This window comes from Pseudoliparis swirei, chromosome 4 (genome assembly GCF_029220125.1).
Source record: "Pseudoliparis swirei isolate HS2019 ecotype Mariana Trench chromosome 4, NWPU_hadal_v1, whole genome shotgun sequence".
NCBI classification, from domain to species: domain Eukaryota; kingdom Metazoa; phylum Chordata; class Actinopteri; order Perciformes; family Liparidae; genus Pseudoliparis; species Pseudoliparis swirei.
Window position 1 is genome coordinate 27,718,243 of NC_079391.1, and position 66,692 is coordinate 27,784,934.

The 66,692-nt window shown below is 41.4% G+C and overlaps 1 protein-coding gene across 1 annotated transcript; it reads left to right on the forward strand.

The window, feature by feature from the left end:
- Window positions 1-26,661: 26,661 nt before the first annotated feature.
- Window positions 26,662-27,747, forward strand: LOC130192681 (uncharacterized; the record flags this gene model as incomplete). The annotated part of the gene is made up of 1 exon (XM_056412787.1): window positions 26,662-27,747. A coding segment is annotated over exon 1 (906 nt), but the record flags the coding sequence as incomplete, so codon positions are not given.
- Window positions 27,748-66,692: the final 38,945 nt, after the last annotated feature.

A 66,692-nucleotide genomic window follows, 5' to 3' on the forward strand; every position in this document is an offset into this window, starting at 1 on the left:
CAGACTTTCCTCTTTGACAGACTTTCCTCTTTGACAGAGCTTATAGTTAGGGCTGAATCAGGTTCACCTGGTCCAGCCCCTTGATATGCTGCTATAGGCTTATAGCTGCCGAGGGACGTTTTAGGATGCACTGAGTACCTATCTCCTCTTTTTTCTCTCCTTAGGGATGAATTTTCATCTCTCAATCACACGTTACTATCTCTGCTTTCTCCCCGGAGTCCTTTTGACTTCACGTCTCATGGGGTCATCGGACCCTATGAGACGGCATAGATCCTATCTGCCTGATGGATCATCGAGGTCTGGGTCGTGGAATTCCTGCTCCTGACTACGCCACTGTCCTGTTGAGACTCCGCCCACTGTTGAGACTCCGCCCACTCCTCCTCCCCACCACCATCTGCCTGATGGATCGTGGAGGTCTCCATCGTGGAATATGCCTACTATGAACTATTCATACACTCTGTCATATTCATTGAATGTATTTTAACTCTAAATCTGTCCTTCTGTACACATTACATCTATTGCATCTGTCCATCCTGGAGAGGGATCCTCCTCTGTTGCTCTCCTGAAGGTTTCTTCCCTTTTTTTCCCCCTGAAGGGTTATTTGGGAGTTTTTCCTGGTCCGATGTGAGGTTTTGGGGCAGGGATGTCTATGTGTACAGATTGTAAAGCACTCCGAGACAAATTTGTAATTTGTGAAATTGGGCTATACAAATAAACTGAATTGAATTGAATCATTAAAGCTCCCATCTCCACTAACAGTGCACGGAATTTATGAAGCAAGCATACATCAGTCCACGTAGCTGCATCGTCCTTGTTTAAGCTGAACTTTTGAAAATGTTGCCAATATACCTAATTTACAATGGGGGTTGAATACTTGAGTGCAACTGTATACAGTATATCTAAATTAGCTCAAGAAAAAAATTCAGAAATGAGAAAACTGTACGAAAAACAGAGACAAACTTGTTTAGCCAATGATACTTTCCTTGTGAAAAAGAGACAACCTGACCCAGAAAAAGCGTATACATTTGTGGTGAGAAAATCTGACACTCAATGCATCACATCTGGTTTAAAATGGCAGGCAGTGATTGTGAGAGTAGGCAGTATATGTATTTTGATCATGAGTATCACATCTTATATATTTACAGCCCAATGTATTCTCCTTTTATTTTTATATCTGTAATATCTCTCCTCTCTTCCTCCTTCTGTTTCATGGATTGTGGAAATCTGGATTGTGGTCCATGCCTACTAATTTTAAATACATTGTTGTCATATTCATTGAATGTGTTGTAAATCTGTAACACTGTTCATTCTGTACTCTTTAATCGCACTTATAGTTAGGGCTGGCTCAGGGTTACCCTGGTCCATCCTTTAGATTTACTGCTACAGGCTTATAGGCTGCTCAGGGAGGTTTTAAGATACACTGAGCTCCTCTCTCCTCTTCTCTCTCTCCTAATTGACACATTTACATCTTTTCATGACAGATTCCTAACTCTACTTCTTCCCGGGAGTCTTTGTGCCTTCTCGCCTCAGAGTCCATTGGACCTGGCTGTGTCTGAAGTTCTGGGTCCTGCCTCCTTGCCCCTACATCCCTGGCCTGGACCCAGCCTCCTTCCCAATGGCCCCACCTCCTTCTCTGTGCCTCTTGCCTCAAGGGCCTGGCCTCTTTCGCAATGCCTCCTGCCTGGTCGGCCGGCCTCCTGCCTCCGTGGCCCTGCCTCCCTGCTTATGCCCCCTCCCCCAACCCCCTCTCTTCCTCCTTATGTTTCATGGTTTATCGAGGTCTGGATCGTGGTCTATGCCTACAATTAATTATTCATACATTTCTGTCTTGTTCATTGAATGTGTTGTTACTCTGTAATGATTAATTCTGTACGCGTGACATCTATTGCTTCTGTCTATCTGGGGCGAGGGATCCTCCTCTGTTGCTCTCCTGAAGGTTTCTTCCCTTTTTTCTATGTTTTGTTGTGTTTTTCGTGATTCGATGTGAGATCAAAGGTCAGGGATGTCGTATGTGTCCAGATTGTAAAGCCCTCTGAGGCCAATTTGTAATCTGTGACTATGGGCTTTACAAAATAAACTGAATTTAATTGAAATTGTCTATTGTAGGCTACATCTAATTAAAATATTGAATGGTAAACCGTGTACTTGGTTTTTCTGAAATTACTTCACAGCACCATGTCATCCATCTAAAAATACAAACAGTTTGGCTTGGCCATTGTTGATATTAGTAATGGCTATTATTAAATTCCTAAGATAATTCTCCCTTCAATCATGGGCTGCTGTGTTTTATCATACACAGCAACTGATACAACAAAATGTTTAGGATCCATGTATCTGTCATCTTTCTTTTATACTCCTGGTGGACAAGGTGTTACACAGCATTCTAATGGCTGGCTTTAACCATCACACTGACCAGTGTTCTTAATGAAATAAGACTGCTGTCAATGGTTTGAATGGCATCAGCAGTCATCCTTAGGAGATGATCAGTCACTTTGGACAATGTTGAAAAAATGTATTTTGTCTGAATAATACATTCCTTGTGGCTCTGTTTCAGGCCATTAGAGTAATTACAAAGTCAGCTTGCATTAAATTGATATGGATTGCCTGGGGATGGAGGAGGGAAGTGCATGCCTGTGTCATAGAGTGAACAGGAGTAAGGATGACATTTAGGGTAAAATTCAGCAACCAGATGAGACATTAATCATGTCAAAACAACAGCACTGCCTTGTGCATGCAGCTGGCAGACGGTTTTGAATGGGATCTTAAAGGGATGGTGGGGAGGAGCAAGAAATAAGCTCCATATGAAAATTATAACAATTCTTATATAAATAGCAACACTTCCGGAAAGTACTAATGGTAAATACAAAAATATTTTAAATAACATGAATTTGGTTAAACATTAACTTAATTAACCATTATTTATTAAAATATACATACCCATCAGCTTATGCTAAGTGTAAATGTCTTTCTTTCTTTTCTTTCTTATCTCCATCATCCATTTCTGATCAAATATGTCAGGTAACTCTTGGCCGAACACGAAAGGAGTCGAATTTTTAATATCTTCGACATCGCTGGGACGGATCTTTATGACGCCTTTACTTCAAGTGCCTCAGCATGGACCAATCATGAAATAGCATTTTACAGCAGCAGCCAGCCTTGGCTGATACTTGTAGGTCTGAGTTTCAATTCTGGCTCCTCTAGTCCATTTTGGTGTGTCTTTGGGAAAGACACTTAACCCCAATGTGTGTGTCTGTGAATGGGAATGAATGGTTAAATAGTCCTGATGGGCAGTTAGCACCTCATGCTTTGTTTTGTTCCTTCAATGCGATGAGCTCATCAAACGGTCTGCCACTGCATCCGGTCATCCCGTGTCAGCTTTGTTCACGCGGGCTGAACCAGTTCACTACATACTTCCAATGGGAGATATTATGGGAAAAACACTCAGAAGGGACAGAAAACTAAATTTCTCCATTGCTCCATCTTTACAATTTGTCCTCACTTCTCAGCCACCTGCCTGCCAATTCTCTGCCAGTTCCCAGCCAACTTCTAGTCACTTATAATCTCCCCCTCTGCTCTTGTCTATATTCCACTGTAAAACGGCCCATTCATTCAACTGCAGGGTGTAATCATGACACAGCGTTCTTTTCTAAAAAATAGAGAAAGAAACTGAGACCCAGTGAAGAATCATGTTCATTTGTTTAGGGCATGTTTTGTACTGTATGTTTTCCAAACTAGAGTTGTTTCTGCAACCTCAATATGTTTGTATCAGTTGTCAATAGTTATATTATTCTGACATTTTTAAAATCATAATTCTGTTTATCTTTTGTCGAATGGAGTACAATACTAATTGTATGAATATAAAATACACTAATATGAATATGATATATTTCCTGGCTTTAGTTGCTAAGTGTATTTTTATTTTGAATCATTATATTATAATGTATTATAATTAAAGCCACCCAACAGTATTACTTTCAAATGTTTAAAGTAGTTTCAATGATCGCCACTTTTACCCGGTGTAACAATAAAAAGACACATAAATGCTTTGATATTCATAATTCAATAATAAATAATATATGTATATATATACATAGATACATATTATATATTATTGAATATATATATTTTTTTATTTAATTAATGAATTATGAATATTCAAGCATGTATGTATAAATAGGCCATTCTACTATTACTATTGCTACATTAAATATATTTTTCTGGTAATAAATTTGTACTTTAACTTTTGCAAGACTTTGAATGCAGTATGAGTATTTTTACACATTAGTATTACTACGCCTCCTTTTACTCAAATGTTCTGAATGCTTCTTCCACCACTGTTGAATTTCCATTTCATCATAATGGGTTACACTGTCTCGCCTCGTCTTGACCACGGCGTGTGCCCAAACTCACGATGAAGAAGCAGCTGCTCCACCGACACGTCCCATTGTTCCTCATCGCATCTCCGGCATCCCCCTCATAAGACACAGACAATACTCACCATCTTTGTCTCATGTCTATACTGTTGCCTCTGGCTGGTCACTGTCACATCAATAAAGCATAGCAATGTGACTTTCTGAGGTCCGTTCTGCACTGTTCCACCCGACCGCTCCACATACCTGGAACACATTTCAAGCATTCCAAATGTACTTTTTATGAGTGACCTTGCCTTTATATAGAAATGTCTTCTTTTCTTTTGTTGACATAATATGTGGAGCTATATCAGTGGCCTTGGTAGACAATGTACTCACTGGCATGTCAGACTACACTTGAGCACTCAGCATAAGATCATAGAATATCCGGGTGTGTTTAACCCTCCTGTTACCTTAGGGTCAATTTGACCCCATTCAATGTTTAACCCTCCTGTTACCTTAGGGTCAATTTGACCCCATTCAATGTTTAATGTCGGTGTTCTTTGGGGTCAATTTGACCCCAGGCTGTTTTTCACTGTCAAACATATAAGAAATATCAACTTTTTTATATATTTAAAGGGCTATTTAGGTAGTCAACAAACAAACATAAAGTACCTCACACTTAAACTTGGAAAACAATATTAATTCTAATAATTTTCTGGAGGTTTTAATTGCTGGGGTCAAATTGACCCCAAGGGTAAAATATGTCAGTAAATATAAAGGTAACAGAAGGGTTACACATTGAATGGGGTCAAATTGACCCTAAGGTAACAGGAGGGTTAAGAGACCGGGTGGAAAGAAAGTCGAGAGTGGCTTTGACTAGAACAGTTCAAGGAGCTGATGGTTGCCTTCCAATCTGCCTAACTCTAATCTAAGTTTGAAACAATGGGATACAGAGCGCAACAACGTTGTACTTCTCAAGACGGCCTTTCTCTAGAAGACATTCAACTAGCAATACTCAAAACCCCGAATAACCAGTGAAATGAGTTATAATGCATCACACATGTAATAACAGATATAAATATCCACATTTGATTCATCATATTTCTAATGTCATAATAGAAATGACTGGGAGGGCACGATCTGTGTGGAACTGGTCCACTCTCGGCACAGATATGTTAGTATGTTGCTGAATTGGCAACAACACACCCTCCATCACTCTCTGGGTGATCACCAAGATACATCACAGGAAGATAGCAGCTCAGCGGTGCCACACTGCACTCTGCAGAGTGTGCACTGGGAGCATGTTGGAGTGTCTGACGACAGTATGGGATGTCCACGGGCTGTCTGCTGCCCCAGGCTGTTGCTCCAGATGATAAATCAAGTGTCACCTCTGATAAGTGTTTGAGTTTTGAACAACGAGAAGCTCTGAAGCCCCCTGCCTTCTGCGAAATTGGCACTGAATCAGGTTTTGTGTTCTGTACTGAAAGGTGCAATTCACAAGGGAACTAGTCCAATTACCTTTAGAGGAAAATCAAAGAAAACAACCAACATTCCTTTGAGTTTCATAAATGAATGCACACATTTTTTAATCTCTAAATGATCAACACACACTGTTGAGTGTTTGGCAGGAAAGTGGCGTGGCCATCTAATAATGAAGAAAAATAACAACATGAGTAAAAAAAAAATATTGACGGTTGAGGTCTTATAAGGCAGAATCCCCCTGGAGTCCAGACACTGGGGGTGAAGAAGAAGAGAGTTGCTGTAACCCGATGATGAAGATGAGCAGGACTGACTGCTGACTGGAGGAGCCTGGGGGAGGAGGAGGGGGGACTATAATCCCATACAAGGGCTAAATGCATTGAAGAAATCAACAACTGGATGTGCCAGAATTGTCTTCAATGAAACAAAGATAAAAACAGAAGCAATTGTTTTTGGTCTCAAGGACGAGCGCTCGACTTCAATCGCTGATGTTAAAAAGAGGACTTATGGCTCAACAGGATTTGGAGAATCTTGTTCATGCATTGATCTTCAGTCGACTTGGCTACTGTAACGGTGTGTTCACAGGTCTCTGTAAAAAGTCAATCACAACGCTGCAGCTGATTCAGAACACAGCAGCTCGAGTCCTCACGAAGACCAGGAAAGTGGATCACATCATTCCAGTTCTAACGGTCTTTGCACTGGCTTACTGCCCAACAAGGAATTTACTTTAAAATGCTCCTACTGGTTTATAAAGCACTTCATGGTTTAAGGCCTGAATACATTTGTGATCTGCTGCTACCTTATGAACTATCCCAACCCCGCAGGTCCCCTGGGACTGGTCTACTTCCTGTTCCAAGAGTCCGAACTGAACATGGAGAAGCATTCAGGTCTTCCGCTCCACATATCTGGAACACGGTCCCTGAAAGTTGCAGGTCTGCTGAGACCATCAGAGACCCTCAGCTGGGTTAGGGTGAGCATGCGCGTGTACATCTTCACCCAGAGTTCAGAGGGTCTAGATGGGTAGTTCTCTTGATAGACTGCAGACAAGGATACAGGGGTCTCTATCAACTGCAGAACATAAGTGCTGATCTAGATATACAGCACTAAGTATAGTGTGGGTCAGAACTACCACTCCAAATATTGGGGGGTTTTAAGATCCTGTAACTGATATCGGGGGGTCTCGTTGCACCCAAGGAGAGTATAGTTTGGGTCAAGTTAGACCGCAGACCAGTATAGGTATAGGGGTCCTGTGTAGACCGCAGAACAGAATACTCAAGGTCACTTTCAGACTGCAGGGACAGGCAGAGTCGGGGTCACATAGACCACAGCATAAATCGAGACCGGGTAAAGTTCTTCCTGGAAACAAGAAATGATGTCATCTTTGACGGGTCACCTTCAAGACTTGGAAAGAAGACTATGGTTTCACTGCCCGTCTTTTATATGTCTAGGAAACTGGAAGAGCACATTAAACCAGGGAATGTAAATCGAGGAAACTGAGAAAGACGACGTTAAACGAGGCAATGCAAACCCAGAAACTATTTTATTAAGCCAGCCAACGTAAAACCAGAGAATGCTTGAAGAACACGTTTAAGCCAGGCAACGTATAAAAAGAAGAAGCTGGAACTGAGAAAAGATCTCATTAAAGCAGATGACATTTGCACCAAGAATTGATCCACAATGGCCTTGAGAACCGGAACATCACGTTTTTAGATCGTAATTATGAAAGTCTAATTTAAAGAGCATTAGCGCAACACGTTCTCTGACCCGGTATTTATTGTACACAGCTGATCCTGATGCTTGCAGGTGAATATTTTTTAATACCTCCAGCAAATCATAAATTAACATTCTATTTACATCCTATTTAATTGCTTCAGTTTGTATTGTTCCTTTTACATTTTACTCACATGCCTCACTCACTGTCCGTATTCATTATTTGTAAGTGTGATCATAATCCAATACCATTTTTGGATTACGCAGTACTCTCAACCACTCCGGTCAATTGTCGTCTGTGGTATTGGTAACGGACCATAAACACAACATGTCATCATACCCCCATTTATATACCCGATATGCCCATCAGGACTAACTGACCATTCACACACCGTAGGAAAAGCTACGGGAGCAATTTATGGTTCAGTGTTTTGTCCAAGGACACATTGGCATGGGCTCGCAGAGCTGGGGATCGAACCACCGGTCCACTGATTTAAGGATGACCCTGCTTCAGCTGAGCCACAGTCGCCCTGGGTATCATGAATCCGGAAAATAAAACCCTATTTCCTGATTGTTTCACGGCACAAGTAAACACATCCCCACAAACCTGCAGGGAGGTGCCAGACTATGAATGAAGCCACGCTGCATCCTGCTGTGGCCTTCCTGCGCTCTCCGTGTCCGTCTCAGGCCTCTGAGTTCTTTGAGCCTCGGTTCGCTTTGTTCCACCTGGGGAAAACAACAGGCTGCACCACCTGCTCTTTGGCTGGGCTACCAAATGCTCTTTGCTGAAGCCCAGAAGAGTTTCAAACACAGATGCAGACAGGCATGTGCACAGAGAGAGCCCTAGTGGTGCTCAAGCACCTGCCCTTTTGCCCTGGATGACAAAAAATGCCCCTTTTGCTGGAGCCACATTTTTTTCTTCATTAATAATTATTTATTTATTATCAGTCTGCCCCAGGGCAGCTGTGGCTACTGATGTAGCTTACCACCACTGGTATGACTGTGTGTGTATGACTACTGGACTCTGTAAGCGACTTCGGGTATTTAGAGAAGCGCTATATAAAATTGAAGGTTATTATTATTATAAGAATAAAAATTACTCTCTGTTATCATGTGTTTGGATATCTGACGGGGCATTTATTTGAGTTCTTGTGAGAATTTCGCCCCGACATGCTCCGCGGCGCTCACAAGCCCCCGCCGCCCACCCCCCTCCTCCAGGCGCGTTTATTAAATGGAATTTTTAGAAAAATGATTTTGGCGATGGGTGCCCTTTTTTGGGGGGTTTGAGCACCTGCCCCCCCAACAAGTCTGTGCACGTGCCTGGATACAGACACCAATACACACTTCTAGTAGATCAAAATGAGGATCGATTAAAACAAATTTAAATGTCAAATACATTGTTGTTTTTTCTGAAATTATTGCATATTATACATTTAAAGCATTAATCTATTTGGAGATAGACGAACACATGTTTATGGAGAAATATGACAAAACTAACTATTGCCAGTATCTCTCCTTTTGTTCAGAGAGCAAATTACTACATTTGGAAGACAGTTACAGTGACATGTAGGACTCTGTTGATCAGGGTCACATGTTTGCATGTGGATGTTTGTGCTGTCTGTTGGCTGGTATAAGCATTTCCAGCAGGTCAGACTGACAGTAAGATAAACCTCGCTGACAGGGAAGTAGAGCAATGATGAACCCGATGCCAACCTGTTATGCAACACAGGGCAGCTCAGCACCAGCAGCTTCTTCAAAGTGACATGATTATACAACATCTGGCACATTGCACTTCTATCTTGCTCTCTTAAGTGTGCGTGAGAGAGAGAGAGTGAGATTTAGAAGAAGAAAAAAAAATCTAATTACAATCTGTTTTGACACTATCATCTGACGTACTTCACCAAACATGTTTGTATTTCATTCAGGAACTGTGTCTCGGGGGTGAACCAAAGTACTAACGACATTAGCTGATTCTAATCTAAGCTTCAAACGTTGTGCTGCGCTTTCAACGTGGACTATCAGAGGCACAACTTCAAACTTTCCTTATCAAAATGTTCTCGACTAAAACTAAGTGCAAAAACACGAGTCAAGTCCTTCACTAGCTCTGCTGCAGACATGATGTCACGACACAGGGACTTTAGATGGATTTGTGGTTCCTTTGTGTTATCATGCGGTTCATTTTGAGGTTTTCCTCTGCCTGTGGCGGGGGCCGAAGATATGTCCGTCTGTTGTCCTGATTTTAATGAAAGGTGGTGTGGATGTTTCTAATCCCCACAGGAGGAATCTAAATGGTTTTTTATTGACCTTCGCCTTTGATTCATGTCATCATCTTACCACAGCATGCATTAATTTCGGAAGTCACAATCTATTGGGCAGATTGTCCCGATAACTATTGGAAATTCAATAGAGCGCTTTAAAGATGGCTGTTATTTTATCTTCACACACATTCCTAGATAATGACAATCATTCGTCCACTTGGAGGCAGCAGGGACAAACTACAAAGGAAGGAGTCATATCTGTCTCTATGACGACTGCAGTGAGAGTAAACCAAATCAAGTTAAACTACAAGTTTTTATTAATAGTTCTTGAGCTCATTCACATGAACGGAGACAGGGAAATAAGTTTGGATTTGGCTATTATTAACTCACAACTTTTAATGACCAAATTAATTAAATGGCGACTTCATGTGTTCATACTGGGAAGTTCATTATTATTAAAGAAATATCCACTGAGTTATAGATGTCTTTCGGGGAAGTAAGTAGCCTAAGGAGAAAGTAAAAATTGGATTGTGGAGGTCTGGATCGTGGTCCATGCCTACTACAAATTATTCATAAATTCTGTAATATTAATTTAATGTGTTGTAACTCTGTAATGATTCATTCTGTACACATGACATCTATTGTTTCTGTCCATCCGGGGAGAGGGATCCTCCTCTGTTGCTCTCCTGAAGGTTTTTCCCCTTTTCCCCTGTGCATTTTTTTCTTCTAAATTCATCAATTTATAAAACATTTTCCCACACTTCATAAATGATGGATTCACCACTATTATCAAGTGTAACCATATGGGTAAAACTTTCATGCACGCTATGAAGCATTATAGATTACTTCATTTACATATGGTGAATCCATCATTTATACAGTGTGGAACAATGCTTAATCCAACGACAGTAATTGTCTACCATATAAGTTACTCTGTTCTTTTCTTGTCATGCTCTTATTCTTCCTCTCTGGTGTCTATCCACAGATGCATTTCTCTTTTCTCGTCTGTTTTGAAAGACGTAATCTTCTCAGCAGATCTAAGAAACAGCAAAGCAGAACTGATTAGGAGCTGTTGTGGTTGTCTTGCAGTTCTGTGAGTAGAGGATATGGAAGCGGTGCTGGCAGGAAGTTGGGCTGACTGATAGGGGTCATAACTAAAGGCCACAGGTAGCCACCCATGGTGAGTCAGCTGAATGATTTCAAATGTCCTTCTGCACCTTGGCGGGGAAGAGAGAGGACTCGGGACAAAGCGCTCTGTCTACATGCCTGTGGCTCCACGCTGAATGCACATGAAACCCATCATCAGTGCCGTTTCATTTGAGCCAATTTGCTCAATCAAATGTGATTATCACAGGCATGTGGAGAGTAATGTGTGAACCGAGCCATTCTTCTTCCTCTTTGTTTCTGTCCTCAGCTCTGCAATGCTCCAGTTGAATGAGTATCCTACGAAATAGCACACGAATTGAAGCTAAGGTTGATGAAAAATAGCATGTAAACAGTTCTAAGTCATGTACTCTGAAGCATTAGTTCATTTATTTGTAGGTGTCACGTTTGTGGGAGTAGTTCAAAAAGCTTTCATGATCACCTTTTTTCTTTTACTGATAGATTGCGTGAATGCGCTTGGAGGTTTTTGCAAGCTCGATTGAAACCTACATGACAGGATGATCCAACGGCATTCATACAACTCAGGTGAGAATGATTTCAATTTCTGACAAACCACTCATCACAGGATACATTATGTATTTGAATCAGCAAAGTCGTATAGCCTTAATGTACCTTTTGCTAACTTAAGCACAGACTAGTAAATCAAAGCGTATACCCACCAGCTCCAACCAGGGTCAAACATACATGCGGCTCGGCTTCATAGACTCTCGTAATTTATTCAGATTTACCCATTCTCAGGCTGTTTCCGTCATGCTTACCTGCCTGGGGCGTGATACACATTATTCATGGAGGTTAAAAGAAGATATGCATTTCTAAAACGTGATATTTCTATGTAAAAACATGCAAAGTATGTTAGCTCATCATCAACTATCATTAGCACTTCTGTGCCACGCTGGCTGAGGGTAGACTGTATGTATACACCTGCTGCATTTGCTTTTTCATGATTGTAACAGTGAATTAAGACCTACCGTGTGTTACAAGGACAGTGTTGTTCGTAGTTGTATTGTCTTCTGTCTCAATCACCAGGTGGTGTGGCATTTCACTTTTACACCGTGATCTTGAGGCTTTAGTTTCTATTTTACATTTTTAAACCGTTTTTGCTGCTGGATCAGTTCGACATCCAGTTTATCAATTATTACATCATATTTGTACAGGGAGTGGAGTTAGTGTGTTGGGATCTGGCAAGATCGTGTTTGGTTATCAGAAAGTATGAATTACTAAATTATTGATATAAATACAATTATTTATATGAATAAGAGTATTAACACATGCTAATATTAACGGGGCACCACCCTGAGATAAGGGACCAATAACCAAACTCTAAATGAAGTCTCAAGATTGGTGCTCATTCAAAATGTCAATAGTCAAACTGCTATTAGACATTCAGAGGGAACAGTGACGGTTTGAATTTGAGCACAGGCCACCATATCAGTATATTTTATTTGCCATTGTTCACATTGTATAATGAACAATGTCAGTTTCAGGGTATTACCTCATCTCTTTAGTCTACTTCTGTGTGTGAGTTCGTAGTTTGATAGTCGGTGCTGCCTAAATCTGGTTAACGCTCTCTCCGGGTTATTGTCGCATTGAATGTGAAATGGGAAGCAGTTTAAATTAGTGCAACCTCTATAATTATCTGTATGGAACGATCGTTATCTTATCAAATTATTTATTTCATTTGATAATATTACTAATGATCGTCCCAGCCTTTTTAAGCTATTTGGGTTACGTTTTTTAAGCTATAGTGTTGAGACATGTGATGAGTCTGACAAAGAAATAATTGGTTCCTTGAAAGCCGATAAGCTATCATTTGCAGAGTGAGGATTATTTCAATGATGCCAGATGAAATTAGCTAACATAAGATAATTGTGGCCAATCTTTCACTTTCTGTGGACTTAATCGGAGAAGTTGTCAGACAGATGGTAACAGACCGGCAGTGCTTCCACTACTCCTTTGTCGTATGGAGTGAATCCATAACCATGCTTACTGACAGCTGTATCACATGTGGTACAGATCAGCAACAACAGTCATGCTCTGCTGGATAATCAATGAAGGCAGATGCATTTTATTAAATTGCGCCAGTATATGTACTCAGAAAGTATTCCTTTAAAGTCATCTACCCAGCGGGTACACATTTAATATGACAGAATTAATTTGAACTAACCAGCTGGACAATTATGAGCGCACAGCATTTTGTCTTTGTACCAATATCTCTGAAGTCTTCGCAGGATTTTTGCATGGATCATTCAAATGAAGGGTCCAGTGTACATGATCCCATCGTCTTATTCAGAGTATTTATAGTTCCACAGAGAAAGATACAGAAGTAGCTCTGTGCCACTTTTTACATAGACCTTCTTGGATTGTGACAATTCATAAAACATCCTAAAATCTGTTGATATCATATTATGAATTGTAATTAAACATTCATAGGACATTGATAATTATCTCATTTAGTTTACTATGTTATAATTATGTATTCATATTATTAATGCTGTGCCGTTTCTATTAAAAGTATAGAACAATGGCTATATGAATAATTTGCACATGAAACATATGCACAAAAAAACATATGCACACGATAACATAACTAGATACAAGTGAAAACAACCAAAAAAACATTCTAAAGTCTGCTGAAAGAAAAAAAGAAAGAATGGGCTATTGGTTGATGTGAGCGGGGATCAATAACTCAATGTTGCTATGATTTCAGCTCATCCAGCAAATCCAATTCAATTATCAGCAGCTCAAGAGAACACATCAATCCAGGGCTTGAGGACTGTGAGAGGGTGCTTTGCTTTAAAAAAACAGTTGAGAATAAGAATTCTCTCACTGAGCCTCCAGAATTGATTTCAAGATGTATCGGCAGCTCCAAGAGTGAAGTTTCAATTAGTGCGGTTGTGTACTGAGGGGATTGTAGTGATCGCCGTCAACTCTTTGTCTGATTGTTTCAGGAATAGAACCTCTCAAATGGGATATTGAACAGTATTTGGCTGTCACAGGCTGGCAAGAGTTATTCCTCCCAAAACATGCATTATATTTACATTAGCAACTAATACAGAGAATATACAGAGAAGCCCATATTACAAACATAAAAGTTATGTTACTCGAACTGTGTTGTGTATAGTCTTCCCGTTCAAATTATCTTGCAAGCGGATATTCCAGTGTTGCCTACTTAAAACTCTTTAAACTTTCCTTTATGGAAATAATTAGAACATTTTTTCATCTATAAAATTGTAGAAAATGTAGAAAATGTCTACTGACAACCTTTTTCATGAAGAACCTTTTTCCTAAAACCTAACATGTTACTTGTTGCCACCCTACATGGATTTCTGTTAACTTGTGTACATAGTTGAATCATAATTCCACCAATATTTTTGGTCTTGTGTGAAATTGGATTGTGTTGAATTACTTTATTTTCCACAAACTGTTTCACTTAAAACCATCAGTGGATCTCATTTCCTTTCTTTTCTGTCAATGGTTCTTTAGACAGATGCACAGTAGTAATATAGCAGCAAACAACAATTAGCAGGAAGGAAAGAAAAGATGTACTGGATTAATCATAATCAGTGGAACACCTTGCTGTAAGATGTGTGGAGCTGCAGCTCGGACACACCTAGTCTATATAAACCTAGTCTCTTAGTGTCTGGTCAGTTAATGAGGCCATTAGCGTGTAGCCACATGGAGTAGTTGGTGGAAATTGCCAAATTAAGTAAGCCTGCTTGATAAAATAGCACCACCTTCTTATTTGTGTGTGATGGTCCTCGAGTGGCCCCTTGTTAACCAATCGAAGATAACAAGGTTAAGAAAGGCAAGGCAAGGAAAGTTTATTTGTACTGCACATTTCAACAACAAGGCAATTGAAAGTGCTTCACATAAAACCATTAAGCATCGAAACACAATGCAAAAATAAAAGATTTAAAAAAAATGAACAACATTTATTTAAACATTCAAAACAGTCAGTAAAATAATAACAAGCTAAACAATTGAATGCAAGTTGCAGTGCAGTTTAAGAAATGAAATACAATCAGTCAGATTAAATAGTCAGATGCAGAAATTGATCATTTTAATCTGGTGTCATTAAAGGCAACAGCACATGGAAAAGTCTTCAACCTGGATTTAAAGGTGCTGATGGTCTCTGATAGTCCCTAAACATCTCTGAGAGTCTCTGATAGTCCCTGCGGGCCTCTGAAGGTCTCAGTAGACCAGTCCCAGACGACCTGAGGGGTCGACATGGTTCATAAGGTAGCAGCAAATCACAAATGTATTTGGGCCCTAAACCATGCGGCTTTAGCTCAGTGGGGTAAGAGGGCCGTCCTGCAACCGCAGGGTTGTGGGTTCGATCCCCGCTCTCCCCATTAGTTGCAAGTCGAAGTGTCCTTGAGCAAGGCACTGAACCCCCAGTTGCTTCCCGGGCGCTTCACCGCAGCCCACTGCTCCTTAATAACTAAGGATGGGTTAAATGCAGAGAACTAATTTCCCCTTGGGGATTAATAAAAGTGTATATTAAACCAGCAGGGGGATTTAAAGTACATTCTTTGTTGGACAGGAAGCAGTGCAAAGAACTCAGAACTGGAGTGATATGATCCACTTTCCTGGTCTTAGTGAGCTGCAGCTTTCTAATTGACTTTTTACAGAGACAAATCGTTACAGTAGTCAAGTCTACTGAAGATAAACGCATGAAAAAGTTTAAACAAATCCTGTTGAGACATAAGTCCTCTCATCCATGATATATTCCTCAGGTGATAGTAGGCTGATTTTGTAATTGTCTTGGTATGGCTGGTTGAGGTCTGCATCCATAACTACAACTAGACTTCTGGCTTGATTTGTGTTTAACATCAGGGATTGAAGTCGAGCGCTGACTTTTAATCGTTCTTCCTCGGGACCAAAAATAAGTACTTCTGCTTTATCTTGATTTTATTAAAAGGTAGTAATCCTGCAGGGACCTAACTGTGTGTAAGGCCCTGTTCTGTGTATCCTCTGTGTCTTCAGTCTCCTTGATTGTTTCATTGCCTGCACCTGCCCTCAGCCACTCTCGTCTCGTTACTGTCTCATGTCGTACACCTGTTTTCACCACTATATATTGTGCCAGTCTTACCTTGGTCTCTTGCTGGATTGTTGTGTCAAGAGGTGGCGAGGGGCAAGAGCTCATTCGCAGGGGAACAGGACAGGAGTGAGTGTTAAACAAAAATTGCTCGTGACTGAGGCAAAAGGTTTCCAAAAAAGCAACAAAGTACAAAAAAGGGTCGGAGGTCAGGCCTCGCTGCCCGGCTGTACCACGTGACTGCTTCGGTATGTGGTTCAGATTTTGCCGGGAGGTTTCACAGCAATATAAACCCCTCAGGCTCCATTCAAAATGTGGGTTGAGAGTTTGGAGAGTGAGAAGAGAAGGAGAGGTGATAAGATGGAACTGTTATTTCTGAAATAAAATGTCCCCTGTCCTGTACATCACTGTCCAAGTTAGACACGCATATTCAGTCCCCTCTTCCTAGTTACACAAGCTCTTTCACTGTCCTCTGCCTGCTTAAGCCCATGCCATTTTCCGAAAGTGACATAATAACATTATTAAACAACCTGTCATATCATATGATGCTACCATTTTGGGAACATTTACACACAGAATACATTCAAAAAATATTTTATAATGCACATGGGTTAATTTTTGTACAGAAATGATTTGGTCATACATTTGTGTAATTCATAGTCATTCCCAACAGCCATAATAGACACAAAAATGCAATGCATCACACTATGTGGTTCAGATACAGCTGCCTGTGCTTATACACTTGGCCAGTAGGTGGTTTCGTGAGCACATGAAGCTTTGAGAAATGAACCCTTTCTCGAACCAATTGGCTGAAGTGGTTCGATGCCTCGTGAGGCTTCATCTCACCATCACTACAGAACAGGCAGAATACACAATAGCAACACAAGACAGGACTACGGACAAAAGACAACAATCCAGCAAGAGACCAGTGAAAGACTGGCACAATATATAGGCGGGAAACAGGTGTACGACATGAGCCAGTAACGAGACAAGAGTGGCTCAGAGCAGGTGCAGGGAATGAAACAATCAAGGAGAGAGAGAGGACACAGAACAGGGCCTTACAGTGGGTTAGTTCTATGGTAGGTTAGACATCCTGTCCGAAGAGGAGCACGTGATATGTGTCCAGAGTTTTAGTTTTTTGGGATGTAAATGGTCCTGGATTTGTAGATTTATTTTCTAGTCTTCCGACCACTCAAAGCTAACAATACTTCATACGTCATCATTCACACCCATTCATACACTGATGGGAGTGGAAGGAGGCTGGGCTAATGACAGTTGAGCCTGTTTACTGGTTGGAAAAGTTGACTCAGTTTCTGCACAAACTGTGGGAAGGTTATCAGCGTAACTAGGCCTAACTCTTTTCCTCTTCCATGTATTGAGGACTTCGTTAGGATGGTGGGAAAAGATTGTTATGCGTGGTGTAGGGTTCTAGATGGCCTTCCAAGCTCTAAAAGCTCCCATGTGCAACACTCCACTTCTTGCTGACCCCACTTTTTCTGTTCAGTTCAAGCTTCTAACTGCTGTGAAGTAAATAGCTGTAGTTAGTGCTGTAGTTCTGCTGGGTTAGCTAGAACTTCTTTGAAGAGTAGAAATACTTTTTTTGTTTTTATTGACTTGGTCAATGCCCGCTGAGTCTTCCTGGATCAGAACAGCTCCAGCACTGTTACCACTAACATTAACCTCAAGCTTGAACTGAACAGAAAAAGTGTGGTCAGCAAGAAGGAGAGTTGCGCATGGGAGCTTTTAGAGCTTGGAAGGCCATCTAGAACCCTGCATCACGCAAAAAAGTTTCTACTCTTCAAAGAAGTTCTAGCTCACCCAGCAGAACTACAGCACTAACTACAGCTGTTGGCTTCACAGCAGTTGGAAGTTAATGCTGGTTCTTCCTTGCAGCCTGTTACAGACACCATACGTTAGTGTGTGTTGGGCGAACATAGTTCAATTATAATAATAAAATAGGCCAGAAGAATGTTTTTAACCAATGTCGTGTGTATAAATAATGTCCCAGTTAAGTTACATCTTTGTTTTTTTTATTACTTTGGTGTTTCCTGTAGAGCATGTGATTGGCAGCCACCTGTGCTGACAATGGCTGGGTCTATAAAGGCAGGTCCTGTTGATCAGCTCTCTCAGCACGCTGCAGCAGCACCTCTGTAATGCTTGGCATTTTATCGTATTTAATTATACATTTATTTATGGATTTCATAAGGGGTTTGAAATACGTTTTTTTCTATTTAAAAATGCTGATAAAACATTCACATTCAAACCATTTCACTGTAATTTGCAATTCTGGTTTCCAACTGATACATTTTGGATAGGTTTTCTTAATTCGGCTCAAATGCCGACATGCTATGAACGCAATGTATTCTAGTCAACATCTTCAAATAGTTTGTAAAAATGTGTTTTCACTAGTTTTGAAAGAATGTCCACTGGTGACCAATCGATTTTGTGTACATGTTTTCAACAAATTATCACGAGGTGTTTACAACAACTGTGACAGGGTAAGTGCTTGTGACGATTGTCTGGCCGTCACCCGTGGGTTTCCCCCAAAAGCACCAAGGATTACCAGACACCAAGGTTCTATTTGGTAACATGTCTTTATTTACCACAGCAGACTGCAATACTGCGCCTCTGCTCACTCTCCTTTTAAACTCCAGCTCTGCTGCCCTTTTTATATGAGCAGCATCGGCTGCTGACTGATTGCCAACCAGCCAGCAGCTGAGGCCAAATTGGAGACAGCTGCCATAGTGGTTTAATTTAATGACTGACTAACTACCCTCTCGGACCTGGGTTGGGTTCGCACAGACTTTGGGGGGCTCGAGCATCACCATAATCCAAGAGTCCACTCTTACATTCGGATAATTTCCATCTTAAAAAATGCATAGAATGGTCCAACTGTCACTCATATCACATCAAGCTATTCCTAAATCCATTATGGCCAATACTATTGAATGCAATGTTTGAATCCTTTCCCTTCAAATTCATTTGAGGTAGCTTATTCGTCCAGAGAAAACAAAAAAGGCAGCCTCCTGCACTCAGCCTCACTGTGTTACTTGCACCTGATATTTAACTACGTCCTGATTAGTGACACTTTATTAATCTCGACCGACTCACACACCGCTAATATTACTCCTAAAATACAGAGTAACTGCTTCTTTTTTAAGTGAACCAAATCATTTACTCTGATTGTATTGTGTCCACTCAGAAGTTGCTCCTGTAATGAATGCTTTTGTCAGAGTAAAATAATAACACACAAGATGGAAATCTGCGAGCAGCAATAAAACAATGAGCCAGCTGGGGAAAATAAATAAGTATTTTTGGCAGCGATATATTAGTATGAGATTACAAGAAAAAAATGGAGCTGTACTTGAATAGTGCTCTTCCGACCACTCAAAGCGCTTTAACACTATGACATCATTCACTCATTCATACACTTATGGGAGGGGCTAAAGTTCCACCTGCCCATCAGGAGTGACTAACATTCATACACATTCATACACCGTGGGCACAGCTACGTGAGCAATATTGGTGTATCGACATGGACTAGTGGAGCAGGGGATTGAACCGCCGATCCTCTGAAGGACGGCCCTGCTTACCACTGAGCATGGGAGCGAAGACTAAAGAGGAACAGCTGGAGGTTATTCACATGTTATCTGTCAAATCCATATCTATGACAATATGATCATTTATATAATACTGAACTGCTGAGTGTTAAGCAACAGAGACAACATCATTGTGTAATCAATGAAAAGAGACTTAAAGTCATATTTCTAATAGCGATAATGACTTTCTGTTGTACATTTTTAAATACAATACAGTCAACCATGTTTGCACTCAATACAGTAAACAATGAAGGCTATATACACAATCCTCTGAAAAGGCAAGAACTTGAGTGGGAAGAAAATGACGTGAAAACTAAATAAAAAAATATTGTTCAGAATGGTGAATATGCCTATGGGCTATATACACAGTTTAATCCAACAACGGGAGAAAGATGCCAGAAGAACTCCCATTTTCAAGAAAAGGTCTGATGGCATTTTTAAAATATTTTATACTTTGTAATTGTATGCCTTCTCTCGCAAAGGGCAGCTAGAGCTTGACATATAATGTACACATGATGCTATGTGTGTGTCTTGCATAATCAAATGAAATGAAGGGGACAAAGACAATAATTGTAAAGCATTAAACAAATACATGTACCAGTACATTTTTACGGTGGTTTTCCAAAACAATTTCAGTCTGGGGGGCAGATACATTCATCCATCCATGGATGGATGTATGAATGGGGCAGATACAGTCACCACATTAAAGAGTAGGCTATATAAAATAAACAGAATTTAATTGAATCTACTTTGAGCAATTCTACTGTTAACTAACTAGAATAGAGACTAGATTATGATATCACTAAACTACTTTAAATTATTTACATGATTATTCATTTCAAGATAAAAGTGCTACATCAGACAAACAAAATGATGTTCAATAATCTGCCACAAATAAACAAGAATTGAAACAAGTAATAAACGGGAAAAAATGAAGCAATGGAAAGAAAGCAAACTATTCCAAAAAAGCAGAGGTGGTAAGCAGTCTACAAAAGGACAATACGTGGTTTAACGGGGAAGATACTGTTATCCTATGAAACTGACACCCTAATATATCTATTGGTATAAACCAATGGAAGTGGTATGCTAACGTGTAGGGAATGGGGCTGAATAACACTCCAGAACTAGGCTACATGTTGGAGGGGGGAAACTGAGGTCTCTTGACCTATCCCTTGAAGACATGTGCATGCAAAGGGTTTCAATGGGTACTCATGAGTTTCCTATTTAGATACACGTCTTTGTTGGCATAATCTCATGCTTTTTGATTGCAAATGGAATTCAGCTGTTTGCACACAGGATGTGTTATTTTTTCCTATTCTAAAAATGGTGGATTGAATATTGAACATTTTTTTTAATAGGGAGGGGAGGAGAGGAGGAGATGTGTAATGCTGTTAGTCTCTTTAGTCGTCATTTCACAGTGAGCCCTCTTTATACAACCACCTGGACCTGTAACACTGACTCAATAGGGAACCAATGATTTTACTGCTAACTTTCTTTAGTGCTGCTATTTTATTTAACTGTATCAACCACTACCAGTAGCATAATCACAGTTTATAGGAAAATCAACTTCAATAAATTCCTAATGATAAATTTGGCTGCACGGTGGTGTGTTGGCTAGCACTGTCACCTCACAGCAAGAGATCCCGGGCGGTCCTTCTGTGTGGAGTCTGCAGCGTGTGTTTCCTCCACGTTCTCCGAGGCAGCGTGCGTTTCCTCCACGTTCTCCGGCTTCCTGCCGCAGTCCAAAGACATGCAGCTCAGGTTAACTGGAAACTCTAAATTGCCCGTATAGGTGTGAATGTCAGCGTGTGTATGAGCCCTGTGATGCACTTAAAATATGCACAGCCTTCCCAGCCAATGGCAGCTGGGATCGACTCCAACACCCTGTGACCCGAAATAGGAAAAGTTAATGATGATTGACTTTAAATGATTTAAACGGTTGTATAATGCATGTTTTATTCATGGTTGAAGACCTAACCCGCCTTTTATTGACGGCCTTGTGTATGCTTTTTGAATCTATGGGTTTAAGCAAGATTCTAGTTGGTTTGTTTTTATTGTGACACACACATACACACTATTTCCACGACACTCATAGATGATATCATAGGTTAGGACATACAAACGGAGACATTCCTAAACCATTTTTAGCTGGCTGTCAAGTCCTACTCTTGTTCACCGTTCTAAATGATACAAGGACAACTCAAATTTCCGACTCAAACACTTTTATTTTTATTTTGGCTTTGTTAGTTGATTGGGGTGTCGGTGAATTAGGTTGTAAACCTTTAGATTTAACATTTCCACTGAATTTTAAATGGATTTAAACATTTAATTAAACATCTTATACTTTTAATTTTTTCCAAACTCAAAATGAAATATTTTAGCACAAAATCAATGCATTTAACACTGCAATGTGTTTCTTCACCAACCTACAAAGCAGCTAAACATAATAAGCAGCATTTTTAAACACCATGAACAACAAAATCCCTTTTTCCACTTTACTCTCCTGACTGGGGCTATATCAGTTAATACTGCTATGTTACTAAAATAAGCATTATTGGCCTATATATTTGGTTTAATGTATATATTTTAAATTCCCTTTTGTATATTTCCAAGATGTCAGTTGGGAACAATCTGCTTAATTAATTTGTGTAGACAATGTGAGATGTAGGACAACAAACAGTGAAAGAGTGTTCGGTTTCCTATTATGATACATGATCTAACTCGAAGGAATATCCAGGTAATCTATAGACTCTAAAAATCCCACATGAGTAGAAACGTAAACACACAGCAGTATAAAATGAAGCTCCAGCAGCACAACAGTTCACTGAACAATGTTCTTGGCCTGGGAGGTTATGAAACATTGATATCAGAGGCTGAATAAAACATGTCAACCTACCCACCGAAGAGCATCACTGAGCGAGAGATGAGGAAACAGATCGGCCTTCACTACCTTGCGTCCCCCCACACCTCTCTTTCTCCCTTAGGCAAACACACATACACCTTAAGGGTGCATTCGCACTGGCAATAGCACGGCATCACAGAAACCTGCAGGGCTGCATTGACGTGGTCGTGTTGCTTCCAGCTGCAGGCGAACAGGACATTTTACGGGGGGGACCCCGTATTATGAACGTACTATTACGTAGTTATTAACCAATTATTAAGGACTAATAGATGGTTATTAAGATCATTTATAAATTGTTAGTAAATGATAAACAAATGTAAATGTCAATTATTAATGACAATTTATTTATTCAATTTAGTTTATTTAGTAGAACCCCAAATCACATTATTTCCTCAGAGCTTTAGAATCTGTCCACATCCGACATCCCAGGACCTGATATCGGATCAGGTAAAACTCCCCAAAAAAACCCATTATGATCTAGATATGGCATAATTGGTTAGGGACTATGTTAACATGTGCTTTATAAACATGCTTCTGCAATTCATGATTAATTCAGGTAATTACTAGTGGTGAGTTAACCGTTAGTCAAGTATTTTGTGTGACCTCATCTAGAGTGAGGACTATCTATGCCTTATAAAGCATTTATAAATGACACAATCGCTAATATTCATAATTTGGTTAATCAGTGTATGCTGATAGTATGAAACAAGCTCAAAATAAAAGGCAGACTTTATATTGCCAAACTTTTTTTATTTTTTTTACTTCTGTGCTTGCTGAGACAAAGCCGCCAGGACAGCGGACAGGAGTAATGTGTTCTTCATTCTTTATGAACTTCACTCAGAAATTATATCCATGTTATTAACATTTTAGATACATTTCCAGTGCAATATTAATGACTTCCTGTTGTCAAAACGATTTTATGACGGCAGAGTGCACATTTATCGTGACTCAAATGTCACTGCAAATTAATGCTTGGCTGATAAGTTATGCTAATGGTCACTGACATGGTTTGAAGCTTTTGTTATCCATGTTTTGCTCTCCGAATATTTAGAAAATGCTCATATTTATATGTAGGAAAATAAATAATTTTTTGGGGGAGTTATGACTACAAACCCTGTTATTAAGCTCAGTTTCAGCGGCATTCATTCAAAAGCGCCAACATGGCACTTAGCAATGTGTTCATTTATGCTTTACAACATATAACCTTTTCCCAGCTGCTCCTGAACGCATCATCTCACTCTTCCGGTAAGCTTTGGTTGCCAGCTCAACAGCGAGCATGACTTCTTCTTCTCTCCCTCCCGCTCCCTCTTGCTCAGTGTGTCTCATGTATAGTTATCCCCCTGCCTCCCTTAATGATAACGATACATGCAACAAGTGTAGTTTATTTGCTAGGTTGGAGGCAGGTCTAAGTGGGTTAGATGCACGGCTCCGCTATCGAAGCTCAGACAGCTATGCTAGTTAGCCCGCCCTCTCCCGTAGTCGGCGCGGAGCTACAGTCAGCTGTTAGCTGTGCGGCGGTAACCGTGCAGCCGGATGGTTGGGTAACTGTTCGCAGGAGTCGTAAGTCTACACAGAAGCCCGCTGTGCACCAACCACTTCACGTTTCGAACCAGTTTTCCCTGCTCAGCGACACACCCGCTGAGGAACACACCCTGGTTATCGGGAGCTCTATAGTCAGGAACGTGAAAATAGCGAAGCCACGGACCAGAGTCGTGTGCCTCCCGGGGGCAGAGCGGGCGACGTGGAGTCTTGTTTGAAGCTGCTGGCTAAGGATAGCGGGAGATACAGTCAGATTGTAATACACGCCGGTGGTAATGACGCGCGAGCCCGCCGCTCGGAACTCACTAAAATTAATGTGGAATCGGTGTGTGCTTATGCCAAGACGTTGTCGGACACCGTAATTTTCTCTGGCCCTCTCCCAAATTTGCAGACAGACGAATTGTATAGCCGAATGTCGTCTTTCAACCGCTGGCTGTCGAGGTGGTGCCCAGCGAATAATGTGGGCTCGAGACAACTGGAAGACTTTCTGGGAAAACCTGATCTGATGAGGAGAGACGGCATTCATCCCACGTTGGACGGGCGTCTCATTTCTGCGAATATGACCAAGTTGATCACGGGACTTAATCTATGACAACCCAGGGTTCAGATCAGGAACCGGGAGCAGAGTTGTAGTTTAACACCCTTCTCTGCTCTTCCATTCAAGCAGTTACCCACCCTTGACTTTAGAGTAGAGACTGTGTCTGTCCCACGGCCACTTCAATTAAATAAATCAAAAGTAAGCAGAAGAGGAGTCGTACACAATAACCTTATACAAGTTAACACAATTATTTCAGCAGTGCAACAAAATAGGTCTATTAAATGTGGTCTCCTAAATATTCGATCTCTGTCATCTAAAGCTGTGTTACTGAATGATTTAATATCAGATAATCACATTGATTTATGTTGCCTAACTGAAACCTGGCTGAGCCATGAAGAATATGTCTGCCTGAATGAATCGACTCTCCAAGTCATATTAATACTCACATTCCTCGAGGCACCGGTCGAGGAGGTGGAGTAGCAGCCATCTTTGAATCGAGCCTATTAATTAATCCTCAACCAAAATTACACTACACCTCATTTGAAAGCCTTGTTCTTAGTCTTTCACATCCAACCTGGAAAACACTACAGCCAATTCGATTTGTGATTCTGTCCACCAGGTCCATATTCAGAGTTTATATCTGAATTCTCAGAATTTATATCAAGTTTGGTTCTTAAAACCGATAAAGTTATTATTGTTGGAGATTTTAATATCCATGTGGATGTTGATAATGATTGCCTTAGTGCTGCATTCATCTCCTTGTTGGACTCGATTGGCTTCTGTCAGAGAGTACAGAAACCCACTCACAGCTTTGGCCACACGCTTGATCTTGTTCTTACTTATGGCGTTGACATTGAGCATTTGAACGCCTTCCCACAGAATCCTCTTCTGTCAGACCACAACCTCATAACTTTTGAATTTATACTACCGGAGTGTACTCCGTTAGTCAAAAGTTTTACACTAGATGTCTAACTGATAGTGCTGTAGCTAAATTTAAAGAAGCGATTCCTTCTGTATTTGATTCGATACCACGCCTCAATATAACAGAGGACTCCTGGTCTAACTTTAGTCCGTCCCAGATTGATCATCTTGTTGACAGTGCCATAGGCTCTCTGAGAATGACACTGGACTCGATAGCCCCTCTGAAGAAGAAGACAGTGAGGAAGAGGAGGTTTGCTCCTTGGTATAACCCTCAGACCCGCAAACTGAAGCACACGTCACGAAAGCTTGAACGCATATGGCGTTCAACTAATCTCGAAGAATCCCGCTTAGTTTGGCGAGATAGTCTTAAAACATATAAGAAGGCCCTCCGTAATGCCAGAGCAGCCTATTACTCATCAATAATAGAAAAAATAAACACAACCCCAGGTTTCTCTTCAGCACTGTAGCCAGGCTGACAGAGAGTCACAGCTCTGTGGAGCCGAGCATTCCTATAAACCTTAGTGGTAATGACTTTATGAACTTCTTTAATGAAAAGATTTTAACTATTAGGGACAAGATTAATAATCTCTTGCCCATAACCAGTGCCAATCTGTCCTCAAGTGGAATGGCCTTGGAAACCGCTGTATGCCCTGGTGTATATTGGGAGAGATTTTCTCCTATCAACCGTGACCAATTATTTTCAACGGTTTCTACTTCGAACACGTCTACCTGTCTCTTGGACCCCATCCCGACGAGGCTGCTTAAAGACGTTTTGCCTTTAATTGGCGGCTCTCTATTAGATATTATCAATGTGTCTCTGCTAACAGGCCACGTACCACACTCCTTCAAGGTGGCTGTTATTAAACCTCTCCTGAAGAAGCCCACTCTGGATCCAGAGGTGTTGGCTAACTACAGACCGATCTCTAACCTCCCCTTCCTCTCCAAGATCCTTGAGAAAGTGGTCGCAAATCAGTTGTGCGACTTTCTACATCATAATAGTTTATTTGAGAAATTTCAATCAGGATTTAGAAAACACCACAGCACCGAGACGGCACTGGTGAAAATTACAAATGACCTCTTAATGGCAGCAGATAAAGGACTCCTCTCTGTCCTGGTCTTGTTAGACCTTAGTGCTGCATTCGACACCATTGACCATGACATCCTGTTACAGAGACTGGACAGTCGATTGGCATTTCAGGCACGGCACTAATTTGGTTTAAATCCTATTTATCAGATCGATCTCAGTTTGTATTTGTAAACGATGACGCCTCGATAACCACCAACGTTAATCACGGAGTTCCACAAGGTTCTGTGCTTGGACCAATTTTATTTACCTTATACATGCTTCCTTTGGGCAATATTATCAGGAAACACTCCATAAACTTTCATTGTTATGCAGATGACACTCAACTATATTTATCGATAAAACCAGAGGAGAGCAACCAACTCTGTAAAATTCAAGCATGTCTTAAAGACATAAAAACATGGATGACCTGCAACTTCTTGATGTTAAACTCAGACAAAACCGAAGTAATTTTAATCGGCCCTGAGCACCTCAGAGATCAATTATCTGGTGATGTGGATTCTGTAGACGGCATTGCCCTGGCATCCAACACCACTGTAAAGAATCTTGGCGTTATCTTTGATCGGGACTTGTCCTTTAACTCCCACGTAAAGCAAATCTCAAGGACTGCATTCTTTCATCTACGTAATATTTCAAAAATCAGGCACGTCTTGTCTCAAAAAGATGCAGAAAAATTGGTTCACGCGTTCGTTACTTCGAGACTGGATTACTGCAACTCCTTATTAGCAGGCTGCTCTAATAAATCTCTTAGGTCCCTCCAGTTGATCCAGAATGCTGCAGCTCGTGTTCTCACTAAAACTAAGAAAAGAGATCACATCACTCCTGCACTAGCTGCTCTGCACTGGCTCCCAGTAAAATCAAGAATCACTTTTAAAATTCTTCTCTTAACCTACAAAGCCTTGATTGGTGATGCTCCATCATATCTTAAGGAGCTTGTCGTACCATATTGCCCCACTAGAGCTCTATGCTCACTAAATGCGGGACTACTTGTAGTTCCTAGAGTCTTAAAAAGTAGAATGGGAGCCAGAGCCTTTAGTTATCAAGCTCCTCTTTTATGGAACCAGCTTCCAATTTCAGTCCGGGAGGCAGACACAGTCACCTCGTTTAGAGTAGACTTAAGACCTTCCTCTTTGACAGAGCTTATAGTTAGGGCTGAATCAGGTTTGCCCTGGTCCAGCCCCTTGATATGCTGCTATAGGCTTATAGCTGCCGGGGACGTTTTAGGATGCACTGAGTACCTATCTCCTCTTTTTCTCTCCTTAAGGATGAATTTTCATCTCTCAATCACCCGTTTCTAACCCTGCATTCTCCTGGGAAGTCTGTTTGACTTTCGGTCTCATGGGGTCATCGGACCCTATGAGGCGGCATAGATCCTATCTGCCTGATGGATCGTCTGGGTCGTGGAATTCCTGCTCATGACTACGCCACTGTCCTGTTGAGACTCCGCCCTCCTCCTCCCCACCGCCATCTGCCTGATGGATCGTGGAGGTCTCCATCGTGGAATATGCCTACTATGAACTATTCATACACTCTGTCATATTCATTGAATGTATTTTAACTCTAAATCTGTCCTTCTGTACACATTACATCTATTGCATCTGTCCATCCTAGGAGAGGGATCCTCCTCTGTTGCTCTCCTCCAGGTTTCTTCCCTTTTTTTCCCCCTGAAGGGTTATTTGGGAGTTTTTCCTGGTCCGATGTGAGGTTTTGGGGCAGGGATGTCTATGTGTACAGATTGTAAAGCACTCCGAGACAAATTTGTAATTTGTGAAATTGGGCTATACAAATAAACTGAATTGAATTGAATTGAATAACTACTATAAAAACAAACAGAGCATATGTTTTATTTATCCTTTCTTGCTTCACTGTCTAGCTTCTACTCTCTTTTTTTTTTAACTTGTGGAACAGGGTGGAGCAGCCAACTGAAAACCAACACACAATAGAAGGCAAAGTGAAGGTCGACTCATTGCAAGAGCTACAACATCACGAATGTGAAAGCGTGAAGCAATCATGTCTAATGGGACCAGACATGCAACAGATTGTAGTCAGTGGCCACGGCTGTGTCTGTGCTAACACCTAATAAAATGACTCATTAGAGGCTAAAAACTCAATCCAAAACAAACATTTCTAAACACATTTTACATTTTAAACGAATAACAGTATGATCGAGTAAGACTATCACAGGGTTTCACAGATCTATGCCTGTTGCCCATGACATTGATTTCATAGCCACCTGGCTAGGAATTAAGTCGATGCAGATTCCTTCTCCAGCAAAGACGCTAAGCGACACAAGCAGTAAGTCACGTGCTGGAAGCACTCAAATAAAAGTGAATTCAGAGGAGTTATGTCTTTTTGGAAATTTGGAAGAAGTTGAATATTTTCCACTTTTTTTTCTGGCATGTGCAGTTCTCTTTTACTCCTGTCAAAGCTTGTGTGCAATGTTACATTCACTTCAGATAGATAAGAGACATATTACCACAACGTGTTTTCAGTGCATGCACACAGCATTGATTGATTGATTAGAAATTGGCTTGACTGTGGGTTTAGATACCTTGAATGACCCTTGCTTACTTAAGTCATGAGTAATATTAGTTATTTTGTATAATTCTCAAGCCAGACAGATATGATGGAGGATCAACAAAAGCATGCAATGCCGAATCAGAATGACCAACTAGTTGATGTGGTTGCTAGGCCAGAAACGAGTCTTAAATATATATTATATAAAAACATGGGACTGGCTTAGCCCCTCCTCCCCAATCTATGGGGGCGTAGGCAGTTTTTCTAAATAACAATAAACAGCTAAAAAGAAAACAGATTGCCTGTGTCCTTTCACCTCGTACACTATAAATAAAAACATTTTGTGTAGTGAATTCATGAAGCCTGCACTGTCTGTTAGCTCCCTGAGAGACGGACCTGTAGCCCGAAAGAAAATGGGTCATCAGATTTGCCCCAACTTGGTTCTGCTCGGTTGAAACCAACATGCCATAACCCGGCCTTCTCTCAGGCATACACACACAGACACACACACAGAGGTGACCATTGATGGCAAAGGGCTGACAGGTGTGAAGAGGAGACATGTAGTAGTTCTGCTCTATCTGCTGCTGAGAAACCCTGCACCTGGTCCATGTGGATAAAAACGCTCTCTCTCACTCTCTGTGTGTGTGTGTGGGGGGGGGGGGGGGTTGGGGTTCTAAAGGAGGATGTAGGATTAGCTCATCTGCTGCAGTGGAACAGAGTTCACACAGATTTCTTTCTGTGAACTCTGGCAGAGACAATCTGATCCCAGCGAAATAACAGCCATCTTATTCTGATTCATCATAGCTGCACACACACACACACACACACACACGCTTTCATAGGAAAACACAGGAGAAATACTACTTAATGAAGGAAAGGTTTGAATTCTCATATGAGCCATTGTATGAGGATAGGTTGGGTGACAATATCGACGGTGTAAAAGAACCATGATTATGAAATACTCTCACATCACTGGCATCATGGCTCTGAAACAGCTGTATCAATCCCAGTGAAACCAGCAAACACTAAAAGCTCTAATCGATAGGATATCAATAGTCAATCACATCTCGATAGTGTGTACTCTGTCAGAAATTTGCATAGCTGGCTGTATAAATAGTTTAGATTTGATAGATTCCCAAGCTACTATTGAACATTTTCACTCCCCTGGTGTGTAAAAGCCTTTGTCTGGGGGCTACCCAGCACTCACACAGGGCTTTCCATTGCTTGAGGCGGAGGTCATGGGCGAGGCTCATATGGTCTGGCTAGGGAAAAAGGACTTTATTGCGAAAGAATAACGTGAAAAAAACCCCGGATAGCAACCAACATTTGTTTCTACAATGACATTGGGGCTCATCCTAATGTATAGATAATCATCTTTGAATGAGTTATTGTCTGTTTGAGTTGTAATAAGCTCTATTCAAACTGAATAATGGAGGTTTTCCTCCATTATTCAGTTGTTTTGCCTCAATTAGAATATAAAATATTGTTCTTCAGATAATTTTTTTTTAAAGTTCACCTAAGAGCTGTAGTTAAGCGAAAATAAAAATCCATTCTTTAAACATCAAACAAGTTGTACATTATGATTTAGGATTATGATCTGTGTAACGGCGAACCCAGATCTTTTAAGATAAGATAAGATAAGATAAGATAAGATATTCCTTTATTAGTCCCTCAGTGGGGAAATTACAGGATCACAGTAGTATAGCTCACTGATAAAACGAATAATAAAATAGAAACAAGTAATATAATAAGCATTACTTGTGCAATATGATAATGGAGCCTGGATAGTAAGGCTGGCATCGTCATAGACACTGCTGATTTAGCCGCGAAGTTATTTTGCCAACATTTAATTTTGCTTGCCAAACAGCAAAATGGATTTGCTTCAGTATTTAATATATAAAAATAGAACTTAAGAAAAGAAACATAAGCTACAAAGTAGGTTTTTACGATAAAACTGCTGCAGTATTCTTCATATTGGTCTCAAAGAAGTACATTTAGCTCAAACTGCTAATGACAGAGCTGACTGCTATTTGCAAATCTTAAACAGATATATATATATATATATATATATATATTAGTGCAGGGTACGGAAAGTATTCAGACCCCTTTACATGTTTCACTCGTTGATTTATTGCAGCCATTTGCGAAAATAAAAAATATATATTTCTCAATGTACACTCAGCACTCCATCTTGACAGAAAAAACCTGAAAAGTAGACAGTTTTCATTTCTACATTTCTGTTTTTGTCTGAATACTTTCCGTCCCCATTGTATATGTTTCCTTTACAGCTACTGTGTGAGTGAAACTGTCTGTTTGTCTGACCCACGACAGACAGCCTTTTGGCATCTTATTGAGTTGTTTCCCCTCCTCACATATTGACGAGCGTCCCTCAATCTATGTTTCATTGAGCGGCCGAGGAGCCGTCAGTCCAGAAAAAGCCAATATCGTCTTCATGATGAGACGAGGGAGAAATGGAAGGGAAGTACATCAGCAAGCACATTCAGAGGCATTTTAGTGTTAAGAGTCAGCTGTATTCTGTTGGTACACGTTTGTTCAGGAACATTCCCATTTACAGGAGAGAAATTATGATTTAATTTGATATGAATGTTAGGTTCATCACATTTTAATTAATTCATCTAATACCTCTGAGCTGTACCCTTAAGCATGGATATTTAATATGTGAAACAGCTCTGTTGGTGTCCATGGATGACATGACAAACAGTGACACCAGAAGTTATGAATAGCGTTCGTAATAACTGTAGCTAAAATACGTATACCTCGATTGAGAAAATTAACTTCAGCATTACAATCCCTTTACAGATGTGGCATTAATCACAATTCAGGGTTATGTATTACTGCGAGGAGATATACAAGAAGATTGTATTTCTACAAGGTGGAGAGAAAGCACAACGTTAAACTGATGTGGTGAGAAGACTTTGATTTGGTCGCTTTTCTGTAATCCCCAAAAACTTTGGGGACGATGAAAAGACGAGAAATGAGTGAACTTACAGCGAGATGTGTTTAATCTTGTACTGTAGATTGTGATACGGCTTCAGCTCGACACAGGCCTATTGATTCAGTTGCTAAAACAATTACAAAGAGACTAAAAAAACAACCACAAAGACAAAAAACAACCATAAAGAGACACACAACCACAAAGAAACATAAAACAACTTCAATGACACACAACAACCAAAAAACAACCACAAAGACATGAAAAACTACAAAGACAAAAAACAACCATAAAGAGACACACGTCACACAACAACCACAAAGAGACACAAAACAATGACATACAGAAACTACAAAGACACACAACAACCACAACAAGATATAAAACAACTACAACGACAAACAAAAACCACAAAGAGACACAACAATTATAAAAACACAAAGCAAACATAAAGAGACACTAAATAACCACAAAAAGACACAACAACCACAAAGACTGCTCCCTACAGCCAGTGTTTAATTCTTCCGGTGTACCTGTTGAATGTGTGCTGTACTACGCATATGATAAAGGAGTGTCTCAGTGTACAGAAACAAAATGGTATACATACTACAACCGTCAAGTTTGTTATACATGAATACATTATTAACTGATGTCATTTAGAATAATGATTGCCAATAAGTTTTAAACGGCTTCCACATCCGGTCAGATTTAGCAGAAAGTTGGATAGATTGTTTAACGTTTAGCTTAATCCAAAATTAATTAACCAGATTTGTAGATGCTACCAAATACACCTGTTATTTTATGCTCAAAGGATGGCAATGGCTGATTTGTCCGGACAGCTATTGGATGGTGTTACGTGTGAGGCTGGTGCAAAGCGCATGTGTACGTGTTTTACCCCCTCCCCCCTTGTTTTTCTCTTCAGGTGCCAATCAGGTGATTGGCTTCCACCTGTGCAGGCCAATTACGCTGCATTGGGGTTCCTCAGAATTCAAGCTGGCCAATCAGCAAAGTTTAAAAGGAGGAAGCCTGAAGACTTCACTGGGGACGTTTTTTGTTCTATGCCATGTGTAAAAGGTTTGTGCTGGGAGGTTGAGGACAGTCGATGAGTTTGGGTAACCCTTTACGTGTGTGCACTTTGTCTAGAAACTAGTGATGGGCGGATGAAGCCTAGTGACGCATTGAGGCGTTCTTCCTATTTGTACCGGGAAGCTTCGGGGCGGTCACAATGAAGAACGGCAACGTCTGGTGCCAGACTGAAATTAAAGTAACCGTTTAACACTTTGTCGACGCACTAGCACAACACCTCAATGTTTCAATCTCACATTTCTGCACTAAAAGTCAATTAAAGCTGTGTTCAATCACGGATTTGATGTTGTATACAACCGTTATCGATGTATTACATTTCAATAAAACTAAATGCTGATCAATATAATGAAACGACGTGTTTGTGATGGGATTCGATCCAACCCACTCGGAACGGAAAAGTTTGTCGTGTGTGTATATGTGTTACACACTAGACTATAGAATAACACTTTGAAGTGTTTATAGTACATTTTTGGCCTTAAAGTTTAATGCCAACAGATACTGGTGCTGCGGTACGTTTTAGGATACACTGAGTTCTTATCTCCTCTTCTCTCTCTCCTTATGTATCCATTTTCATCTCTCCATTGCACATTATTAACTCTGCTTCCACCCCAGAGTCTTTGTGACTTCACGTCTCATAGGGTCCATTGGACCTGGCTGTGTCTGCTATGACCCTGCAGATTTTTCTATTTCTTGGTTGTTTTTCCTGGTCCGATGTGAGGTCCTGGGACAGGGATGTCGCATGTGTACAGATTGTAAAGCTAAATTTGTGACATTGGACTACAAAAATAATTGAATTGTGGAACGCAGTTTTCCTCCAATGCTCACAATAACTCTTAATTCTCTTTCTTGTCAATCTCCTGTGAATCTCGTTTCTCAAATCCCATATTGATGATTGACACTCAGGCATCGTATGTAGCAGAGTTAGGCGCCAAGCTGTCAAACCAATAAACTGCTTTGTCAGTGACGTTTAAAGCTTCGGACGTCATCAGTCACGTGACCTTTGTCATCTTATGCAACCTATCAACTATTCATACGTCATATTCATTGAATGTGTTATAACTCTGTAATGATTTCTTCTGTACACATGGCAAATAGAAACAACCCTTTTTTTTCCCCGTGAAAGGGTTGTTTCTATTTCTTGGGAGTTTTTCCTGATCCGATGTGAGGTCCTGGGAAAGGGATGTCGTATGTGTACGGATTAAGCCCTTTGAGGCAGATTTGTACTTTGTGATATTGGGCTTTATAAAATAAACTGAATTGAACCTCCGACATTTGGAGTCGAGACACGACAGTTTAGTAGATTGCCACAAGCTTCGGAGCTCTGGTATTGTTTGCCCATCTCTAATAGAAACATTAGGTTTATTAGTCAGTCCCTCTGTATTTGTTTTGGTGAAGCATGTGAAGCCATTTTGTTGTTTCCAGAAGTAGGTGGCCAGGCCTATTTTTTAAATGTTGATTTCTATTTGTTTGCTACACACCTGTCTTGACCTCCTCCCCTTTTTGAAGAACCTTTTTGTTGATCTCGACCCCGAGCGGAAATAAATCTTGTTAAACTTTGGGCAAGACACTTACCCTGAACTTCTCCCTGTAGCTATGTCTACGGTGTATACATGTAACATGATTGTAAGTTGCTTTGAATAAAAGCATCAGCTAAATGAAATAATGTAAAAAAAACATTACGTCTACTTTTGACTTTTACATATTCTTTTGTTGTCATGTATTCATTCATCCTTATTCCATTAAATAGAGAAAGGGGGACTTAACAAATGGATTGTTATGAATCATCAGGTAAGCATTTGTATTTGTTCAATAATTGCGTTGACCATATAGCTGCAGAACTAATGTGATTACCATCGGCCTCAGTTGCATTTACCCTTTAGTGCCAATATAGTGAATAAGGTAAAATGTTTGCAGGATTTCACACTGAATATCCTGTTAGCATTCATATGATAGCTTTTAGCTCAAACCACTGTTGTCTCATTGAAATGCTAACATAGCTGGAGATTCTTAGTCTTGCTTTTTTCTATTTAGATTGGTTCTTTTCTCATTAAACCAACATGAACATATATTGGCTATGTTAAAGAAGAAGAAAAAGACAATTGTGTAAAAACAGGTTTTGATTAAACTCCCCATGGTCCAAAAATGAGCAGACAGATAAAATGCCAGATAATGTCAAACGGAACCCAGCAGAAAATCCAATAAATTGTGATCAATCTTCATATGAAGGCAGACGCACGCACGCACGCTGCATGCATGGTTGTCATTGTGACGGAGCATAAGACTTGTGAATGCAGAAATGTCTTTTATATGTTTGTCGGGTGTAGAAATGAGAAATGAGACATGAGACGGATAAGAGTGGTCCAGTTTGCTTCATGAGAGAATATTGTGGTCAGATTTAACATGAAGTCCAAAGGAGCAGTTGGTTGGAGTTCATGTCTGTTGGATTCCATCGACGCATTTTATGACAAACACAATATTTCCTACGTTTTGATCCAACAATAGTGTATGAAGAGTGTAAGTAACCCAATTTGTGTTTTGGCTTTAGAAACTGTTTAATTCTAGTTTATTGTCTGCCCTAAACTAAGTGTATCTTGTTTCCTGTTTTCCTTCTCCCCGGACAGCAAGAGCGGTCATGTGTGGAGAATGAAGCATTACAAAGTTACATAAACACATTCAATGAATATGACATCATTTATGAATAAGTCATAGTAGGCATGGACCACAATCCATGAGACAGAAGGAGACCATGGCAGGAGGCCGGCTGACCAAACACAGCCAGGTCCAATGGACCCTATGAGACTTAAAGTCACAAAGACTGGGGGGAGGAAGCAGAGTTAGTCACAATCTCAGATTGGCACAATCTTGGTTTTGATTTAGTTGGTTTTCTGTTTTATTTAGAAATTCTCGGCCACTTGTGTCCTCTGGAACTTTAACTTACTATCTTTTTGGCCGACTCCAGCTCCATGGGTGCACCCCACGTCTCTTAATTGCATCCCCGTTTCCCTCACTTACGTCTTTTCCATGCGAGGTGAGCGGAAACAAGAAGATCTGTTAAGATAAATGAGACATCTTTTCCTCTGAAGCATCACTTATGACTGGCAGCTGTGATCAGCTGTGAGTCGGCTTTAACAGCTGGAGAGACTTTAAAGGAGTATTTCTCTGAACACATGATCAGTGTAATGGAATTATTACTTGGTTCCGACAGTTTTTATTTAACATTCCTATAAAAATCCTCTTAAAATATTGATACAAATGATCGTATAATGTTTTCAGTTGATTTAATGGTGTTAAACTACTTATACTAATAGACACAGTTATTGGTTGTGTAGCCTCTGAAAGAAACTGCATTGAGTACTGAAAACGCGCCGCTGTTAACGCGTCGGCCACATCGTGTCGCACCAAATGTGCCGCCCGGGAAAATATCGCGTCTATCGCAGCCACACGCGTCTGTACGTTGACTTTTCATGGGATTCGGTCGCGCGAAAAAATAGTTTCGCTTTTGGTGTGAACGCACCTTTAGGCTGTTAGGGGGAGAGAATCTTATGTTGCGTTCACAACAAAAGCGTTGCGAACATTGGAAATGCTTTACTCGCGTGAGTAAGCCCGACTATTTTTGGTTTATTCCCGTCATTCGCGCCTGGAAATGGTTTTATCTCTGGCATGAAAAAAATAACCACTATTTCTGCTTTATACTTGTTGTGGAAATTCCACAAATGTCGGAACATCAGACACGACTTGTCTTTGGGTTCATAACATCACCCATCGCCGCACACATCTGTGAATTTCGGTGCGCTTCTTCAGGCTAACCAGTAACAAGTTTGATGACCTGTTACCTTGGGTTGATCACAGGACCTCTCTGTTGGACGCCAATTACAGGCGTTCAATCTCAGCTGCGGAGCGCCTGTCCATCTGTCTCCAGTGAGTGGCAGTTTCATGAAATACTCTAAATACGTAATCCATATTATATACAAATACGGCAGGCAAGTGTTTGTTTATCTACATACTATATAACTTATGTTATAAACTCACATGCATTTAGGTTAAGTATTCATGCCTATAGCATCAATAACACAAAACTAACACCTATAGTATATTCAGTACAACTCTGTTAAAAGAATGTTTTTTGTGCCGCATATATCTTGCTTCTGGTGACTCATGTAGGAACATTTCCAACAGCGTCCGTGTCATGGTCTCCACTGTCTATTGTCCCAGATGTTGCCTCAGCTCATGGTGTGCCCACCACAGAGGACTGGAGGTCAATTGATGTGGGGTTTGAATGAATTGGAATTTTCCTCTTTGCTCTGGAGCATTGAATGGAAAGCATGTGGTGCTCAAAGCCTCCGCCAACTCAGAATCCCAGTTCTTCGACTACAAGGAAACCTTCTCCTTGGTTCTCCTTGCAGTAATTGGTGCGCAATATTGTTTCCGGCTGATTGATGTTGGGGGCTACGTCAGAACCAGTGATGGTGGGAGTCTGGCCAACTCAGCTTTGGGTCAAACACTAAAATCTGGCAAACTCCAACTGCCTGCTGACCTGTCCCTAACAGAAGCCGATCACCGAGGACTTCAGGCACACGTCTTTGTTGCCGACGAGGCCTTTCATCAGGCCTTCCCCGGCCACATCTTTTCGAGGGCGCGTCGGATCTTCAATTACTGTCTCGCCTGAACTCTGCCGGTTGTGGAGAATGCCTTTGGGATCCTTTCTTCTCAGTGGAGGATGTACAGGCGTGCCATTGAGCTCCAACCAGAAGTTGCGGAGAAGTGAATGAAGACTCCTCACAACTGCAGTGAGGATCCTGGTTGGAGGTGGAGTCACATCTTTGAAGAATTGCTGCCAATAACTCGCCAAAAGAGGCCAACAGGGTGAGGGAGGCCATCAGGTCCTCCTTCTCTGCTGAAGGAACTTCCATGGCAAGACACCGTGTAATGCCCAAGCACATCCTAAACGGCTCTTTTATGAGCCAACCACAACTCACTAGTGATCAAACTTTCCTTTGTTTGTTAAGAGTTTTCTTGTCAAACTAAAATAAAGAACATGGAAAAAATAATAAGTGCATTTATTGTCACATGAACTACAGCGATAAAGCAAAGGATCAATTTCATCACAAACAATGTATTATAACACATTTATGAAATACTGGTTTGTTCCTTGGGAAGATTGTGTTAGTGTCTGGTGTGGAGGACCCAAACGCACGCTCACGCAGCAGTTTCAAAGTCAAAGTGAGGACTTTATTTTCCTTATGTCAGGGAAACAAAAGGCTAAACAATCAAAACAACGACCAGAGCTTTCCAGCGAATCCAGAACACTTCTTTCCTTCGCCCGAGTCGGGAGGGCAACTCGACCGAAGTCTCTTCCTGGGCACGATCGGGATCGACAAACTAGATGTTCCAACTCACGAGAAGAACCAGACTGGTGACCAGAGCGAGCTGAACGTGCCAGGGAACGCCATGGTGCTTAAATCAGCTGGCGGTACTCACCGCCAAACCCCAGCTGAGCCAAAGGAGAGGGCCGTGGTATTGGGTGGAAACCATAGGCTGACAAAAACAAAACATTAAAGCACATGGTCATGACCCACCATAGCAAAACAGACAGGAGGGGAGTACACACTAGGAGCAGACAGGGGTCCTAACAGATTGTCCCCCAGACATTTATTCAAATTTTTCCAAATTCAGTACCACAGTGCTGGCTTCATAAATCATTTTGTGTATTTCAAATTTGATAATCTTCATGCCAGGGTGGCAAAATATGCCATACATATACCAAACTATCTCCCATAAAAATCCCTTTATTTACAATGCAGACTCAGAATAAAATGTAACAATAACTGGACACGGACACACACACACACACACCTCTGCAGAGCAAAATAGATAGAAAGTCTAACTCCCAGCGTGACATCAGTCTATAGAAACAGGTGGTCCAAAGGATGATCCCACTAGAAGGTGAAGTCCTCAGCAGCAACACACACTAGCAGTCCTTTCCGGTCAGCAATGGAGTCCTCTGAGCCAGGGACTCTGCAAACTTTAGCTTTACAGTTACATTCGCACCAAACTCAGCAAAATCCCTCGAGCATAAGCTATACATGTGCAGTCATGTCCACGGGCTACAGTGTCCTCCCTTAAAATGTACTTAAATATTTAAACATTCACCAAGCTATCTACACTCATGTTTGTCTGGCTTTTGTGGGGAATTTGTGGTGTACAACAGTATCAAGTATCAATGCTGTAGGTTGGGGGAAGATCTGAGAATAGAAGCCCACTGGGGTGAAGGCCTTGGTGCAGAAGATGACCATGTAGGGTGGGGGTCAGAAAGACACTTTTAGCCCCAACTGACATGGCCGGCTATAGATTGTGACCTTAAACGGCCCTTCCTTCTCCCTATATAACTTGTAGCAGAATGTCACATCTTCGGACTTTCGCAATCTTGCTCCTGAAAGTCCCCAGTCGTTCTAGGCGTGCGTCTGTTGTTGACCTGTATCTTGTAGGATAAACTTTGTGTTCCTATCAAGTGCGGAGTCGCTCGAACTTTCCTTCTTCATCATCATTTCTTCAATCTTCCACGGTCGACAAGAAGATACTACATATTTGGTATCACGAGAATATACTACATATTTGGTGTCACGAAAAGGATCGAGAATATACTACATATTTGGCATCACGACCGGGATCGAGAATATACTACACTTTCTTTAACCCCGCCCCCTTCTTTTCCTACAACCCAGTACGGCAGGTGAGAATGTATCCAGAGAATACCCTCAAGGTATGGTCAGTGTTTTGTCCATTTTTACTTTAATTTAACCTTTTGCTTTCAACGATTTACCGCTGACCCTATTATTAACGACAATATCTCATTTAACCACTTTCTTTAACAACATTTCTTTCAGTTTTATTATCTTAAAGTTATTTGTCAGGTCCTTGTGACAGGGTGAGGCTCAGGCGCAGAGAGACAGGCTGGACGCAATATAAATAACAAAAAGCACTCTTTAATGAGGCAAAACAGTTGCAAAATAAACAAGGTCCAAAAGGGGCAGGCAGAGGATCGTCGGTCAGGGCAGGCAGGCAGGGTCGAAGCAGGCAGGATCAGGAACACGGACAGGACGACGGGAAAAGGATACGGAACCATAGACGACAATCCGACAGCAGACAAGAGAAAGACTGACACAATATATAGGGGGGGAAACAGGTGTACGACATCAGACAGTAACGAGACAAGAGTGGCTGAGGGCAGGTGCAGGGAATTAAACAATTAAGACAGAAGACACAGGAGACATGGAACACAGGAGTAACAGAACAGGGTGTTACAATTTCATATAACTCAATTGGAAACCAACTTGTTTTAATAGTCTAGCTTTCATCCACAGGGATACATTAATGTCCATTGCTTCACATACGATACGTTGACAAAAGTTCTAATGGTGACATACTGAGTAAACCTAATATCTGCAGATGTCAGTGCACAAAAATGTAGCAGAGAGCTTGTGGCGGCAGAAGAGAGGCACGCTTTCCTTTTCAAAGACTGAAGCTAACCATCAGCCTGAGTCTAAGCCTCACAGATTTGAATCGTACGTCAACAAACTCACCGTATGAAACATTCCTACGAAATACAAAACAACCATGTTTGTTTTTTAGAGCTTCCCTGTGGCTGAGGGACATCCATCATGTTTGGTTTGGTGATCTGAGCGGCACAACTTGAAAACAAGTTTGATTAAGGATGTTTAAATTACGTAGGCGGTCTACGTGCATGTTTATGATAAAATGTCCTTTTCCACATTAACATTTATACTGGCTTGCTGCGTGTTGCATCATGTCTTCATCATCCCTTCAAAGAACATAATTATCCTGGAAAAAAAAGAAAAAAAGCAGGCTGCTATGGGACTGTTCTGATTGGACAGATTCATGGCACTGTAAATAATAGATGGTGCCTTTATGGCTCACTCAATACGAGAGTATTAAAAATATAAATGCAAAATATAGTATCTAACATCTAACACTTAACCCTGAATTGCTGTGTCTCATACGGTGTATGAATGCAACATGATTGTGAGTCGCATTTGGATAAAACCGTCAGCTAAATGAAATGCAATGTAAAGGTTCTAAAATGTGTCTGATTCATCATGGAACCCCATGCTCCACTAATTCAGTTCGTTTTGTATAGCCCAATATCACAAATTACAAATTTGCCTCAAAGGGCTTTACATTCTGTACACATACGACATCCCTGTCACAGGACCTCACATCGGATCAGGAAAAACGCTCAAGAAATAGAAGAAAAAAAATGTCATGGGGAAAAAAAGGAAGAAACCTTCAGGAGAGCAACAGAGGAGGATCCCTCTCCCCGCATGGACAGATGCAATAGATGTCATGTGTACAGAAGGAATCACTAAAGAGTTACAACACATTCAATGAATATGACAGAGTGTATAAATAGTTGGTAGTAGGCATGGACCACGATCCATCAGGCAGATGGAGGTAGAGAGGAGGAGGAGTGGGCGGGGCATCAAAAGGGCCATGGCATCAGACCCAGCCAGGTCCAATGAACCCTATGAGACGTGAAGTCAAAAGGACTCTGGGGGGGACGCAGATTTAGTAATGTGCAATGGAGAGATGAAAATTCATCTATAAGGAGAGAGAGAAGAGGAGATAGGTGCTCAGTGTATCCACCAGTGTTTTGGCAGAGGCATTACACATGGATGTTTAATCCGTTTGCATTTATTAAATTGCCTGAAAACCCCACTGCTATTTCATAACACAGGGAACCACGCGCATAAGATTGAACAATTATTTCACGATAATCTTCCTATCATGATTAGAATTTGTAATATCATTAGAATTTGTAATCAAGACTGATGCACAGACGAAGCTTCCAAATGGCTCACGCATTTCCATGATACTAGCGCAACAACTAGGGTCGTATTTAAGGACACAAGTTCTAGTCTCGCATCTTGTCGAAGCTCAAACGGGGCCCTCTTTGTAGCATCCAGGAATGTAATTAAGCAGCAGGAAGGAATTAAACAGCGGTTAGGAGTGTGTAATAGACAGCCCCCCCTGCATAAAACATGAGGTCATCAGTGTAGAAGGTGAAACCCCCTTCTGTCTTAGGCTGTGCAGGCAGCACAGATATTGCAGTGAAATGGGCCTTCCTGTGCAGTGGACCAGAGAGCTAATATTTCCCCTTGTATACATTAAAGGTTCCTGTAGAAGGGGCTCTGGTTTCGTGGATCTCTACGTTATGGCACAACAAAAAAGGGCCATTGCCTCCCTGACAAAAGAGACTTCAGGTCCGTAAACCATGTTTGTGTTGGCCAGTTTGGGGCCCCCAGGATTACCTGGACCCTTTCCTCACTCACCTTATCCAACACATGTTGCAACAGGGTAAAGGAGGCAATGCATATAGAAGACTCCTTGAATTGTGTGTTGTAAAGCCAACATGTCTACTTGTGACAGAAATAGATCCAAATTCTCTACACAAACTGTGGGTCTAGGTGACAGTCTGCCATTCAGGGTTGGCCCCTCGATAACAGGTGCTGTTCAGTCTGCCGAGAATGTGATAGGGCAGCAGGGATCAGACAGCCTGCCACCTGATGCGTGAACCCTGCCTGATGATTGATAGGCAGTTGTATCCTTTCAATCACACAAGCAGTAATCATTGGAGACATACCTTGTGGAGATCTGCACTCTAGTGAGTGCACCCTCGGGCTTTCTTGCTTTCTGTATTCCGTCTCCTCAGCTTGATGCATGTCCGAGCTGCTCACAGAAACGTACTCGATGACCAAACAACTTTTTCTTTAAACTATACCTTCTAAAATGACATTCCATTTCAAAGTTGTGAGTGTTCTCTTCTGCCATTGCTCCCCATTTATTTGTTCATCCCAAGTATGCACAAGTCACCTCCGATGCATCCCTGGTCAAATTAGCGGAGCAAGTCACATCCGGGCATTTGGACCGTGGTAATCCGCGAGAACACAAGACACAAGTACAGACTAGACAAATACTGAGAAACAGGTGAGGGGAATGAATCGTGACAGGGTGTGAGTAGCAGAAAACGATAAGAGAGTGAGAATCAAGCAGGCAGGATTAAAACAATCTAAGATGGAGTGGAATTTGTGACAGCTGGGACATTGGACTTGTATTTCCAATGCATGGTATTTGTCACTAATTGTGCATCCTGATGCAAAGATTGAAGTTATATCTGCAGCTCAAGTCATTAAAAATAGCACTCTGGTTATCACTGGTGCATGTGTTGCATGTGGGTGAAATAATACATAATTAAATTGTTAAATATTAAACAAAATTTCCAAAATGTGGGCAGAGCTGCTACCCATTTGCTCATTTTCCATCTAGCTAGTCCGTCCCCATTAAGCTGCATTTCTGTCTGAGAAATTAGCATTTTTATATATTTATGAAACACCTCCCCTCCCCAGTCATGCTGTAGTTTTTCTGCTTCCATACCCTTCAAGGGTGGCTCGGTTCATGTCTCCTCCCGTTTGCATGTCAATGTATTTAAGCACAAGACACTGAAGCCCAATTGCTGCCGAAAGCTGTGCTATCGGTTTGTGAATTAATTAATGAATATTTAGATACAATCTTGATGATTGGTTGGCATCTTGCCTCTGTCGTCAATGTATGAATGTGTGTGTGTACATTTTGACATGTAGTGTACAGGGCTTTAAGGGGTCAGATGACTAAAAAGTCACTGGAAGTGCATTTACCGTGTGTGTCTCATGAATTATTGCCATATCCGTTATGTTAACTTTCTCTTAGTAGGATATAACTGTTAATATTTCACCTGTTACTTTATTTAAGCCATGAAATTAAATTATACTGGTCTGGTAAGGTATGTGCACATTTTCTGTAGAGCCATATCATGCATTGAGAGAGCAAATGAGAAATAAGTATGTGACTATGTGGAATAACATTAGTGATTTGATCAAAATTTGATGAACAAGAATATGATCATTGCTGTAACAGAAGTAAGGTATACAGGTTAATGAAATCTAATGCAACAACATATTAGAAATGATATTGACCTTATTGTCGGGAGAAGTCGATACTCAAGACATCTTCACGAACACATTTAATCAGCTTTAAAGACAAAACAATAGATTTGATGATACGTTTCGGAGGTCATCTGTTATCTGTGGAACAATTCCAAACGAATAACCATCCATCTTTTGGAGCATGAGGGGGAGAAAGCTGGCTGCATCAAATTGAAAACAAAAGCTAGTGAAGCAAGACTTGTGTTTTGGTAAGATGGTCTTAGGCCATACAGGCCAAAGACAGGTGGTTCCTGTCAACTTCAATTCAAGTTTGTTTGAGGGCTTTGACCTTGTGTCCCGAGTGATAAAGAATGATCAAATAAATGTGAAACTGAACTGGAAAACTCCAGTGTATTACTGCCCCAGAAGTAAAGTGTATAGGTGCTTAAAGCCATAAATCAACAGCCGTAACATCACATGGGATAGAATAGTTAATTTGGTCCCGTGGGTTAATGAATAAATGCATTTGAATATATTTCTTTCTTTTCTTCTCTGATATTGCCCAAAAATCTAATTTGTTCTAAGGGGATTTTTTGGAAATGAGAAAAACCCATAAATATTGTTTATGAATATATGCTCTGAGCCATGAGGATCAGTAAACTAATTTGGGTTTTTCTTGCCCATCTGTTATGTGTTTATTCCAAATAAGATTGCAGGTGACATAACACACCATCTGGCAGCATTATTAGTTTTCAGCACTTTGGTCACAGTTTTTTTCCACACAGTAAAAAGACAACAAGCAGACAATTCAAATACAACATAGATAGTAATAATCAAAAAGCTACAATGATAGGTATCTTAATATCCTCAAACCCCCTTTTCTGGAATGCTAGCCATGACCGGTGGTAGGGTCAGGCCCACAGACAGAACCAGATGTATTACATCCCTAAAAAATACCTGTAGGGCTAGATTGGCACAATCAATATACAAATTTGCATCTGCGCTCAAATCTAGGAAGTGACCGATTTGTATCCACAACCTCAAATGGATTTAGGAAAATAGCCAATCTGGCTCGAGAGGCAGACAAGGAAACAAGTATTTTATTTTATCTATTCTTGAAGGGAGAATAGTCTTTCAGCCTATTTAGAAAGTATTTCAGAATAGACTTTCAGCCTTCCCTTAAATAAAGTAATATTACTAAGAGGCTCTCATGTTCTTCATGGATCATGAATGTGTTTGGCCTGATGCAGCAACAATAATATTGTATCATTAACCAGACATGTAGCTCATCGGTTTGATACGTTCGTTCTGCACGTGGATCTTATTAGTGATTACTGAGGATCTCTTGCAAAGAGCACGTCAACCAGCTAACAGAGAACATCAACCAGCTAACAGAGCACGTCAAGGAGCTAACAGAGAACATCAACCAGCTATCAGTTGCTCAAACATTTTTCGTTCCTTGCACGTCCTCCAAATTGGACTTGCCTGAAAAAATTCCAGTGGAAGGCGCCCTGGAGGCATCCTGTTTAGATGCCTTGAACCACCTCAGCTGACTCCTTTCGACCTGAAGGAGTAGCGGCTCAACTCCAAGTTCCCTCCTGATGTCCTAGCTCCTCACCCTATCTCCAAGCCTGAGCCCTATGGAGAAAACTCATTTTGGTCGCTTGTATCCACAACCTCGTTCTTTTGGTCATGACCCAGAGTTTGTGACCATGGGTCATGCTGGAGGTCATGCTGGAGGTCACGGTCCGGGGAGGCCAACAGGACCACATCATCTAAAGTAGGATGGGAGCCAGAGCCTTCAGGTATCAAAGCTCCACTTTTATGGAACAGTCACCACATTAAAGAGTAGACTTTCCTCTTTTGCTCCGAGGCCTGCCCCCTTACTCCTTGCTATCGCTTCCTGCATCCTGCCCCTGGTCTGCTTCTTCATTGGCTGTGCCTCCTTCTTTGTGCTTCCGGCCTCAAGGGCCTCATGCTTCATTGGCACAGCCTCCTTCACCCTGCCTCCTGCCATGGCCCGGTTGATGCTACTCCTCTCTACCTCCTTCTGTTTACGGGGATTGTGGAAATCTGGATCGTGGTCCATACCTACTAATCATTGTTAATAATTTATGTTATATTCATTGAATGTGTGTACCTCTGTAACGCTGTTCATTCGGTACACATGACGTCCATCCGGGGAGAGGGATCCTCCTTTGTTGCTCAATATCCAGTGCCTAACAGCCTCCGCCAGGTATATGGGTGCCCACTGAAAGTCCTTCTCCGTGGCTAACCGGAACTTCTCCCGTGTCCGAGTTTTAGCATCCATGACAACCGCAGATGCTGCCCTTCTGGCCTGCTGCTGCCTCAGCTGTTTCAGGAGACCTACTTCTTCAGCTTGATGGCTTCTCTCACCCCCGGTCTCCCACCAGTGGGTTCTTGGGTTGCCGCCACGATAGGCACCGATGATCTTCCAACTACAGCTCCTGGCGGCCATGTCCACAATAGAGGCTTTGAACGTGGTCTACTCAGATTCCATGTCCCAAACAGAGGAGTTCCTCCTGAGGTGGGATTTGAGGATGTCCCGGATAGGATCCTCCGCCAGACGTTCCTCGTTAACCCTCACTACACATTTTGCCTTGCTAGGTCTTTCCAGGCGATTCCCCCACCAACTGATCCAACTCACCACCATGTGGTGATCAGTTGACAGCTCTGCTCCTCTTCAATGTATGCAAGACATGTTTTGTCTTGATTAGCCCCTTTCACCAATATCAGGACTAACTTTACATTTTTAGATTCAATTATTTGTCTTTCAACATAGGCCTACATGCGTTTCCTTTCATTTGTCTTTCCATATTTTGACTTTGTTTTAAACTGTTGGTTAATCTCTTTATTTCTGCATGACATGGATGAAGAGAAACATAATTGATTATCAAATGAAGTTTGTATTATTGGTGTTTGTTTAATGTCCTGCTTGTCTCTAAGTTGGTTTCTATTGCTAGCTGCAGTAAATACAACAATTGCATGACAATCCTGGTTTAAACAGCCTGCAGTGTTTCTTCAAGATAGGATCACACATATATGTTGATGAAGAAGTTCTAATGACCTGTCACCACATTCACTTCAGATATCAGATTTAAAAGGCCTTTGGTTGAAATATGGTGTTGAGTAGTTTACAGATACATATTTTGTCAATTAGTTATTTCTACATTGACAATTTTTCAAGAGCTCTGATGCTAATGTCTCAGTCTGGTGATGCAGGTAATTTTTACAATAATACAAACAATTGACATTGTTCCCAAACTCATGATTTGTATGTGTAGGTATGCATTCTGATGAGTCAACATGAATTAATAGGTTCACCCAACTAAAAATCATAGTTAATTGACAATAAACAATAATTGAATGTAGCTATACTCTGCGGTGTAATTACAAAAATTAGATGAGTCTCCACTGTCTTTGTTTTCGTGGAAGAAATAATACATTGATACAATATGAACGTCCACTCGGAAAACTTGTGTGATGGTATTGGTATGAAAACATAACAATGCGTGACACCAACACATTTGACCAGTCCACCGTGAATACTATAACAGTAAGTTTAGCAGCTGACCGGTTAGCTTTACAGATTGGATCTAATTAGTGGCTGTTTGTCAGACTGCTGGGAAATAAAGTTTTCATGTTACTTCAGCTGTGTCATTCCTTCACGCTGTACATTCGATTATAAAACTGCTCAGATATTTACTGAGATGTGTTGCAAGCATTAGTTGTCAATGCACACAATGCTACACATTCTTACATCCTGTGTGGACAGGAAGTTATGAGACAGACTAGTTGAGCAATCAGAACACTTCCTAAACTCATTTTAGTAAAGGAACTGCAGATGAAAATGAATCTGTCTGGGTAGAGTGGCATATTTACATTAATATGCAACACAGTAACACAATGCTGGCAACATAGCATTCTATCTGCGGATCGAAATATATGCATGTACACACAGGTTGTGGAGACACTTCACATGTCACACTCTTTTTCAATTACTCTCATCACCTAAAGCAAACACAGAAGCACACACACACACACACATACACACAGTGGCAGCCAAGCGTAGCCTGGCCGAGGCAAAGGAGATTATGATGGTGAATTGTATCTCAGACTTTTCTGTAAACCCCTGAAGCATAGCTGGAATGGAAACAGAATAGAAAATAGAGACAGAAAACAAGGTGGACCAGAGGGAAAGGACAAAAAACAATAACAATTAAATATCCATCCATATATTTGTGCCTGGTGGCACATCTCAGTGAGAATAATACATCTTCTGTGTGTCTCTGTGTGTGTGAATTAGTATCAGTTCAGTGATACAAACCTTATTGTATGAGTTTGTGTGTGGTTCAGATATTAAAGGAGAGATATAGCCCAGGCAGACAATCACTGATGAACTGTGAAATGTGATGATGAGCTCGAAGATGCTCCTCTGAATAGAAATAAGAAAAGGATGGAGAGAGGTGTTGAAATGTTTGCAACAATAAAGAAATGAAAAAAAAGAAATCCAATAATGGTATCCTTAAGGTTTTCTATGATCGGGCGATCTTATTACAGCTGAGAGAACACAGTCATGTCTGACTTTTTTTCCCCCCGTACAAGCTTGAACTCTATACCCAGAGCGAACATGCTATGTTGACTCGACGCTCGGCCGGCCCCCGACAGGGAGCTCTCCTGAGAACAACAGGCTGAAGCGGAGGCGCGGCAGACGGGGAGGAGCTGACCGAAGGCTCCGGCGCTTGGTTAGCAACGGAAGGCTTTACCCTCCCGATCCTACCGTTCGCAAACGTTCAGTCTGTGGAGAACAAAGTGGACGAGCTCCACGATCGGATTTCCATGCAGAAGGACATTCAGGATTGCTCCATAGGCCTACTGTGTTTCTGTGAAACCTGGCTGGGGGAGAGAAGACCCGACAAGGCAATAACACCAGATGGCTACACGGTCTTTAGAGAGGACCGATTCGCTGCGGAGGAACGCCCGCACTTGTCAAAAAATCCTGGTGTACCGACTGTTCGATCATATCAAAGATCTTGCTCTGAAATATCTGACTTTGAGGCTAAGACCATCTGACCAGAGAACTGCAATACATCATTGTGAGTGTGTATATAATAATACTGGACTTCAGGTAGAATCCTCCCCCTCTACAGCCTCTCATCTGATCCGATGTGAGCTCCTGGGACAGCGATGCCATATGTGTACAGATTGTAAAGCCCTCTTTGTGATATTGGGCTATACAAAATAAACTGAATTTAATCTTTAAAGGGACTGAGGTGGAAAGGGGTGACGGCTACAGATTCCTGGGAATGCAGGTTACATCTGACCCGAGCTGAACTCTTAACATCATAGCCACAGTAAAAAAGGCTTTACTTCATCAGGCTGCTCAGAAAAGCTAGTCTGAACCGTCGCCCTCTCACCCAGGCCTTCAGAGGACTGATGGAGAGCATCCTCACCGCAGGAATCACTGTCTGGTATGGTAACACCACACAGGCAGAGAGGAAGGCTCTGCATAGAGTCATAAGGACTGCGGAGAGGATCACAGGGACAACACTTCCTTCCATGGACTCTATGTATGTGCAGCGCTGTCGGGAAAGAGCAGAGAGAATCATTGGGGACTCACTCCACCGGCTCACTCATAGCAAAGCGAACAACATCGTCACCCACAGGACACGTTGTTTCAACAGCTTCCTCCCTGCCACAGTCAGACTGATGGCGAAAACAAACAGATTGAAAAATGTCTAAACAACCAACTCAGCTCGCTTATCATGTACAATATGTGAAATATTACTTTGACTATATGTGAAAATGTGCAATATTTTAATCTGTGCAAAATTCCCATGTGACAGCTCTGTGGCCGTGACTAGGAACAGCACTCAGGACGAGCCCATTTATTAACATTGGCCCTCTCCTTTTGATGTTGATAACCTGTATTTAATAGTGTACCTGCCTTTTTATATATAGTGTGTTTTTATATTTTTCTTATTATATTGTGTTTTTACCTCTTGACTAGGAGAGTCCTCCACAATAATTCCAATGTGTCTGGACTATTGGTCTATGCACAAATAAAAACCTTGAATCCTTGAATCCTTTGGATTCAGCATTTCTAGGACCTTTTTAAGATATAATTCAAGCAGCTATGATGGGGCCTGTGTGGGAGTTAATAGATGCTGCAGCCTGCTACCGCATATAGTTTGTTGTCGGATAAAATACAAAAAGTATCTACTCTCAGGTCACTAGATGATCTTTCCTACCAGTAAATTCAATTCATTTATTTTCAGATGTGTACTCTGGTTTAACTGAGACTTAAAGGGTCCACTATATTTACAAGATAGTCTCTTACCAGTCTCTGCTGAGCAGGCAATGTAGACAAGGTGCATGAGAGTGATGAAACAGTAATGGTGTGGAACGTTAATCTCACAGAATGAGCTGGAAAACAATCTGGAGACCTCCATGGGAGGCAGAGGAGTAGCTGAGGGCAGGTGAAGGAAATAGCAATCAGGAGACACACACACCTCTTCTTGTAAATCTATTTTCTCGTCTTCCGACTACTCAAAGTGTTTTAACAAACACTGCAAAAATAATTCACATTAATTAACATTGATACCTGGGAGACATTTTGGGGTGACTTGCCTCTATAAAATAAGCATCAACATGTACAAATACACCCAGGGATCGAACCACCGATTCCTCCGATAGAAGGACAACCCTGCTCATAATTGAGCCACAGTTGCCGCCACATGAGAGGCAGGGGAGTGGCTACGGTCCATGTGAAGGGAATAACAATCAGGAAACAGTTGGAAGACACACATGCACATTGAACTAAGTGGGTATTGCAATTGGAGCCACCGTCTCCTGCACTGAAGTGGCGAAACATCTATGACTGATGTCTAAATAAAAGGCTTCTCAGGAAAAACAAGTGTTGGAGTTTTTCCATTGTGGAGCTGTTGGAAGCGATGCCTCCGTCGTCCATTCTGAAAGTTCTCAGTCTGGCTGGTTCAATCTCTTTTTGTGCAGACAACACAATTTGAAAGGATAGCGCAGTGAAAACATGTATTTGTCTTCAAGAGATGACAGAAAATAAAATGAAGAGATGTCACCAGATTATATCTTAAACAAGCTGCTGTTTAACTGTGTTCATTAATTCATCTGAAATAACCGGATAAGAAGCAGGATAAACACCAGGATGTTACAGAAAGCAGGCTCACCATCATTGGCCTGTGGGAGTGGAGGGGATTTGGAAGAAGATGCCAAAGAACTGACAGGTTTCACATTGGAGAAGTGAAAATTGGTGTGTACCGGCATGGTCATATGAGAGGCTCAGTCGAAGCACCACCAGAAATCACCATGTTTGATGTATTTTGGGGACAGTTTAAGAGATTCCACTTGATTCCTCTCTGCCTCCATCTGCCTGATGGATTGTGAAGGTCTGCATCGTGTAATATGCCGACTACCAACTATTCATACACTGTCATACTCATTGAATGTGTTTTAACTTTGTAATTTGTCCTTCTGTACACATGACATCTATTGCATCTGTCCATCCGGGGAGAGGGATCTTCCTCTTTAGCTCCCCTGAAGGTTTCTTCCCTTTTTTTCCCCCGTGAAAGTTCTTTTTCTATTTCTTGGGAGTTTTTCCTGATCCGATGCGAGGTCCTGGGACAGGGATGTCGCATGTGTACAGATTGTAAAGCCCTCTGAGGCACATTTGTAATTTGTGATATTGGGCTATACAAAATAAACTGATTTGATGATACCAGATTACAATTCTTTAGGGACAACTAGACCTTCCGACCTGCCAGATAATGAGAAGCGGGGTTGCGTTGCCCGCACCAATTCTCCTATAACGCTTATTGGTCAGGGTACAGATTGTAAAAACCCTCTGAGGCAAATTTGTAATTTGTAATTTTGGGCTACACAAAATAAACTGAATTGAACAGTCCACAGAAGTGCAGCCCGGGCCCTCCTCCATGTCAGGGGACAGCGTTGCAGCAGTGCCCACAGACAGCACACAGAACTCGAGCTCCAGAAACAAGAGTGGCTGATAACCGTGTACACACTGGAAAGGGGACAGACCTTTGGCTGAGACAGGGAGTTATTAATTGACATCTCCTTATTACCCACAGAGGGCATTAAACATGTGGCGGAAATTAATGTATTATTTCTGTGAAAAATATTCCAAACTCCAAAATATTCCACAGTCGGACAACGTTAAACCGTACTGATGTTTCCAGAGGCCTTTATTCATGTTCAACCATGATCTTTTTCTCCTGCAAAATCTTGGTGAAAATAGCCATCTGATATATAGTTCACATTTGGGTTAAAAAATGGCTCTCCAGTGCCCCCTCAAAGTTTGGCCGGCGACGCCCCTCACCCAGAATGTTGATTCATGAAGTGAATCGTGTATTTTAGAGAAATACATTACACACACCAGTACACACAGCTAATACTCCTGTATGAGCTGCTCTGCACTGGCTCCCTTCTTGATTTACAGGGAGCCAGTGCAGAGCAGCTATTACAGGAGTAATGGGATCTCTTTTCTTAGTTTTAGTAAGTACACGAGCTGCAGCATTCTGGATCAACTGGAGGGACCTAAGAGACTTAGTAGAGCAGCCTGATAATAAGGAGTTGCAGTCATCTAGTCTAGAAGCAACGAACGCGTGAACAAGTTTTTCTGCATATTTTTGAGACAAGATGTGCCTGATTTTTTTTATGTTACGTAGATGAAAAAATGCAGTCCTTGGGATTCTTTCCAGTGGTGTTGGATGCCAGGGCAATGCCATCTACAGACACCACATCACCAGATAATTGATCTCTGAGGTGTTCAGTAAAAAAAAAAATGTCAGTAAAAGAATTCAGTTTTGTCAGTTTAACATCAAGAAGTTGCAGGTCATCCATGTTTTTATGTCTTTAAAACATGCTTAAAGTTTAGCGAGCTGGTTGGTCTCTTCTGGCTTAATCGATAGATATAATTGGCTCGATGGTGTTTTGAGCCCTCACCGGCACCTTCCAGGCAGCCGCTGCCTGGAAGGTGCCGGTGAGGGCTCAAAACACCATCGATGCCACCAGTTTTTGGATAACTCTGAGGCATCATAGGTCGTGTTGACTGCCAGGCTGCCTAGTCGTTGGTATACAGGTTAACTCACAGGCATCCAGTTGGTTTTAGATAACTGTAAGGCATCTAGACGGACATTAAGAGGGATTACTAATAGTTTACTCAAGGGCAGATGGTGATTATAAGGACTTTTGTTGAAAATAACTTGATTTCTTACAGGCTAATAGGCTTTATAATAGACTACAGGTGACTTTGTGACAGCCAGTGGAGAGGAATCTAGGCATGGTGGATTAACGTTGTGCTCCAGACTGCTTAACACTGACCATCTAGCCTATAGTTCAGGTCATCACAAGATAAAATAGTTTAGTATGTGTGTCTCAGGGAGTCATAGGCTTATGTTTTCATACTTTTTCCCCATTCAGGCAATGGAGAAGCATTGGCTGAAGTCAATTGAAGATGGCTTAAAGAAGGAAAGGGACCGAAGAAGCGAACCCGTAACTAGTCTTTCCCCAGTTCTCCGACCTGTCCCACACTGCCCCAATAAAATATTTAGATAATATTTATAGTGTATTAAATTCTGCCATCCTAAGCTGTTTGCGTGTGAAATTTTGTTTTTACCATTTTACTGTGTGTATGAGGGTTGTACTTGGCCTTTATTTTCAATAAAGAATATGTCACACCCCATCAGTCATGTCTCTCCTCCATCATGTGTGTGTCCTCTGACGATACATTTTTTTAAAATAATTAATGTAAATTGGGGTAACTTGTAACACTCTACTGGAATAAACCCTTATGTGAAGCTGTAGAAATTAGTGTTGACATATTGTGTTACCATGACTATTTGCCTTAATCCACATGCCTAACATGTCGGATCTGTAATTTACACCATGCGATTTCAGGCCCAGCTAGCTAAATTATCAGACTAGTTAAATCAAGATGCCAAGTTCAATACACTTCCAATTCACGACACATACACAGTGATGTAGAACATGAAGATATTTAATTAATGAACACAACAAACAACAAATTGTTAATTGTTAATATTTTCAATGTGTGTCAACACACTTTTTAAAATATCCACCACCACCTCTACCATTCCTGGCCCCAAGGTGCGTGAGGAGGTCAAATTGATCATTTGACCTCACCTGGTTGGCGAGGTGCTGGAGCTGTTGTCTGGAGGAAAGATAAAAACATAAATTCAGGATAAATAATGTCTATTAAACCTGTCAGAGCCCAGATATAGGATGTGGAATATTGCAAATTACTTGAACTCCGTGCCTCTCCCTGTGGCCACAGTGGGGTCTGATGCCGGCAGCATGGCCACTTCTTTAAATTCGATGCTCCTGGCAGCCAGAGCACCGACAGAGGAGCACGGGTCCTTGGCTTCGCCTTAACAAAAATGGGAAAGACATATCATGACACAAACACAGTATTAAATTCAGATTTGATGCACATACCAATGTGACAATGAAACACTTATTGACACTGGGGTGTAATAGTTTGGAGCTGGCTTTCTGAAGTTCTTTATTGATATAAATGTATGTAAAAAGTGCCGTTACAAGAATAGTGAGTAGAATTGAACTGTACCCTCTGACAGCTTTGAGCACAGTGAGGTGACTTTGGTCACTGTGCCCGGAGTCACCCCGACCTCCTGCAGCTGCTCCTGAGGTCCCTCTTCAAATTGTTGTCGGTTCTCAGGAGCGCAGTGAGGGTATTTATTGACATGCTCTCAGGTGGAGCAGTCCTCCTCCTGATCTCCTCCACCGTTATCTGGTATCTTTGTAAAAAATAATTTCTGAGTCACACTCAAAGAAGGTTTCAATGTTTCAACAATATTATTCGTAACAATATTAGGATTTCATCTTCTTTACATACAGTACAGTATTGTACACATGTAATGTCTGTACATAGCCCTTCTGTCTTTACTGCCATCCCAACAGATGTTCCTATAACCCAAAACTGTGATGGGCTCTGGGGAAACCAGTCACATGGTGAAAAGGGACATTTTTGAGATTAGAGTGAAAATACTAGTAGGTCGAAACTCAGTATTTTGGTGAAATTGGGTTTTGATTCAATTATTATTCTATAACATGTTGTCTATCATCCCTAAACATATCTACTTGTTTTTCATTAATTGAATGTGTTAAAATGTGCTTTATTCAACCAGCCAGTCTATTTAGAACCCCTCTCTTTAAAGTTGTTTTTGTCAAGTGCCTCACAGGCATCCAAAGCCAATTGGCTGCCTGAGAGCTAACCAGTGTTAGTAAGCAGCCTGGGAGTCAGCCCCTCTTAATGTCCATCTAGATGCCTTACAGGTATCTAAAACCAACTGGATGCCTGTGAGTTAACCTGTATACCAACGACTAGGCAGCCTGGCAGTCAACACGACCTATGATGCCTCAGAGTTATCCAAAAACTGGTGGCTGCCTCAGAGGTATCCTTATTCCAAAGCAGCCTGGAAGTCAACCAGTCTCAACGTCAAGTGCCTCACAGGCATCATTTGAAAGATAACCACAAACCATTAACAATCACTAAAATACAGTGATTAATCTGCAGTAATTAATCTTACTTTGTTACCTAATGTTTTAACCAGATTTAGCTCGCTAGCAGGTTGAAATGACATTACCACAGCTAAGATTAGCATAATCTATCTGCTAGCTAGCAGGTTGAAATAACATTACCACAACATTAGCCGGCCCAAAAAATATAAATATATTAGCTACGTACCTTTGAAATTGAAATTGTTGAACCAAGTGGGTTAAATGCGCTCCAAATGCGCTCCAAGTGGGTTTGAATATGCGCTCCGCTCCAAGTGGGTTTGAATATGCGCTCCAAGTGGGTAGCGCATTGATTGGATTAGAGTTCTGGGGGGCGGGACCACCTTCCGGCACCTTCCAGGCAGCGGCTGCCTGGAAGGTGCCGGTGAGGGCTCAAAACACCATCGAGCATATAATTGAGTATCATCTGCACAATGAAAGTTTATGGAGTGTTTCCTGATAATACTGCCTAAAGGAAGCATATATACACTAATACAATTGGTCCAAGCACAGAACCTTGTGGAACTCCGTGACCAACGTTGGTGGTCATCGATGCTTCATCATTTACAAATACAAATTGAGTTTGAACTGATAAATAGGATTTAAACCAACTTAATGTGGTACCTGAAATTTCAATCAACTGATCTAGTCTCTGTAATAGGATGTCATGATCAATAGTGTCGAATGCAGCACTAATGTCTAACAAAACAAGTACAGAGATAAGTCCTTTATATTATGCAATTTGGAGGTTATTAGTCATTTTCACCACATGGCCCACATTAGTCTCCTGGAAACGAATGAGTGTCATCCAGAAAGACAAAAACAAAACAAATCAGGATATTATTCAGCTCATCGTTAACCAGTTTGGGAAACACAGCTTTAGCTTTAGTTAGACCAAAGGGCATTACAAAATATTCATAATGGCCACCCTTATCTTTTCACTAAATATATGCTAAATCAGTTTCATTCCAGAGCATCAATGAGCTGCATTATGCGGTTATCGTATTGCACAGAAACAGTTCAGATGCATTTATGCAAATGCAAAGGGTTACATAGAGTATGAAAACAGACTTAAGTATTCAACAATAAATTTCAGTCACTTGTTAAACACAATTCAGAAATAATCATTCCTATCTATGAATTGTGTCAGTATCTATAAATCTCTACATATCCCTCTAATTACTAACTCGTATATCAGAATTTGTACATCAACCAAGCATTTTTTTAAAGGATGTGTATTTGTGAATCTCCAACTCCTTGTGTATATTCTTTAGAGACTGTTTTATTCTGCCATTTCACACAAAATCCACAAATACAGGGAGAACGTGACTTGTGAAACAGACTGCACAAATAAATGCAGTTATTTGTCTCTGTAAATCTGCATTTGTTCCACGACTTTATAAATCGTGCATCTTTTGTAAATAAACATGAACATTGTACAAATACATAGTCATTGTGTGTGAGGGCTGAGTGGAAGGCAGCGGCAACCTTTGAATAATTCAATAACATTCACAATCCTCATATTCATTTGGAAATCTTCAACGAGGCATTTCAAAATGCTAATGTATTTGTGAATAGCAATAGATTGTTGAATCATTGTGTGACGATTTTACCAACGTTAAATGTATATTTCAATTGAATTAAATTACATTCATTTTCTACAGCCCAAAATCACAAATTACAAATAATCCTCAGAGGGTTTAACCATCCATACACATACTGGGACCTAACATCGGAGCAGGAAAAACTGAACCAAAAAAAAAAATTAACAGTGAGAAAGAATACACATCGGATATGGGCTGATTACCTTTTACATTGTGGTATTTTATTCATATTACTAATGATGCCTCATGTCTCAGAAGTCCATCCTGTCTTTTCATAGAATCAGCGGTTTGTTTTTATCTCCACAAGATGATGCTTAGTTGCTGCTCTGTGTGCAGTCGAGAACACCACAGGCTCTGGTGGAGGCAGCAGTTTGGCCAGAATCCAGTCAACTGTACTGCTCAGTGCGCTGGTAGCCTGCCAAATAGACTTTTTGCAAATCTGTGCCACACTTGGGCACAGGCTGGGATCACAAATGACGATCCTGAGAGAGTTGTAAGCGGAGTGAAACGAAGCAATTGTAACTGTAACATTGTAACAGTACAACATAGTCAGTTCTGCTGCAATTGCTTTTCATGTTATATTATATGAAAAAACTGACAGGGAATCTGAGGTGGAAGCATTAAACACTACAACAATGTGGTCAATGTTTGATAAAGTAACCGGTTTAGTCGGCTCCTTGAAGGTTGCCAGCGGTAAAATGAAGGACACAGCCCTGACGCAGCAAAAGGGATTCAATTATTTGAAACAAACTGAACATTAGAAAGACAGGACTCTTTTGTACAGGATGACTGAGGAAGAACCAGAATCTGCCGACTTTCATCACAGAAAAACCCAGTGAAGAAAAATTGCAGGGGTAGGAGCCAGTGAGATCAGTATTTCAGAGCTATCAAAGATGCATGGCATATTCCGACTGAAAGTAGTCACCACTTTTAGCTCTCGTGTGATCAAGTGTGTCCACGCTTGGAAAAACATGCACAACGTTGTGAGAGGTTTTGATGGATGGATGTGTCGATAAGCCAAGTGGAATAGGGAACATACGTATCGATACCAATAATGTATCAGAGACAAGCCAGTAAATCATTTTGGTTTTCACTTGTATCCAATCAAATTAATCATATAGCTGTGCTGCTCAAAATGCAAGCTCACTGGGGATAGGACAGGAGATTACGTTTGAAACGATTGAAATGAAACAGCTGCCTCCTGGAAAAACTAAAGACATTCTCTATAACGTTTGAAACTTACACAATACCTTTTGGCGTGTGCGTGTGTGTGTGTGATGGAGCAGCTGATGCAGAGTTTGGCCTGTACACAACCCCCATGGGAGCGAGCCTGCTGCACTGCTGGCATTAAGCATCACACAGTTTCCTTAATGCCGGTAGGAATTCAGACCAGGTAGACCACAGCCAATAAATCACCCTGGAAGAACTGAGGAGATACAGATTGAGACGGAGACGGATATAGGGAGGTGGTGGTAGAAAACATAGGGGGACGAAAGAAAAGAGAGTGAGATAAACAGAGGAAATTGGAGTGGGGAAGAGCAAGAGAAAGCCAGTGGAGAGACGGGGGAGGGGGGGAGACAATAATGTGAAAGGCTATTGCGTGGCAGCCAGAAATAGCTTGCCATCAATTAAGATAAGCATTGCAAGCGCTCCCGAAGACCGATGAATGCTCCAGTGTATGTGAGGCCTGAGAAGCTCCTCTCACAGTGTCCTTCTTTACAGCTCTCTCAGAAAGCCTATTGCATAAACAGGGGATTAAGCACATTGCTCATAGGCCCCATGCACAGTTTGCTAAATCAAATGCCCTTCAATTGAAAGAAGACGCATGTTACGGCACAATGAAAGAAAGATAACAGGAACTTAAAATATGCCCATTCTGCATGCTAGAGTTCATGTGAGGGTTTGCACATGCATGTAATCATCGGTAATTCAAATCAGTTTATTTTGTGTAGTCCAAAATCACACATTTTCCTCAGAAGGCTTTACAATATGTACACATACGACATCCCTGTCCCAGGACCTCACATCGGATCAGGAACAACTCCCAAATAAACAGAATAGTAATGCATGCAACCTATCTCAATACTTTGAAACAAAAGAAACATGGGTCGTCGACAACAATTATTTGTTTTTGCCATTTCGGCAACTTAAAGCCTCCATATATTCTGTTATAGCTGCTTAACAATAGTTGTATATCTCGTTATAGGTGCCAGTAGGCAGTGCCCTATTTATAGGACATCTCGTGCATGGTCTTAATTGCATGGCACAAGTGTTGTGGAGTCCAACTCCACTCTTGCTAGTCGAAGAGTGAATCATCTGGGAACAAAGTATGACATTAGAGTCTTTTAAATCGTGGGTATGTTGGGGGCGTAACATGAATTACACCAATCGCAGTTTCATCTCCCAATTAGAAGCATCCCATTGTTCCAGCATATCGAAAACCACATCCCAGCCTGGTACCTGACCAGTTTGCTTACAGAGTCAAGAGATCCATCGTGGATGCTGTTCTCACTACCTTCCCTCCAATCTTGAAAATAACACATGAGCACTTATCACTCTGGACTTCACTACCTCACCCTGCAACTGGTTATGAGACGTGCATATATATATATATATATTTATATTCTACTGACGTTCTACTTCCCCCGGCTTAGCCTACATATCCTGTCTATGAAGGTCATGAACAGGACCGCAGCAGTAGTAGAAAAGCCAGTTGCAATAGTTACGGTGACTCTTCGGTCACTCTTTTAGAAAACGAGAACCACTACCCCGGTCTGCCAGTCCATGGGCACTGTGCTCTACCCATATGCAACATTGAAAAGGTGCGTCAGCCAAGACTGTAACACCCTGTTCTGTTTCTCCTGTGTTCCGTGTCTCCTATGTCTCCTCTGTGTCTTCTCTGTCTTAATTGTTTAATTCCCCGCACCTGCCCTCAGCCACTCTTGTCTCGTTACTGTCTGATGTCGTACACCTGTTTCCCCCCCTATATATTGTGTCAGTCTTTCCCTTGTCTGCTGTCGGATTGTCGTCTCTAGTTCCGTGTCCTTTTCCCGTCGTCCTGTCCGTGTTCCTGGTTCTGCCTGTTTGACCCTGCCTGCCCTTAACCTGGATTCTCTGCCTGCCCCTTTTGGACCTTGTTATTTTGTAAACAGTTTTGCCTCATTAAAGAGTGCTTTTTATGTTATTCATATTGCGTCCAGCCTGTCTCTCTGCGCCTGAGCCTCACCCAGTCACAAGAACCTGAGAAAGACAGCATAATAGAGTATCTCCCAGCGACTGCGTCCACAATAGAGGCTTAGAACATGGTCCACTCAGATTCCATGTCCCCAACCCCCCTCGGGATGTGTGAGGAGTTGTACCGGAGGTGGGAGTTGAAGACCTCCCGGACAGGAGCCTCTGCCAGACATTCACAGTTCACCCTCACTACACGTTTGAGCTTGCTAGGTCATTCCAGTCCACATCTCATCTAACTCACCACTAAGTGGTGAGAATTTAAGTTGGGATGAATGGGTAACGCTAGTGTGCATGGGTGGACAGTAAAGTCAGGCGAAAATAAATTGCAAGGTGAGATGTCTCTGGGACACGCATTTTCCTTTGCACTTGTCACAGCCTTACGACACATTTGCAATTATAACAAGCTTGTGTCACCCCATGAGTCACAAACGTCCCCACTGTCCTCAACCTCTCAACACAAGCCGTCACAGTGTCAGTGTGTGCGTGGCATGAAACCAAAACCACTCCTGAACTCTTCAGGCTTCCTCCTTTTTAAAATGGGGCGCACTCAGCTGATTGGCCAGCTTGCCTTTAGGAACCCAGGTGCAGCTGGATTGGCCTGCAAAAGTGGCATCTGATTGGCAGCTGAAGGGAAAACTATAGGGAGGCGTGAACAAAGAACACTGACACGTAACAGTGACTTATCGAGTCAAAGGCTTCTTCATTAATTCACCCAGATGTTCTTGCACGCTGGATCCTACTAGCGATGCTTCGATGAAGTTGTCTTTGAAATGGTCATAGAGACTGAAACATTGCAGTCTGATTTTTGATATGGTCTTAAACTCTGTCACAATTTCTTCGTCAAAGCCTTGATTGGCATGTCCTTTTCTCTTATACCCTTCCATTCTTCTACTCTTAATTGTTTCACAATGTATTCCACTCACTAAGTCATTCTGTCAATCTTCATGTCCCTTGCCACCTGACATATGACCTTCCCATTCTCTACCTCTCCCACTGTCCACATCCACAAGAGGAACAGCAGCCCTGTCTGTCTTTCATTTATAAAAGCGTGGCTTGATGGATTTTGGTCTCAAATTTAAAGCGTTCCATTATTTCGGTGATAAAATGGACGAAGCCACATTTTGCACAGGCCAGAACCATCCTGGGAAGAGATATGATCATTTAAAATAACAAACATATGAAGGTGAAGATACAGTAGCTGTAGAGGCTATAAGAGCTAAGGGAAAATAAATACAGTTATACGCCTCCGGTACGTTGATTATGGGCTTTATTGAACTAACTGTAGCTGCAGTCAGCCAGAAGCATTCTATATATACACACGGTCCAATATGAGAATATCAATCAGCTGAGAAGAGACCAGTGGAGGCTGAAGGTCAGCTTCCATTATAATCAGCCTGCAGACTCAATGGCACAATTGGCAGAAAGGAGATGTGCTGTAAACATCAGTGGTGAAGTGGAACTAAATGGATATTTTTTCTGTGAGCATTTTCTTGTCACAATAGGTGTTGAACGAGAATATAGAGGTACCAGACTGAATGTGCCAGTTTTGAGGTTTCATTGTTCGCTGGGGATTTCACACGCTTTACAATGATCACATATGCACAAAAACAACAACTTTGCCATCCCTTTGTGAATTTCCATCAGAAAATTGTTTGTACGTAAATATAAAAGAGTGCCGTCCACCATTGGAGCGTACATGTTCAAAGTTTGAATGCATTTATTGATTTATAGTTGTTGTGATTGTCTCTGATGTGTTGGTTGATTGGTCTGAAACAGGTATTATGAATAGCTGAGGAGAATCATCACCAACTCAGTTAATGGCACAAATCATTGCACCACTTGGATAACCCCTCACCGACCTTGAGCACGTTACAATTAAAGTATATTGCATTTGTCTTTTTGTTCTGAATAGATAATTTGATGAATTCAGATGATGAAACAAAGGATTTTCCTATTTACAGTAGTTTCTAGTATATTTATAAAGTCAAGCTGGCCGTCACTGCAGCATGCCCCGTAGCAAACCAGATATGTTGTGTTGTGTTAGAAGTGATAGTGGGCGTGCTTACGGATGTTGGACCGAGTAGCTGTTTGTCCCTGCTTCTAACGCTGCCTGGCCCGAGCTCCATACTTAAAATGCAGCGTGATGAGAGTGGTATCGATCTTTTCGTCGGACTCTCAGAGAGAAAGCGCTTGAGAAGAGAATGTCATCTCATGAGAAAACAGCAGCAAACGGGAAATGCAACGTCCGCCTGCTGCAGAAGACCTGCTACACTGCAGGATCCTGGAGCTCCGCCCACCCATTTTACACAGGGCGCTTTGTGCTTGATTATTCTGAGTTTATTTGTATTGAATGTGACGCAAATTTGACAAAGCACTCCCTTTAGTCTTGAGCAATAAACATGCCGAGTGTGAAGTAGATCGGATGAGCAGTTCTTCGGAGATGTGCAGAACACAAAGACATTGATTCCTTGCTCTATAGTTATATTACACTGTCACCTTTACTATGCTTCGAATCTTCATCACTGCAGCTTAAACTGACTTTGGCGGCCTTCTAGCAGCCATTGAATATGTGTTGAATCATAAGTTACACAAACCTGGTGAACTGGTAAGAAAGTGTTGATCTTCTAACGGCATAAGTATTGAATCCAAACTGGCTTGGTTGGTTTTGATCCCTCACATTATTTGTCCTTTGTGTGTCTACCAGTTCATTCATATATCTGAATATGTTTTTGAGATAAACTGTTTACACAGGGGAGCATGTTTGTTGTTTGTTGTGTCCTGTACCATTGATTCTCTTTTCCATTCAGGTTGTGGCTTTGTGCTCCAACTGTGTTCTTGACGGATATTTCACCGAGCTGATGCCTCATGTCACGTATGAACAGCCAAGGGTCCGATGTTTATTTTGTGCATTTTATATGTTCCTTTTTCTCGTTATCATTTAATCTGGTTTGTCCAATTCAGGCAGCCGTTTCCCCTCTGATCCCACCTGATAGTAACTCCTGAAACCCTCCTGGATTCTCCAGTACTTACAAGCTTTTCAAAAGACGTGTGGGGGAGATAGTTTTCACTCTTAACATTTAATAAGGTTATTCCGGTGGAGAAGCCCATTTGGACTGCAGCTGTGATCCATCCAAAGGCAGTTGTCATAGTGACACTGCACATCTTCAGCCTCCTGGTACTAATCTAGAGTAAGGAAACTGTATTGACCCTGTCAGACCTCATTTATACACTCATTTTTCTCTGCTGAGTCTGCTGACTATGTAGTTCTACACCCTGTCTATACAGGATATGTAGGGAAATCTTAGCAGTAGCTTTAATGCTCTAGCTGTGACTACATAATGCATTCAGGCACAGTACTCTAGGTCAGCTGTGTGTCTGTTCAGAGCCAACATCCACTATGGTAACCTGAACTTGACCTGAAGTGTAAAAGCACCCATCGGATCATGTTTTTGTGCAGAGGATTTTATTTGGGGTTTGTGTAACACTCTTCATGCAGTTTCATTTTTATTGAGATTTTCATCCATCTGTATTCTAAGGTGAAGATACAAAGTGGTAGGTTCAACAGTCAGCTAGTGTCCCAGCTGATTTATGTTTAAACATTTCAGTATTTCAAAGAAAAACCTGTTTCATTAAAATTCAAAGAAAATCTCAGCTACAATAAAACCCCGAAATTAATTCAACTTTCCTTTTCATTACCTCCTTGCAGAGTGGAACAGTTTAGCTCCACGCCTTCCTTTTTGTAATAGTTGTTTTCATCCTGTCACACCATCTCGTCAATCCAACTCCCCTCACCTGCCTCTGATCACTCCCTCGTTAGTCCCTCATTCCCTTCACCTGGTCCTCACGCCCTTCTCACCTGCAGCCCATCCCCTCATTAGTCCCTCACTATTTACCTCCCTCACTTCCACTTGTCCTCTGCCAGATTGTCTTGTGTTTTCGTGCCAAGTTCTTCAGTGTTATTAGAGTATATTCCTGACCTGCCTGTTCTGACCTCTGATTCTCTGCCCGCCCCTTTTTGGACTTGTTTGCTTCTTCGACTGATCTCCCGGTTTTGACCCAGCCTGTTTCCAACCAAAGACAGTCATCTTTGTTACTCCTGTCTGAGTCGTGCTATTGGGTCCACTCTAAAAGCGTTGTGACACAGAGAGTTGCCAAAAACCCCAACACATTTATTAAAATGCTCATAACAACCTGTGTGTTTTCCGGACAAGTATCTTCTTACTTGTGTAGATACTAGTGATGGTGAGATGAAGCCTCATGAGGCATCGAACCACTTCAGCCAATTGTTTCGGGAAAGGGTTCATTTCTCGAAGCTTCATGTGTTCACGAAACCACCTACTGGCCAAGTGCATAATCACAGGCAGCTGTATCTGAACCACATAATGTGACGCAATGAATGTGTGTGTCTGTTATGGCTGTTGGGAATGACTATGAATTACAAAAATGTATGACCAAATCATTTCTGTACATAAATTATCACATATGTGCATAATACAATATTTTTTGAATGTATTCTGTGTGTGTAAATGTTCCTAAAATGGTAGCATCATATGATATGGCAGGTTGTGTAATAATGTTATTATGTCACTTTCGGAAAATGGCATGGGCAGGCAGGACAGTGAACGTGTGTGTGTAACTATAGGAAGAGGGGACTGAATATGCTTGTGTAACTTGGACAGTGATGTACAGGACAGGGGACATTTTATTCATTTTTATTCAGAAATAACAGTTTCTCAACAGTTCCATCTTATCACCTATCCTTCTCTCCTCACTCTCCTAACTCTCCAAACTATCTCTCTCTCTAAACCAGACATGGGCAAACTACGGCCCGCGGGCCACATCCGGCCCGTTTGGCTTTTTAATCCGGCCCGCCGAACTTGTCCAAATCGCAACTTTGTTTACTTCCGGTGTGCGTTGGCGCGGAAAGTACTCGTCACACAAAACCCTTCACCATGATTTGTCAATCAGTTTGTCTGTCAACATTTTTCAAAAAAAACAACCAATGAACACTCAGTAAATCACATGGGACCCGCCCACCACACAGGTGAGACTCATTTAGAAACTGCAGCAGTGATTTTGTCGAGCAGCGCGGAGCCTCGGAGGAGCTGCAAAGCCACGAGGAGGAACACGCAGCCAGAAGAGAGCCACTTGGACCGGGTAAGAGTCTTTACTACACGTTACGTGTCCCGGTGTCCGTAACTTGTGCGCGGTGCTGACTAGTATTGTATTTTACAGAGAGGATTCACCAGCAGCTCCACCTGCCCGGCCAGCAGAGAGGACTCGTGACACGATGTTATTATAGTGAAGCCATATTGTAAATAGTCTGTCAATAGTTGTGTTCTGTTTTCTATTTCACAACATGTATAATGTGGATTTTTTTTATGTACAATACATATTTATTTTTAAAAAAAATGTTATGGTCATTTTTTATTTGCACACACCCCATGAAACTTTATCTGCAATATGAAGTAATTTCTCAGTCCCATCTTTATCATTTTGGTGAATGTGTGACAGACCACATCATTTTTACTAAAAAAACATGAATCCAAAATTTGGTTTTCCTCGTTTATTTAATTCAATTCAGTTTATTTGTAATTACAAATTTGTCTCGGAGTGCTTTACAATCTGTACATATAGACATCCCTGACCTTTGACCTCACATCGGATCAGGAACATCTCCCAAATAACCCTTCAGGGGGAAAAAGGGAAGAACCCTTCAGGAGAGAACAGAGGAGGATCCCTCTCCAGGATGGACAGGTGCAATTACATGTATCTAGATAGATAGATAGATATATACTTTATTAATCCCCAAGGGGAAATTTGTCGAGTCAGTAGCAGCAACACACAAGAATAAAAAAACCAAAACACAAAATATAAGAAGGGTTAGGGTGATCTGGCAAGAGGTGAACTGTTGTAGAGCCTCATAGCCGTCGGCAGGAATGTTCTCCTGTATCTCTCCTTGTGGCAGCGGAGCGTGAGGAGACGTCTGGAGAAAGTACTCCTCTGTCCCTGTAGGAGGTGGTGGAGAGGGTGGTCCGGTTGTCCAATATGGACACCAGTTTCTTCAACGTCCTCCTCTCCACCACCTGTTCCAGGTGCCCAGCTGGCAGCCGATGATGGAGCCAGCC